We start from the raw sequence: 71,494 nt of genomic DNA, 5'->3' as shown, positions 1-71,494 counted from the left end.
GTGGGTAGTAGGTATTATTATTATCATCATTGTACAGGAAGGGAAACTGAGTCAGGTAAAGGTGAAGTGACTTGACACTTAAGTAACACAGTTTGTTTGAATTTGAACTCAGATCTTCCTGACTCTAAATCTAGCAATCTGTATACTGAGCAACCGAGCTGTCTGAGTATTAAACAGCAATAAGCCAAGAATGGAAGTCTAGGACCTGTGGAAGTAGAAAGAGAGGGAGAGAGCGAGCTGGAGAGACAGAGAAGAGGGAGAAAAGGAAGAGGAGGAAAAGGAAGAAAAGAGGGAAGAAAAAGAGAAAGAAGGTTAGGAGGAAGAGGAGAAGAAGGATAGGGAAGGAGAAAGGGAGAAGGGGAAGGGGAGGAGGAAAAGGAAAAGTGAAAAGTGTAAATGAAAGAGGAAGAAAAAGTAGAAAAGAGAAGAGAATGAGTTAGAGAAAGGAAAGTAAGAGAGGAGAGAGAATTGAAAGAGGGACAGGAGAGAGAGAAAGAGTAAGAAAAGAAAGAAAAAAGAGAAAGAGACAGGTGAGAGGGAGAAGAGAGAGAAGAGCAAGGAAAAAGGCAATGAGAAGAAAGAGGAAGAACAGAGAGAAGAGAAAGAGAGATGTGGTGACTTACATTGAATGCATTGGTTTTAGAGTTGGGAGCCAATACGTAGCATGGATTTCTTGAATTGATCCTTGTAAGTAAGCCCTCTTGCACTCTGAAGTGGAGATGGCATTCACATGTGCACAAGGGAGAACATCTGGATGTGGTGGGGATAGTTGGCAAGATCTTTAGTCAACAAGCATGAAGCCTCAAGGCAGGGGGTGAGGGTGGGGATTCATAACTGCTTCAATCCCATCAGTCTAGTGGGCAGGACTTGGGGACACCTAATACCTAGGACTCTAATACATATGGAAATGAGACGACACCATTCTAAGTGTTAGAGAATGGGGAACTGAAAAGTTTGGGTTTCCAGGAGATGTGTTTGGAGAATGAAGGTGCAGATTTTATCCCTAAGAGTCAGAGATAAATGGATATAAAGCTCAGATGCATGGTGATCCAAGAAATAGTCTCTGTGGGCCTTAAGTTCCTATCCCCTGCCAGTAGAATAGGTTTGAGGAACTAAAGGGGAAGAAATGGGCTGGAGTCAGGGAAGGGGCAGCAGATCCAAATTCTTCAAAAATTTGGTATCTCAGAAATGGATATCTGAACTCTCAGAACTTCTATGTGGGTTACTGGTGGCGTCCTAACCGGAGACAATGCAGGGAGTGCCAGGTGAAGCACACTTGGAGGGTAGCTTGATAAGTTTTGATGTTAGTCCCCAACATGGCAGGCTCCTGTAGCTTTATTACCAAGATGTCATTTGCTTTCTCATATTTTAAGTATTGAGGATGTGGATGCTACTTGTTGCCCTGGAGCACTTGGGACCCCTTCTCTTCTTCAGATTGTATTTACCCAGGAGCACATCGTATTCACTAGGGAGTCAAAGACACTGTTAGTAATGCACTGGGGAAAATTAAATTTAAATTTAAGAAGGAAATATGCTGAGTCTAAAAGAAATTGGCAGAGATTCACAGGGAAACAGAGAGAAGAGGGAGACCATCAGAGACTGACAGAAACAGCAACAGCAGACTTAGGCTTGATTTTCTAACCTCAGTTTCTAATTAGGTGGCCTTGGACTGAGGCCAGTCGGGGACTCCATACTGCATAGAGCACTGCACGCATTCAAAAAGACTCATCTTCATGAGTTCAAATCCAGCTCTAGATATTTACTAGCTATGTGAATCTGGAAAAGTTGCTTCAACCTGTTTATCCTAGTTTCCTCATTTGTGAAATGTGTTGGAGAAGGAAATGGCAGAACACTCCAGTATCTTTGCCATGAAAGAGATGGGAAAGAGTCAAGAAGTCAGACACAATTGAACAACAAAAGGCCTTAGACAATTCACCTCATTTCTCAAGTGGGGCCCTAATCACTCTACCTCTATTAAATGGAAATGGGGATTTGGGCCTGAAGCAAGAGTATCTAATTGTGTGTATGTGATGAATCGCTTTGGTGGTCATATGGACTATTTCCGAGAACATTTCTTGTCATGGAAGCAAATGTTAAGTTTCAGTTACAGATTTCTGAAAATACTTATTCCTCATTCACAGTCAGAAACACCTTGGACTCAAGGGAAGGAAAGAAAGAAAGAAAGAAAGAAAGAAAGAAAGAAAGAAAGAAAGAAAGAAAGAAAGAAAGAAAGAAAGAGGGAGGGAGGAAGGAAGGAAGGAAGGAAGGAAGGAAGGAAGGAAGGAAGGAAGGAAAGGAAGGAAGGAAGGAAGGAAGGAAAGAAGGAAGGAAAGAAAGAAAGAAAGAAAGAAAGAAAGAAAGAAAGAAAGAAAGAAAGAAAGAAAGAAAGAAAGAAAGAGGAAGGAAGGAGGGAGGGAGGGAGAGAGAAATATTGTCCATGGTTGAACATTCAGTCCAAGGAACAGTGAGTTAGATCTGAAAGGAACCTGACCCAAGCCCTCCCTTTTCAGATAAGACCAAGGGTAGCCAAGGAGGATGAGGGACTGGTATTAATACTGGTAGCAAACTTCAGAAGTGACATTCAAACCCAAGTTCTCTAGCTCCATCCCTAATTTATACATGATTGAGGTGAGCATGCATATCATTTCTTATGAAGGAGAATCACACAGAAGATGGGGTTTGTGGCAGCAGAAGGACATAGGGTGATGCTGTGTTGCTGTGAGGAGGATTTTTCTTGACGTCCAGAAGAAAGAAAGTGCAACTACATGGTGTTACAGTACCTAGAGCACCAAAAGACACAAGAAATCAGGAGTTCAAATTCATCCTCAAACACTTAAGAATTGTGTGACCCCAGACAAATTACTTAACCCTGTTTTCCTCAGTTTCCTCGTCTGTAAACTGAGCTGGAGGAGAAAACAGCAAAACATTCCAGTTTTTCTGCCAAGAAAATTCCAAATGAGATCACAGAGAATCAGACATGACTAATAAAAACAGCCAAAATATCTGAGCTCCTGTTTGGACCTTTGTGGTTGATCATTTCAGACGATTCTCTTGTTCTCTCTTTACTTCACTTTTCTGTCTAATTGAGTACATGTGGGTTTCTTAAACTTTATTGTGTCATGGATCCCTGGGACAATCAAGTGAAGTCTACAGACTCCCTTCTCAGAAAAACTTTTTTAGTGCATAAGAAATAGGATGAAATTATGAAATAAATAAAAACAATATAATTATATGACATATATGATAGGAAATATATACATATATAAATATGGTGTATGTGTGTGTATCTTATCCAAATTTGTAAACACCTTAAAATCTATCAAGGGGTCTGTGGAGTCCAGGTTAAGCAGTCCTAGAGTAGATTATCTCCAAAGTTCCTTTCAGTGCTATAATCTGGGAGCGTCTGTCTCCTCCCTCTTAAGAAGAGAAAATCAAGTTTGTGCTCCTAACCGCACAGGATTGTGAGACACCCTTAGCATCAGGAGAGGTACCTGGCCTTCACTTCACAAAGAAGTGAGGAATGGGAATACAACTTCTATCTCTTCCTATGTCAGCTCATTCCATATTCACAGTTTGTTCTTGTGTAAAACATAGAACTCAATATAGGGGCCATTTCTTTTTATTAGGGCATCAGCAGCACCTGGAACTCTGCCTGGCACTGAACTGGTGATAAAAAATCATGACTTTATTGATCTCTTTTAAACCATGAAGTTCTACAAAAATAGAAGTTGTAATAGAATGATTGCTTTGGCTGTCAGTCTTACCCCCAACCTGATCTATTTGAAATCGTTCAGCTCCTCTTAATGGAGTTTGGATTCAGAGCTCAAAAACTATGGAGTCACAGAGTGCCTCACTCATCATTTAGATAAAAAACAGACACAAGGGTAGAAGATCCTTGTGTAGAATCGCATAAGTTGTAAATTGTCAAGGGTAGGATTTGAACCCTAAAACTATGACTCTTCAATTCCCTTATGCAAGATTCAGATTCAGGTATTTCTTCCTGTGTCTTTTTCTGTGGCAACTTTTCTTACTACACAGATGTGTCCCACCCTCCATTCTGTCTCCATTGGAGGTAAACTAATGACCTCTTGTGCAATCTTGTCGTTTTTACTTTGAGAACATGTATGATATACGTCCCTTTCTCTTCAACCACAGCTTTGCACAGACCCTCCTCACCTTTCTCTTGGACTTTCATAATAATTGCACCACTTTGATGTTATCTTGGACTCCTCATTTTCCTTTCCCCCACATATCCAATCTTTTCCCAAGCTCGATCATGTCTAGCTTCATAACAGTTCTCTTATATGTCTCCTTCTTTCCTCTGACCCAGCCACCTTCCTTCTCTCACCCTCAGATTATTCCCTCTGAGCGGTCACCATGTGCCAATCTCTCCTCTGGCTACTCCATTCTTAGCTGCCAAAGTAATCTTGTAATGAATCATGTTACCCTCCTACTCAATTAACTCCAGTTAACCCTCTTACATCCAGGACAGAATAGCCAAACTTCCCTTCAAGAACTGGCCCCCTTCTACCTCCTCAGTCTTCCCATCCAAGTACTTCTCCCCAACCAAATACTCTTCTATCTAATGATTCTGGCCTCCTTGCTACCCTGAAACAAGATACTCCATCCCTCGGCTCTGTGCGTTTTCTCTCATTTGTCTCCTGTGCTTGGAAGACTCTTTCTCCTTACCTCTGGCTCTTGCTTCTATTAAGATTCACTCCAAAGGGCATCTAGGTGCTGCAAAGGAGAGAGCTTAGAAACTTACATAAACTAATGCAAAGTGAAATGATCCGAACATTGTACAGCAAAAGCAATGTTGTACAGTAAAGAATTTTGAATGACTTAACTATTCTCTTTTTTTTCTTTTTCTTTTTTTTTGACTTAACTATTCTCAGCAATGATCCAAGACAATCCCAAAGGATTCATGATGAAACACGATCTCTACCTCCAGAGAAAAAACTGATATTATCAGAATACAGACTGAAGTGTGCTATTGTTTACTTTCTTTCCTTTTCTTTTTGTTTGAATCTTCCTATGCAAAATGAATAAAATGGATATGTTTTACATGACTATATGTATATATATATATATATATATATATATTTTGTATCGCTGCCTTGAGGAGTGAGGAAGGAGGAACAGAATTTGGAACTCAAAACTTACATAAAAACCAAATGTTTAAAAATAATGTTCATGTGTAATTGGAGAAAAACACTAAAAAATAAAAATATATCACTCTCAGGGAGCTTATAATCTAATAAAATAGTCACAAAGGGGTATATTTGAGAGATACGGAAAAGGTGAGATTGATGGCCATGGGAGATGGATCAGATATCAGGGATGAGAGGCAGTGAGAAGTCAATAATGATACATCACAAGTCAAAAGGATTGAGGAGATGGTAGTAGAAATGTTTGGAAACAGACAGGGCTCAGGGAGAAACATAATGAGTGTGTGTATGTCTCATGCACATGTACATATACATACACACTTGGGTTATGGGCCAGAACTCTGAACTTGCAACAAGGATTCTTACAAGGTGTTAACTCAGCGGAATTGATGAAGACAATGGTTATCTAGTTTACCTTAATAGTGCTCTAGTTCAGCACATGTACTTAATACTTAATACTGATCCATTGTGCCACCTGGCCTGGGTGTGTGTGTGTGTGTGTGTATTCATGTTCATGTTTGGGTGTGTACACATACACTTATAATATTCACATATGTGTATGTAAAGAAACAGATAGACAAAAAGATGTCAATAAACACTCATTAAGTACCTATTCTGTTCAAGGCATTAGGGTAAGTGTTGGGAATTTTTTTAAAAAGGCAAAAAACAGGCCATGTCCCTGAGGGCCCCCCAATCTAATGGGTAAGACAACATTTAAACAACTTCTCTTCTCTCTTTCTCTTTTTTCTTTCCCCTTCCCCCTCCATCTCTTCTTCTATGTCTCCCTTCTCCTTTCCCACTCTTTCTTTCCCCTTCTCACTGTGTTTCTCTTTCTCCATCTTTCTGTTTCTCTGTGTCTCTGTCTCTGTCTCTCTCTCTCTCTCTCTTTTTCTCTCTCTCTCCTACCCCTTCTTTTCATATATTCTCTTCCTCTTATTACAATATAAGTATCTTTGAGGACAAGGGTTATTTTGATTACTTGCGGGTAACACATCACTACTTAGCACTTAATAAATCCACATTATAAAGTGTGTTGCCTCACTGTAGGCTCTTCCCCCATGCCTCCAAGGATCTTCCTTCTACTTTTGCCTTGTGAAACCCAGAGTTTTATTCAAGGCTTAGTTCAAGGACTGTCTTCTTCAAGAGGCTTTCACTGACTCCCCTAATATTTTTTTTCCCTGAGGCAATTGGGGTTAAGTGACTTGCTCAGAGTCACACAGCCAGGAAGTGTTAAATGCCTGAGACAAATTTGAACTCAGGTCCTCCTGACTTCAGGACTGGGTGTTCTATCCACTGCTCCAGTTTGCTATTTCTTTAGCCATCTCTTTACAGATAAGGAAACTAAGGTTAAACAGTATTAAGTGACTTGCTCAGTATCACACAGTTGGAAGTGTCTGAAGCCAGATTGGAACCCAGAAATATGAATATTCTAGACGTTAGACTCGGCACTCAATGCTCTGTGACTCCAAATATCTGCCCTTGAAAGTCCCGTAACATATAATATTTTCATGGCAGCATTTTTAGGGTAGGTAAAAAACAAAACTGGAAAGAAACTGTGTAGTCATCAGTGAAACTTGCCAAAGCTTACAGCTATAGTCTATAAACATTGGGGAATATTATTTTACTCATGAGGAGCAAATATGAAGAATTGAGTGAAACATGGAATGAATTATTTAAGAAGAAAGGAAACTGAAAATCAGTCAATTATAATCATTTATTAAGAGCTTACTCTGTGCCAGGAACTAGGCAAACAAGCCATGCTTTCAATGATACTACAATACAATATTACTTATTGAAGTGAATAGAAACGAATAAAGGGAAACACAAGACAGATGAACTCAAATTAAGTACCAGGACAGATCTTCATCCAGATTGTGAAATGATGAAATACACCTCCTTGTTCTTCTTGGCAGAAAGGCAAGGGATCATGGGTACAGAAAATGATGTCCATTCTCAGATGAGATCTCTTTATCGGTTGGTTTTGCTTAATTGTGGGGGGTTTTTTTGTTACACAATGGAGGAGCATCATCAAAGAAGGGAGGGATACAGAAGAAAATGATCCTGGTGTATTTTTGGAAAGTAGAACTTGTTTTTTACCTTTCTTCATAGTGCCAGCTTTTAGCATGGTGTCTAGAATATGGAAAAGGCATTTAAAAAGTACTTTCTTGGGGGAGAAGTCTAAGAAGATGACAGAGAAGTTTAATAATTTTCAAGGTCTCCAGACTTCTCCTATAAACCTCCGGGCACACTTACATTAGTAAAAAAATAAATTAATTAAATAAATACATAAATACATAGATAGATAGATAGATAAATGAATAAATAAATAAAAAACAACACTTGGAGCAGAACAGGGGTGTTTCAGGCACAACCTCAGAAAATCCAAAGAAAGCCCCCAGGCTGTGGATTAACTCACACAAAGTACAAACACCTCCAGGCTATCTCTGTAGAAATACCTAGAGTGGAGCCTTTGGGCTAGTTGGGTTTGGCTGGAGCCTCTGAGGGAACCACAGAAACTTTCACCTCCTGGAAGTGAGTCTGGGTTCTGAGTCCCAAAAGGCAGATGGAGCCTCTACTCATTAGGAATGCCAGGCCCAGCAGCACTCCAGAGATGGGTGAGAAGGAATCAGCACAGCGGGAGTTCAGAAGCAATGGAGCAAGGACTCTGCTGGCTTCAGGCACTTGGGGGAGGGGGAAGCTCTTGGTTGGAGGTTCCAGGGTTGGAAGGGAGAGCTGAAGTGAAACTAGGAGGACCATCACTCCACCCCACAATTAGAGAAACTTACACAAATACTTCTCATTTAAAAAAAAAATGAACAGACAAAGATGAAAGAACTCAACCATAAAAATTTACTATGGGAAGAGGGAAGGCTAGGGTTCATCTTTAACAATGAAGTTAAAAAAACAGCTTCTTCTGCCCCAAAGTGTAATGGTAAATGGCTTCCTGCTCAGAGAAAATGTATAGAAGAAATCAAAGAGACATCAAAAATCAAACGAGAAACATTAGAGGAAAAATAAAATAAATAAATAAAGATGAAAATTATCCAAGAAAAATAAAAGACTATCAAAAAAGGTAATGAATTAGAAAAGAAGATATAGATATGACTTCGGGGCTTCTCCTTGGACTTCGGCAAGTGTCTCAGGCATTGATTCAAGAGAATTAGAGATCAATAATGTTCTCTACATGGAGTCTTGGAAATATTTTCCAGAGACTGACACTCCTTTCCCTGCATCCTCCCTTTTCTCCTCTCTCCTAAATTCTTTTCCATCTGAAGTTGGGTAGGAGGGACAGAGGTTTCTAGTCCCCAACCTGATTATTCTATTTTACCTCTCTGTGTTTCTCCTTTCTCAAGGCAAAGGCATAAGGTGTAGATGTAAATACAGACAGGCGCGTGGAAATCACATTTATTTGGAGTTCAACCCCCAAGTACCCTTTCCTCCACCAAGTCACACACACTTTTTTTTAATTCTTCATGGTTTTTGTAATCCAGGGCAAAAAGTGGCAAAAATTAGTGTAGACACCAGGCTCGTTGGGCTGGCCACAAGTGGAGCCTCCCCAGGATACCAGGCCCTGCAAGGATTTATCACATATCAAGGGTCCCCCAGAGTCACCCTGAGAAGAGAGAAATAAGACATTTTCAAGTCAAGGGACATTTTAGTGGACACCACAATCCCAAATCCCACTTCCAAGAGTCCAATGCCTGAGCTGCTTAACAAAGTTCCTTTACTAAGAGAGGGCATTGTTCAAGGGAGCCAATTGCAAGACAGAGAATGGGGAATCAGCTATGAACAAGAACCTTCCCCAGATAATGGCTGACATTGTCCCTTGGGTCCCAATCCCTGGGTAGTGACAAGGGCTTCCCTTCTCACTGTGTCATCTGGTGAGCATGGTCACCTAAAAATACCACAGAAGAGGTACTGGCCTGAAAGAGGAAGAAGTCAATTGTTGGGAAGCTCAAACCACCAATTTAGAAGAGAACAAAGTGACTAAATGCAAAACCTCAAAGAGGGATATAAACTTAGCCCAAAGAACCTTTTGGAAAAGCTCATAAAGGAGTTTAAAAGTAAAATAAGAAAGGTAGAAGAAAACTTGGGAAAAGAAATAAGAAGTATGGAAGGGAGAGAGAACAACTTGGAAAAGGAAAATAATTCTTTAAAAAAATGCAAGTGCCCAAATGCAAAATAAAAAAAAAACATCTGCTGAAGAAATCAACACCTTTAAAAACAGAATCATTCAAATGGAAAAGGAGATACAAAAGCTAACTGAAGAAAATCATCCATTAAAAATGAGAACTAGGGAGCAGCTAGATGGCACAAAGGATAGAATACCAGCCCTGAAGTCAGGAAGACTTTAGTTCAAACCCGACCTCAGATACCTAATACTACTTAGCTGTGTGGCCCTGGGCAAGTTACTTAACCTCAATTGCCTCAGGAAAAAAAGGGACGTAGGCAAATTGATGAGACATCAAAAATAAATCAGTTGGGGTAGGAAGTGGAGTTAGATCGTGCAGAAGATTAAAACACTGACCCTGGAGTTAGGAGGACATGAGTTCTTGAGCAAATCACAACCCCAACTGCCTCAAAAAAAAAAAAAAAAAAGAAAAAGAAAAAGAAAAGAAAAGAAAAGAAAAGAAAAAAATCAAACTAAAAAGAATGAAAAAGAAAAAAGGAGAAAATATAAAATACCACATTGGATAAACAACTGACCTGGAAAATAGATCCAGGAGGGATCATAAGAATTACTCAATTACCTGAAAGCCATGACAAAAAAAGAGCATGGATAGCATTCTTCAAGAAATCATCTAAGAGGCAGAATTTTGAAAAGATGATGGAGAAGGTCAGTAAATTTCAAGCTCTCCAGATTTCCTACATAAACAACAAATTTCTACCTCAGGGAGAGCATAGATTGGTGAATAACCAAAAGTTGGGGCAGAACAAGGGTTCTCTTGGAGCAACTCAAGAAGATGTAAAGAAAAACCCTAGGCCAGGGATAAACAGTGTGAAGTGTGAACCCTTCTAGGATAGCTCCAGAGACATACCAAGTGAGGACCTCTGGGGCTAGTAAGAGTTTGGTTGGAGCCTCAGCAAGAGAAACTTTCACCTTCTGGATAGCCTGCAGAGTCAGGAATCTGAGGCTGAGAAGGCTGAGGGAACCTCTGATTAGGAGTCAAGGAGACTTGAAGGGAAGTTTGAGGCTCCACATTCCCCCTCCCACCACAATTAGAGGGTCTTACATTAATATTTCTCATTTTTAAAAAATGAACCAAAGAGGAAAGAACTGAACCATAAAAATTTACTATGGGAATAAGAAAGACCAAGGGTTCAGCTTCAGAGAACAATGAAGTTTGTTTTGTTTTGTTTTTTTTAATGATGATAAATAGCTCCCTGCCCAGAGAGAATTTATAGAAGAATTTTTTTAAAAAAACTTTAAAAATTAAATAATCTCTTATTGAGAGATTGAGATTGAGATTGTGAGACTAAAAAAAAAAATCTAAAGTAAACAAGATTATGAAAAAAAAAAAGTTAAGCAACTAGAAAAGGAGATACAGAATCTTACAGAAGAAAATGATTCTTTGAAAATTAGAATTGGGCAAGGGGAAGCCAGTGAAGCTACAAAAGACCAAGGAATAAAAAAGCAGAATATAAAGAATGAAAAAATAGAACAGAATGTGAAATATAAGAAAAACAATAGATCTAGAGAACAGATCCAAGAAGAGAAAGTATAAGAATAACTGGACTACTTGAAAGCTGTGACCAAAAGAATGAGAGGTGGGGAAAGGGGAAGCAAAGAGTGGGGGAAGAATAAAAGGGAGGAATTTATTAGAAAAAAATTGTGGCTAGTAATCATTGATCTTAGACAAAAATCAAACAATGATCCAATCAACAGAGAAATCTATATTACATGTAAGCAGTACTAATCGTGTTTAGATGCATATTTATATATGGGTAAATGTGTGTATATGTGTCTGAATATATGTAGGTATGTATGCATATAGCTCTATGTATGTATGTGTATAGATATTAAATATATATATATATATATATATATATAGATGTGGGTATATGAATGTGAATGTTTATGTGTGTGTATGTATATATATAAATATATGCATATGTATATAAATATATCTGTACTTAACTGTAATCTGCTTGGGGGAGATATGGGGAATGAAAAGGAGGGAAGTAAAAAAAAAAGTACACATCAGAAAATAAAAGACTAACTTATAAGAAAGCAAAGGAAAAATGAAGTGTCATGAATATAATTTCTTTTATCATTCTATAAGCTTTCTTGAAGTGAAAATGGATTGTTATATATTTTGAATCCTTCATGATGAGCACATAACAATATTGTTTTGTTTTTGTTTTCTTTCCTTTTTCTATTTTTCTTCTTTTGTATATAATTTATATTTATTTTGCAATAATTTTTTAAAATCATCAGACTGCCCCGAAGTAAAATCAGATGGCAAAATAATCATTGAAAGAATTCATTGATCATCTCCCAGTAGAGATCCCACAAAGAAAACTCCAAGAAATATTGTAGCAAAGCTCCAGAATTATAAACTCAAGGAGAAAATACTACAAGCTGCCAGAAACTTCAGTTCAAATATTGAGGCGTCACAGTTAGGATTCCCCAGGATTTGACAACGTCTATAATCATGAATCTGAGAGCCTGCAATACCATATTCCAGATGGCAAATGACCTTGATTATAATCAAAAATAAGCTACCCACCAAGACTGAACATCATCTTTCAGGGGAGGAGAATCTGGACCTTCAAAGAAGTAGGGGATTTTCAATCATTTCTAATGAAAAGACCAGAACTAAACAGAAAATTGGGTCTTCAAATACAAGATTCAAGAGAAGCATAAAAAAGTAAACAGGAAAGAAAAAAGAAACATTATTTCAAGGTTAAACTGTTTACATTTCTATATAGCAAGATGATCTTGAAAACTCTATCTTTTATTAGGGCTGTTAGAAGATACTCAGTTGGATATAAAAATTTATCTTGCCTTATAAAGAAGTAGGAGGAAAAATGGAAAAGAAAAGGGAGGGGATGGATATGACGGCAGAAACAGTAGGAGAAAATGGTAAGAGAGGAGAGAAGTGGTAATAAAAGGGAAGGCAGTTTGGGGAGAGGCTGGGCAGATAAAACATTGGTGAGAAGGGATAGGGGAGAAAGAGTAAAAAAAGTATAAATGGGAGAAATCAGGATGAAGGTAAACATGTAACTGATAATGACAACTGTGAATGTAAATGGGATTAACTCTCCTATAAAACAGAAGTGGATAGCAAATTGGATTAAAAGCCAGAATCCTTCAATATTTTGCCTACAAGAAACACATTTGAAACAGAGAGATCTACACAGAGGAAAGGTAAGAGGTTAAAGCAGAATATATTATGCTTCAGCTGAAATTTTTAAAAAGTACTGGTAGCAATTCTAATCTCAGACAAAACAAAAGTTAAAAAAAAAACTCACTAAAAAAGATAAGGAAAGAAACTATATCTTGTTAAAAGATACCATAGACAATAAAGTTATATCAATACTAAACATACATGCACCAAATAGCATTCAAATTCTTGGAGAAATAAATCAGTTATATGAAGAAATAGATAGCAAAACTATACCAGTGAAAGACTTCAACTTCTCTATCTCAAAATTAGATAAATCTAACCACAAAATAAACAAGAAAGAAGTTAAAGAGGTTACGGGAATCTTAGAAAATTTAGATATGATAGCTCTCTGGAGAAAACTGAATGGGAAATAAAAGGAATATGCCTTTTTCTCATTGATATATGACACCTACATAGAAATGTAAAAATCTCACAATCAACTGCAGAAAGGCAAAAATAGTAAATGCATCCTTTTCAGATCACAATGCAGTAAAAGGCCAGGGAAAAGACAGGAAAAAAAATTGGAAATTAAATAGTGTAATCCTAAAGAATGAGTGCTTAAATCACAAATTATAGGAACAATCAATAATTTCATCGAAGAGAATGATAATAGTAATAAAACATACCAAAACTTATTAGATGCAGATCAAGCAGTTCTTAGGGAAATTTTATAGATCTAATTGCTTATATGCATAAAATAGAGAATTAGAGCTAAGAAAGTTAGAAAAAGAACAAATTTTTAAAACCCAATTAATACTAAATTTGAAACTCTGAAAATCAACAGAGAGATTAACAAAATTGAAAGTAAGAAAACTATTGAACTAATAAAAACAAAGAACTGGCTTATGGGGGATGGGGAATCAATAAACTAGATAAATCTTTCATTAATTTGAGTAGTAAAAGAAAAGAAGAAAATCAAACGATCAAGATCAAAAATGATAAGAGTGAATTTGTCACTAATGAATAGGAAATTAAAGCAATAATCAGGAGCTATTTTGTCCAACTGTATGTCAGCAATCTGATAATCTAATTGAAAGGGATATTCACAAAAATATTGTTCAGATTAACGTAAGAGAAAATAAAAGCCTTAATCCCATTTGGGGGGGTAGGGGGTGGGGATTAAACAAGCCATCAGTGAACTCCCTAAGAAAAAAATCTCCAATACCAGATGAATTTACAAGCTAACCACATATTTAAAGAACAATCATTACAATATTATATGAACTATTTTGAAAAATGGGCAAAGAAGGAGTTCTGACAAATTCCTTTTAGGACACAAATATGGTGCTGATATCTAAACCAGATAGAGCCAAAACAGAGAAAGAAAATTATAGACGGATCTCTCTGATGAATATTAATGTGAAAATTTTATACAAAATATTAACAATGAAAAAAACCTTCAAAGACTAAATTTAATATAAAGTTGTGCTCATCAAACCCATTTGGTAATAGTTAAGAAACACAGAGTGGTGAATCAGTAGAATAGGTTAGATTCAAAGACACAATAATCAGTGATAAACCCAAGAAATCCAGCCTTTGGAATAAAATCTCAATATGTGACAAAAACTGTTGGGAACACCAGAAAATAGTATGGTAGAAACTAGGTACAGATCAACATCTCACACCTTATAAAGGGTACATGATTTAGATGTAAAGGGTGATACAATAAGCAAATTAGGAAAACAAAGACTAATTTATCTGTCAGATTTTTGGAGGAAGGAAGTAATTTGTGATCAAACAAGAAATAGAGAACATTATGAAACAATTACGAAATTGATTAGATTAAATTTAAAAGGTTTTGTCACAAATAAAATCTGTGCAGCCAAGATTATAAAGGAAGCAGAAAGGTGGGAAACAATTTTTACAGTTAGTGTTTCTGATAAAAGTCTCATTTCTAAAATGTGTAGAGAACTGAGTCAAATTTTTAAGAATGCAAATCATGCCCCAATTGATAGATATTCAGAGGATATGAACAGAGAATTCTCAAATGAGGAAATTAGAGTCATATTAAAAAAATGTTCTAAATCACTATTTATTGGTGAAATGAAAATTAGAACAACTCTGAGGTACTCCCTTATACCTATCAGATTTGCTAAGATGACAGGAAAAGATAATGACAAATGCTGAATGGGACATGGGAAAATTGGGACACTAATGCACTGTTAGTAGATTTATGAACTGATCCAATCATTCTGTAGAGCAATTTGGAATTATGTCCAAAGGGCTTTCAAACTGTGCATATCCTTGATCCAGCCATGGTGTTAATGAGTCTATAACCCCAAAAAGTCATAAAAGAGAGGAAAGGACCAAATGTGAAAAAATGTTTGTAGCAGCTCTTTGTGTGATGGCAAAGAATTTGAAAATGAGTAGATGCCCATCACTTGGGGAAGGGCTGAATAAATTCTGGTATATGAAAGTAATGGAATATAATTGTTCTGTAAGGAATGATGAAAAGGCTGATTTCAGAAAAGCCTGGAAAGACTTAACATGAACTGATGCTGGGGGAAGTGAGCAGAATCAGAAAACAAATTTTGATGATCAACTATGATAGACTTAGCTCTTCTTAAAAATTCAGTAATCCAAGGCAATTACAATGACAGATTGCCTAATTCTCTTACCAATCTCATTTCCCGCCTCACACTAGCACTTTGTCTTTGTCTTTATTAGAATATGATGTACAGAAGGCGACAGGTGTGATCTGACCAGAGAAAATGCAAGTTGAATGAACATCAACCTTGGTCTGAACATTATGCCTTTCTTCATATAGTCTAGGGAAGCTTAGCTTTCAGGAATGCCCTAAACACAATAAATATATGTTGAGTTGAGGGTCAACTTGGACCCCTAGATTAATTTTGCCAATGTATATTCTCACTCTGTATTTAAGGCTGACTTTTGTCATGATTTTTTTCTGCATTCATGGTATAAATTCATCTACATTAATTAAGGTTATTGTTCCAGCCTGTTAATTCAGTCTAAATCCTGATTCTCATTGGAGGCACCCCCTCCAATCTTCTTGTTATTTATCCATTTGACAAGCATGACTTTTTTCAAATCACTGATTTAAAAAGTGTTTAATAGCCCTGGACCTAGGAGAGATATTTGAGGAATTCCCATAAACACCTGTTTCCAAGCTGACCTCATTCCATTAAGATAAACATTTTGCATCCAGTCATTCAACTTGCACTAGATTTACCCAACTGTACTATCCAACAGCTTCTCCATCTCCAGCTTCTTACCATTCTTCTTCATATAATATTCCCAGAACTGAACACAATGATCCATATGGCATTTGCCCAGGGTAGATTATTAAGACACTAACTCATTCTTGACCTTTCCCTTTAATTCATAGAGTCTAAGTATTCTGACCTCACTGGATGGCTCAAATTGAGGTCTCAATCCCCTAAAACTCCAATTTGGTTCACAGGAATTGCTCTCTAATAATTCTTTCCCCATTTGATATTTGTGAAAAATGATTTTTGAACTCAAATTTGTAACTTTACATTTATCACTATCATATGCCATCTGAATAGATTTGGCCTTGGGGCCCTTATCAAGTTCTTTCCAGATTCTATTTTCATGATCTTCCTATTTTTTTTAATCACCTGAAAATCTAATGAGTCTACTCTCTATGATTTCATCTAAGTCACTGACAGTAAAAGCTAGTATTTATAAAGGGTTTTAAAATTTGCAAAACCCTTTATATATTATCTCTTTTAAATATCACAACATCTCAGAGTAGTGGATATTATTCTCATTTTATTTAGGAGGAAACTGAGGCAGATAAATGTGAAGCAACTCATTTCCAAAGTCGCACAGCTAGTGTGGATTTGAACTCAGGTCTTCCTGAGTGTAGCTCTAGCATTCTATTCTTCCTAGCTGCTATTATGTATTAAATCAGCAGAAAAAAAAAGAATGAATCTCGGGGGCCCTCTAGAGAGGCAGAGAGAAATAGAGAAAAAGAAGGAGGAGGAGAAGGAAAGAGAAAAAGAGATGAGAAAGAGTGAAAGAAAGAGAGGACGGAGAGAGAAAAGAGAAAAGAGGGAGGGAGAAGGGGAAAGGAAAAGACACAGAGAGATGTAGTGACTCACATTGCAAGCATTGATTGTAGAATTGGGAAGGGCAGCACACAACATGGAGTCCTGTATTTTATCCTGGTAAATCTTCTTGCAGTCTGAAGTGGAGAGGATATTCACATCTGTACACTGGATCCTATCTGGATATGTCGCTGTTGGGATGGGGAGGGGGATGAGCATGTAAGATTCTCAGTCAACCAAAAGGAATAAGATGGGAATCCATAGCTACTCCAATCCCATGAGTTGGGTGGTCAGAATCTGGGGATTCCCAATGCCTAGGTTTCTGACACAGATAGAACCAAGGTTAGACACTATTTAAGGCATAAAAACTGGGGATTCAAAAGTGTGGGTTCCCAGGAGATGGGAGTTTGGGGAGTGAAAGTTCTTATTTAATCCCTGAGAGTCAAAGGTAGGTAGATATAAAGCTCAGATACTTGAGTGTCCAGGAATATTTTCTGGTGGTCCTGAGAGTCTGTCCCCAACTAGGAGAACAGGGTTAAAGGGCTAACGGTTCAGGTATCAATGCAATGCAAGAGGTAGATAGGCAGGAATCTCACGTGTACAGTTCTCCAGGAGGAAAAATTAGGGTGGGGACAAGAAAGGGGCAGAAGACCTAAATTCCTGAAAAATGCCAGGGCTGGACATCTGAACTCCCAGGGCTTAAGTGGTTAAGGGGTTTGAATCCTTGGGTCCTGGCAAAGTCTTGTGGAAATGAGATGCTTGGGTTCTCCGAGTACAGCTACCAAGATGATTTTTTCCCCTAATTCTTGACAGAATATGATTATTGAGGGTTGAACAATAGACTTTAATGTATCTGTTGGGCTACGTGGCCACTGAGGTCCCTGTAAATTCTCCTGTCCTTGGATATTTTGATTCCCATGCTATACCTGAGGGAATATAACTTATTGGATGAGGTATCCTGGTCCTTGAGAATGAGAGACTAGAAATGTTACATACCTAGATTCCTGGGGAATAGGTGATTTCTTAGGTCTCTAAGGGGTAGCAAGGACATTGGGTCCTGTGGACCTGGAAAATTTTCAGATATCTGAGTTCCTGTGTCTCTAAGGGCGTGAAAGGTTGAATGACTGGGTCCCTAAGGGTTACGGTGAATGGATACGTGGGTCCACAGGGGCTGAGATAGGTGAATTTCTAGATCTTTGAGAGTATAAGATGCCCGAATCCCTGAGGGCTGGACAATAGGCCACCTAGTGGTGCAGACTTACCTTTTGGGCTGCTGGTGATGCCCCAGCCAGAGACTGTACAGGTGGTACCAGGTGAGATACACTTGGTGGGTATATTGGCAGGTTCAATATTATTCCCCAATGGGGATGGCTTCTTTAGCTTTATCAGCATAATGTCATTGATATGGGTGTCTGGAGAGTACTCAGGATGGGGATAAGACTTATGTGCCTTGACCTTGACGATCCACTTCTCATACTTCTTCAAATGCTGTTTGCCCAAGTAGACATTGTACTTTCTGGGGAGTCAAAGAGATTGTTAGAAATGCACTAAATAAAAGAAAAACAAAAGTAAAGGAAAATATGCCCCAAATCTGAAAACAACAGGTAGAGATTCACAGGGATAGAGAGAGAGGAGGAAGACCATTGGAGAGAGACAAACCACAAGAGATTTAGGCTTGATTTTATTACCCTCTCAGTTTCTAGTTCGTTGGTCTTAGACTGGGGTCTGTAGGGAGTGCCACAGTGCATAGACCCACTGAGTAGGGAATGTACAAGTCTCATCTTCATGAGTTCAAATTCAGCTTCAGATACTCACTAGCTATGTGACCCTGAGCAAGTCTCTTTACCCTGTGAACTTGGGTTTCTCATCTGTAAAATGAGCTGGAGAAGGAAATGGCAAACCACTCTAATATCTTGCCAAGAAAGCCTCACATGGGGTCACAAAGAATCATATCTGAATGAACAACAAAAGGCCCTGGAAAAATCTTTTTATTTCTCAGACAGAGCTCTAACTTCTTACCTCAAAAAAATAGGGAGGAGAAATGACCTGAAGAGTTCTTAATTTTTTGCAATCATTGACCCTTTGGTGGTCCAATGGACCACATGTCAGAATACTTCTTGTTGAAGGAAATGTTAATTTCAGGTAAAGGTAAATGAAAATGCTTTCCCCCATCCAAGATTACAATAACCCTGAATTCTGCCCACAGATCCTTTGGACTAAAAGGATCATTGGAATAGAGAGAATCTTTAAAGTCTCTTCTAGTTCTAAAGTTCTTATATTACAAGAAGAAGGAGGAAGAGGAAGAGGAGGAGGGGGGAGAAGAAGAAGAAAGGAGGAGGACAAGGACAAGAAGAAAGAAAGAAAGAAGGAAGGAAGAAAAGAGAGAGAGAGAAAGAAAAAGAGAGAAAAGAAGGAAGGAAGGAAGGAAGGAAGGAAGGAAGGAAGGAAGGAAGGAAGGAAGGAAGGAAGGAGAGGAAGAAAAGAAGGAAGGAAGGGAGAGAAGGAGGGAAAGAAGGGAGGAAGGAAGGAAAGAAGGGAGGGAGGAAGGAAGGAAGGAAGGAAGGAAGGAAGGAAGGAAGGAAAGAAGGGAGGAAGGAAGGAAGGAAAGAAGGAAAAAAAGGAGGAAGGAAGGAAAGAAGGGAGGAAGGAAGGAAGGAAGGAAGGAAGGAAGGAAGGGAGGAAGGGAGGGAGAGGAAGAAAAGAAGGAAGGAAGGGAGAGAAGGAGGGAAAGAAGGGAGGAAGGAAGGAAAGAAGGGAGGAAGGAAGGAAGGAAGGAAGGAAGGAAGGAAGGAAAGAAGGAAGGAAGGAAGGAAAGAAGGGAGGAAGGAAGGAAGGAAAGAAGGAAAAAAAGGAGGAAGGAAGGAAAGAAGGGAGGAAGGAAGGAAGGAAGGAAGGAAGGAAAGAAGGGAGGAAGGAAGGAAGGAAGGAGGGAAGGAGGGAGGGAGAGAGGAAGAGAGGGAGGGAGGAAGGAAAGACATAAAACAGATGGAGACATGCAGATAGAGATACAGAAAAAAGAGAGAGACTGAGCAGAGAAATAGTAGAAAAGAAAGACTCCCCTCCCCTCTTGTGGCTCTCACCTCCTTACCTTAACTGGCAGTGGGCAGCTGTGACCACCCACCTCCTATCCAAAAGCACTCCACTACAGTAGGGCTGAGATCCTTTTAAAAGGACCACATGCCATTGGTGGTCCAATCTTTCACAATTCTTCCCTGCAGTGACTATTTGCTCCTTAGCCTCTGTAAGGAAAAAAAAAAAAAACAACAATTTGTTGATGAAGGGAAGGAGAAAGAAAAGGGGGAAAAGGAGAAGGGAAAGGGGGAAGCCAGGGAAGAAGAGGAGAAGAGGAGACAGGGAAGCCTGGTTTGGAGAGGCTGAATCAGGAGAGGGATCCACACAGAGAAAGAAACAGAGAGACAGAGAGAGAAATGGAAAATGAGGGAAGCCTTAAGGATCAGGGGAAGACATCCTTCACTGAGCATTTAGGGAAAAAAAAGTCAGGATAATGAAAGCAAAGGAGAAAAAGAGAGGGGGGCACAAACACAAATATACAGAATGAAGGAGAGGAGCTTCTCAAGAATACAGAGTTGTGAAAGGGATAGTTGAGAGTCAGAAGTGAAAAATGGTCCACAGAGACACATAGAAAGGAGATACTGAATGAGGGTGGAGGGCTGGTGAAACTGAAGCTTGTTGGAGGTTGTTATATAGTGTCAAAGGGAAAACAGACAGAAACAGTCTTGGAAATGTAGAGAAAGAAAGCTTCAAGGGGTATAAAATGGGGAATAGCTAACCTGGGATATTGGGAACCAGTAAAGTGTTATATGGTAAGATGATAAAGAAACAAGAAGAGAGACATAAGGAGAAAAAAAGCAAAGAAGGAAGGGAACCTCAGAAACGCTGAAACAGAGGAGATAATCTCAAGCTTAGGGGAGACACCTAGAGAAATCTCTTAGAATAGGAAGATATATCAACGGAGCTAGAAACAGCTTAAGAGGGAGTTGTCTTCGAAGGTGGGATGGGGGGAAGTTTTTGACTTGGGTCAATGGAAATGGAAAGGGTAAGAGAGGCTTGAGAAGAGAAACTGAGGCTAGGAGACAGAAGCCCATGGAGATAAAAACAGAAAGAGAGGTGCGTAGAAAGTGGGGAGTCACTCAGGGAACCAATCTAGGTCAAGAAGGGAGTAGAGGAGAAGCTCACATGGGGTATTCTGGAAAAGGTCAAAAGAAATTATGGGGAAAGGATGCAGGGAGACTGTGGAGCCCGGCACCCCTTGCCTTACCTCCCTCTCTCCCTTGGGCCCAGGGGACAGCTGCCAGCAGCAGCAGCTGTAGTAGCCAAAGGTAGCATCCAGGGACCATGGCGACGTCTTCTTGGCGGCCTCTGTCTCCCGGGTGGTTCACCCCCTTGGAGGGACTTGTCTCCCGGAGGGCCTAGGAGCGATCTGACACAGGCTGGCATTAGCCTCTGACTTTCACCTCCTTGGAGACCTGGGAATCGGAGCCTCCTGATCCTTGCCCCCCAGAGCCCGGAGTGTCTGTCCTGCCCCCACTCCATCCTACTGAAGGATACAGATGTTCTCACCCCATGACTCGCCTAATGCACAGAAATGAATTCCAGGCCCTTGCTCCAAACACACTCTTCTTTCTCCCTGGAGCTGCCTGTGCCCTCAGCCCCCTCCCACCAGGAACGGAAGGTCAGGAGCCCCAGCTCAGCCTCCAGGGCTCCCTCTGCTCACCTGCCCCCACCACAACCTCTGAAGAAAAGAGGGAAGGCGGATTGGAGCTAAGGCTGAGAGACATTAGTGTGTGAGGAGGCCCGGGAGAGGCTTTTTCTCTAGGGACAGGGGGAAAACAAGTGGTCCGGGGTGGGATAAGTGAGGGAGCTGATGTCTTCAGCTTAGACCGGAGCCTGGCAGCTGGATAAGGGGAGAGTGGTGGGAGGGGGGGCGCAGTTGGAGGCAGAGCGGGTCCCAGGCCACAGCTGACGCTCCGGATTGCCTGAATTTGCAGCAGGATTGTGGGACTCCACGGCTGGAGTCCCGAGGCAAGCTTGGGCCGGGAGGGGGAATACAGAGGGGCAGGGGATACCTCGGGACACAGAGAAGGGAGAGTTCCCGGGCCTTTTAGGACTAATCGGGAGTGTGATACGTACTAATCGAGAGGGTGCTCAGGTACAAAGTTGGAACCACCAAATCCTGGGTCTTTGAGAGCAAAGGCTGCTGGGGCGGGGCCGCGGGGTCCCTATGGGGAAGGACGAGGGATTGAGGAAGAGCTTGGAAGCGGGTTGAACCCCCAAGCGGAGCCAGGCTCCTGAATCCCTAAGGGAAGGGAGGAAAGGAGGCGCCCACCTTTGCACGTCGGGAGCGCGGGGTCGGGGGTGTGCGGGGCTTTGGGGCGCTCTCGGACCTGACGGAGGACTGAGCCTGGGGAGGTGAGGGAAGGTGATGTGGGGAGGGGAGGGCAAGGGCGCAGTCTCACCTCAGTCTCGTCTCCGAACGGGGGACGCTCCGTTCCCGCAACCTTCGCTCCAACCTCCGGGCCCCGCTCCCAAGAAGCTCCCGGCTCTTATAGCGGCCCCTGCCTCGCCTTCCCCCGCGCTCTCTTCCGCCCTGGCCGGAGCTCGGCCCCCCGCGGACAGCGAGAAGGGCCAAGATAAACAACAGAGGTTCCCTGCGTGGGGTCCGGGGCGGACTGGGCCATCCCTGCCTCCTCCATCACCCTCTCCGGGCCTCCCTCCCGCCCGCAGCGCCCCGGCTCTCCGAGCTTTCCTACCACAGAGACCGTGAGAGGGACGGAGCCGGGGGTGCGGGGGGAGGAAGGCGCCCCGGAGCCCCCCGATCTCTCGGGCATCCGGCCCTCTCTGTGCCCCGCTCCGCGCCCCTCCCGCCCCGCCGCGCGCCGAGTAGCAACAAGCCCCGTCCCCCCGGAGACCAGCCGCGCTCGGGCCGCGCCTTTCTGCGGGTCCCGGGCCCCCAGGGAGACCAGCCCAGGGACTCCCCAGCGGGCTTTGAGAATCATGTTCTTTCTACTCATAAAAAAGCCACAGCGTTGCCGAGAACAGGGAAATGCAGCCGTCGGTCGTTTTCCAGCTCATGGATCTCAAGTTAAGCATCCCTGAGCTAGAGATGCGGTAGCTTGTGAAGGACTCCCCCAGAACTGGGGCTGCCTCCAGGCTCCAGACTCGGTCTCCCCACTGACTCTCTCCCAATCGCATTCAAGTGGTGCCAGGAAACGAAAACTGGATCCGTGTTCAAATCCCCTCTTTCACTGTCTGTGTGACCCAGAAAAATCACCTCTCCTCCCTGGATCTCACTTTCCTCATCTGTAAAATGGGAGGATCTCTGAAGTCTCCCCCTGCTCCAAATCCCCATGAACTCATGGTAGATGTCTACCATATTCCTCCTCTTCTTTCCCTGTTGAAATTCCCTTATGGTCAATAAAAATAACTCAGACCCATGACAAAGTGAAAAGAACATTGACTGAAGTCAAAGGAACTGTGTTCAAATCCTGTTTCTGACTCTCTCTGTGTATGACCTTGGCTACATGTCCAAACCACCCTAGACCTAAGTTTCTTCCTCTGGAAAACCAGGGAGGACTCAGACTTAGAGCCAGATTCATTGCATCTTCATCAGCACCATGGCTGGCCTGGCCTCCTGCACTTCCCCCACTGAGACCAAGGCCTATCAGAGCCAGAGACAGACTCAAAAGGGCCAGACACAGACTCCAAAGGGACTTCATTCACTCCATCTCACACCACTTGTTGGCAGGCTCTCCTCCTTAGCTTGAAACCAAGGCCTCTAAGAAAGCTAATCCAGGCCCAGGCAAGGAAACTAGATTGTGAAAGAGATATTAAAGGATTTGGACTTCAACATCTGGCCATTTTTGTGGTGATTACTCTAACCGAAAGGAAGGTTGCTCCAAGACCTCCAGAAAACCAAAGGAGAACATTACACTTGACCTAGACTTCCATCATTGCACACAATTCAAGACATGTTCATTAATGATTTACTATGTGCCAGGCACTGTGCTAAGTGCTGGAAATACCCCCAAAAAGGTGTGAAATACAAGCTCTCTCATCAAGGAGCTTACATTTGAATGAGGTAAACATGTTAAGCACTATGAACATATACAAGATGTAGGAAGAGAATAACTAGAGGGAAGGGGTGGAATCTCAGGGTCTGTGGCTGTCCAGGATGAATTTGGAATGGCTCTAACCACTGAGAAGGCATCTAGTCTGTTTACCTTGTTTCCGTCCTCCCAGCACCGCAGTAGGATCCAATCGGCACAATTAGTTCCTTTTTTTAATAACTCATTGTATCTTTATCATTCAGGATTATTAGAGTCCAGTTCCAATGAATATCTGAGACCAGGTGGAAGATATGCTTTTCAATCTTCATTTATTAATTTGAAATGTCAGGCTTAATATACTTTTTAGGTTAGTGTTACAACATTAATTACTTTCAGTTGACATATCCCTCCAGGTTTAATGCACTTTGACAAGTCAGTATCTACCTTAACTATCAATACCAAGGGACTTATCAATACAGAGTTGTAAGTAGCCTAGTTGTGATGCTCATCAACATCAACAAAATTGTTGTTTTAAAAAAATTGTTTTATCAGGACCAAAGTACTTGTCGAAATATAGTAGCAAATCGCATAAATTATCCTACTAATGTATTTTCCTCAAGTATGTCTTTAATTCATTGTTGAGGGGTAGATAGATAGTTAAAATGCCTCGTTTCTGTTTGCATGCATACTCCATCAAGAAAATATGTCTTTACAATTATTAGGGAGATGGTGAGTCAATAATTTGTTTGCTTTGCCCTAACAGAGAGCAGGTCCCAAGTAATGCTTGGACTTGACCCCAGCTGTTCATGTACCCATTCAATACTGGTCCTCTACATCACCCCCTTTTTTATTCAGAAGATGAAGTCTATGAATTTCAGTTCCCATAGTTGACAATGATTGCAAGGCATACCAGAAAACATAAGGAGCTAAGCCAATGAATATAAGAATAAGAATAACATATGTAAGAGAAACAATGCAAAACCATAAAAGTCAGATTATTTACAGGATTCATCTTTTTTTAACCACTCAAATATTTGATTTGCTATACTATCAGGATCAATTCAAGGGATACTACGTTTTGCCATGTTTTCTGCCAAGGCAGCTAATTCAGATATGCCCCAAGTAAGGTTAGAATCATATATAGCTCCATTTATTTTATTCCTTATTTGAAGCTGTCACAATGATGGTATCATTATTCCATCTATAGAGTTACATATACACGAGTGAATTTATAATCACAAGTTAGTTGTGATTGGGCTTCCAACCCTATTAATGATTATTCTATTAACTTTGGTCTTTGTTTTAACTCATTATCTATATTAATTTGTTCTTTAAGAACTTATGATACATTTTTTGCTAATTATTTGTGAATTTTGCGGTCTGAATATATTCTGTTAGGAGCTGAAGCTGAAATAGCAAGTAATATAACAATTGCTATAGTTTCTAGGACTCCAGCAATGAGTAATCCAACAATTTTCCTTATTCTACTTTATTTTCTAATTTTCCTTTGATGTTATCTCAAACCTGTTCACCTGCTGACCTATACCAAGGTAGACACATCAATAGAACGGGTATTCAATAATAAGAACCATGGGTAGCAAATTAGAAGACATTGGGTTAAAACACAATTGTAACATTTTTACAATATATCCTCCTAGTACATTCATGATTTGGATTCCAGTGCCATTCCTTAAAACAGTATCTGTAATTGGAACACAAAAATGACATGGAAGAAGACTGTTCTAACTTTGCTGAAAGCCATAAACTTGAAAAATAAAAACTACTCAGTTATTAACATTGTGCAAACATAAGCCATTTTTTAAACAATAGAAATAATTAATATTAAAGAAATCTCATTTAACCAGCAGGATGTCCAGGACTGGGGCTGTTTTGGGGTTATGTGTTAACCAATAAACATCATATTTGCTATCTGAAAAAATATTAAAGTTCTTGAGCAGTATACAATACAGTAATAATTGTATATAATTCATTCTGCTGTGTATATCTAAACAAGGTATTAAAAACATATTAAATAGGTGGAATATATAAAAAAGAAACTAATTATTTATTAACATCTGTAAATACTATCTATTGCTTTATTCAAAATTTTAATTTTATCAATTCATGTGTTTCCAATTTCAAATATAGTTTTATCCAATTAATTTTTGATAATCTTTTAGAGTAACTAAATTATCCCTTCTAATTTCTATTTTTAAATTGGCCTGCATTGCATCCAAAATGTCTCATTTGCTGTACTTCCAAAATCTTCACTGCCCCAGATTTTTTAAATTAAATTTATTTATTTATGTTTTTCCCATTTTTGTAAGGTATTAATAACTGTCCTCTCCACCACCCCCTTTGTTTTTTTTTTGTTTGTTTGTTTGTTTGTTTGTTTATTTTTTGTTTGTTTGTTTTTGCTGAGCCAATTGGGATTAAGAGACTTGCCTAAGGTCACATCTTTAGGAAGTGTTAAGTGTCTGAGACCAAATTTTAACTCAGGTCCTCCTGACTTCAGGGCTGGTCCTCTAACCACTACACAATCTAGCTGCCCCCTCTTTCCCTTTCTTAAAAAAAAAAATATGTCATAGTGAGGAGTGGCGCAGCAAAGAATACATATTTTCCCAAAAAATCAGAATCTACTATTTCAGAAATAACCTTAGTAATGCCTGTGAACTCCATCCTAAAATGAGATTTAGCTTACTAGAAGAAAGTGGACCCCAGTGGGTCTCCAGTGGGGAGAGAACGTATTCCCATACTGTCAGTAATTCAGTGTGACACCGAGGGGCATAAATCAAAGCTGGCACTTCCCAGGATGCATTAAATCTTGTACTGTCAAAAAAAAAGTAGGATTAAAATATCTTGTTTGCAGACACAGTTTGAGGGGGAAATAAGGGAAAATGCTCATTGTTTGACTGGATTGGAGCTGGTCCTGTGAATGGTTATCAAATTAGTTATCAAATATCAAATTACTTTCCCTCTTATTCTGAGAGTGATATTCCGAAGCCCAATTCCTGCATTTTTGAATTAAAGTCAAAGGTTTATCTGCTGAATTATGATGAAGTGCAACCTTTTGAGTAATACAGTTTTTTTTTTTACATGACCCAATTGTCCACATGATGTAATAGAACTCTTTGGTCCCCTGATCTTTGTGGGGGGCCTAGGTCAGAAAACTGAATCTTCTGGCTTTGGCCCATCCACTCCCACCCTTAATTCACCTGCGGCTCACTTTTTAGTTTCTAGCCTTGGGAAACTCCTAAAATAATCACCACCTTAATTCACCTAGAGATTACTCTTCAGTCCATCACCCTCCACTCTTAATTCATCTGGAAATTACACCCAAGACCACCACCCTTGGTTCATCTGGAGATGGCTCCCTGGCACGGGGCTACAGGAGACTAAATAAAAGTGAACCCTGTCTCTCAATGCTTTGCTATCTTCCTAATCAGGATCCTAGCTCACTGAGAACCTCTCAGTGTCAATAAACTTCTTTTGCCAACCTTAATTTGGAGACTGATGTTAAGGGGCAGGTCAATTCCCCAAGAGCCTCCACAGCTGTGGATCATAGCATCTGAAGGAATTGCAGGGCAGCCTTTGCTGACACAGGTGTCGCGAACTGGGAATGAGATAAATTGGAAGCAGAGAGAAGAGGAGGGAGGTCAGACAACGCCACTGCCTCTCAGTCAGAGAGGTCAGAGAATAGCAACTGTCTCAGTCTCCTTGTTTCATCCCCTCACAAGAGGAGATTCATTCTGGGTTGGATCTCCAGCAGCCACTGGCAGGTGGCTCCCATGTATTCCAACAGATTGGGACCACAAATTTTTTGCAAAACCCATGACACCGGCTTGACGACCCCCAAACACTGTAAGGATGTCTCATCCCTCAACACACAATTACATCATCTATGAGAATTTGAGAAATTCTGAGACTGATATTTGTCCTGATTTAGCACAGCAATAATTACTACAGCTTGAAAAGTAAAAGTCCCAACACGCTGACACCTTTGAATCATTTCTGCTACAGACATTTTGGGTTATTTTTCCCAGCTAATGCTTTCTTACAATCAGCATTAGCATTTTCAAAAGCAAGTTGTTTCAATAAAATTCAAGCAGCCTCCCCATGCTGATTGAAGAATGCCATCATTAATCGATTGACAAAGTCAGCAAAAAGTCTCATTAAGTCCTTCTCAAATTTTTGTGTAAGATGTTCCTCTATCGATTTTTCCTGGCACTATTACCCATGCTGCTCTAGGCTCTTCACAAAATGCTGTCTTCCATATCAAACAGCCTTTTCCTCCAAAGGTGGTTTTTGCCATTGAGCACTAATCTAAAAGGTATCAAAGCAGTTTGGGAGAATACTTTCAGATAATAGTCTCTGTCTCTGATTGATTTTGCCCTATTCTGATTCAATATGTGTACTAGATGATATCAGCTGGACAAGGACCAAGCTTGTAAATTTTACCTTATATTTTATATTTTTATCTTATATATTTTATTTTTTATTTCTTATCATTTATATGATATCTGGTATCTTGCGTCTGATATATTCCATACCTCATATTTTTATCCAATATCTAATATCTCATAACTTACATTTTATCTTATATTTTAAATGTAATATCTTATATCTTATTCCACTTGTCATCCTAGTGATAAATTACTTTTGGTGATCATCTTTTCCTTGCTTTATCTTACTTCTCTTGTAAATTACTTTCTCCTCTTACTTTAATTGTTGAGCTCACCAAGAGGGCACTCTCCTGCCAGGACAACCAAAAGTCCGTCTGTTTGGACGACATCTGTTGGAGTCCAGCTCCAATGACTACTGAGAGTGTGAGTGAACATCCAAGACCAGGAGGAAGATAAGCTTCACAATCTCCACTTATTAATCTGAAACACCAGGCTTGGTATATCCATTTAGGCTAGTTTTACGACATCAGTTACCTTCGGTGGACATCATATCCCTCCAGGGTTAATGCTCAATCTGTACTTTGCCATTTCAGAATCCACCTTAACTATCAATATCAAGAGACTTATCAACACAGAGTTGTAAATAGCCTCAACAAAATTGTAAATGTTGTAAATTGTGGTGTTTTATCAGCACCAAAGTTCTTATGAAAGCAGAGTAGTAAATAGCAGAAATTATGATACCAATTTATGTACCTCAAGTATGTCTTTAATTCATTGTCAAGGGGTAAATTGTATAGTTAAAATGCCTTGTTCCTGTGGCATGCGTTCTCCATCAAGATTAGCCTGAATTTACCAAATATGTCTTTACAATTATTAGAGAGAAGGTGAGCCAATAATTTGAATCACTTTGCTCTAACAGAGAGCAGGTCCCAAGTAACACTTGGATCAGACCCTAGCTGTTCATGAACCCATTCAATACTGGTCCTCTACCCAGGAATTCATATAGACCTTTATTAAACTCACTGATATTTGCAACTTACTTCAAGTTCAATCAATGGTGTGACATGACAGCCAAGAGAGAAAACAAAATCTGTGTCAAAAAGAGAAGAGAATGAAAAAGCAATTATTCTACTTTAATCAGCCCTGGTCACACAGAACATGGAGTCCCATTTTCAGATCTGGTTATCCCTGGGGAGGGAGGACATTGATAAATCAGGGAAGGTCTAAAGGAGGGCCACCAGGAGTTTATGATTATGAGCTGATGGAACTGGAAATGCTTGGCCTGGAGAAGGGAAGGTTCCTGTGCCTGTGATAGTTGTCTTTAAATATCAATAGGGAAGCCAGGTGCAAGTAAGAGCTTTCTTTTGGTCTGCTTAGCCCCACAGGGAAGTGCTAAGTCCAAGGAGACTTAGACAAGAAGATGTTAGAAGGCTGAAAGCTCCAGAAGGAATAGAAAAATTTCTAAAGCTATTCTCTAATATTCAGAGAGTATTGAACTCCCTATCACTGATGTTAGGGATCTTATAGAGGATACTCTTGTTTGCCAAATGACAGATGATTTGCCAAATGACAAGTAATTTCTTGGCACTTTGGTATGGCTCTGGATAAGTAAGTTAATTTAGTATAGTATAATTTAGTATGATAATATGTAATGATCTCTCTAAAATGTAATGTTCTCTGTTGAGGTTTTCTTGGGGTCTCTGGAGACAGCCTTCCTTTCAGTTCAGTAATCACCACAAGTACAGTCAGGTGTTAAAGTCCAAATCCTTTATTGTCTTTCAAAGTCTTCTCTCCTTTCCTGGGGCCCCGTTAGCTTTCTTAGAGGCCTCTCTCTCCTTGGTTCCAAGAGCTTGAGCTCCTGCCCGCTAGTCCTTTGCCTCTGCCAGCTTCTGCCTCTAGATCTCTCCAAATATCAATCCTGGCTAAGACTCCTATCTTATATGCTCCACAGTGAGTATACACCAATCATTATATCACTACTAAAACAATCTTTGTTGTAGGATTAAATCAATGCTAAATTAGATTTAACTATTGTCTCCTCAATTCCACTTAGTACCTTGTTTCAAGTTCTGGCTCATAACAATAATATCTTTAATTTGTATACTGCTTTGCAATTTTGTTTTTTTGTCTTTGATTTATTTATTTAATATTTTCCCCAATTACATTTAGAACATTTTATTTATATTTGTTTTTAAATTTTTTGAATCCTGGGTTCTTTCCCTTATCTCCACCCACGATTAAGAAACCGCATGTGAAGTTACACAAAACATTTCCATAGAAATCATATTATGAAAGAAAACATAAATTTCCCAGCCTAATAAAAATAAAACCCTTAAGAAAAATAAAGTTAGAGAGTGAGAATGAGAGAAAAAGAGAGAGAGAGAGAGAGAGAGAGAGAGAGAGAAAGAGAGAGAGACTTAGAAATGCTTCAATCTGTATTCAGACACAATCATTTCAGTTCCTTCTGTGGGTATAGTTAAGATTCAAGTTTTTTTCTGAGAGGATCCTTCTCATCATTTCCCATAGAACAATAATTTTCCATCACAATAATATGCCACAATTTATTCAGCCATTCCCCAATTGATGGTATCCTCTCAATTTCTATTTTTTTATCCAGAAAACAAACTTTCTATAAATATTCTTATGCCACAGTTCTCTTTTATTGTCCTGACTCAGTTTCCCTAATTGTCCTGCCTCAGTTTCCCTAATTGCTCTACCTCAATTTATAATTGTTCTGCTCAATCCTGTAAAACTACCCCTCCCTCTTAATCAGAATATTTGATAAGGATAAAAGATCTTATATTTTAGAGTATTAGATGTTATGGGCCAGAATTTGAAACAAGGTACTAAGTGGAATTGATAAAAAAAATGGTTAAATCTAGTTTAGCATTGATTTAATCCTACAACAAAGAATGGTTTCCTAGTGATAGAATGATTGGTTTATACTCAGGGTAGAGCATATAAGCTGGGACTCAGAAAGCCCTCAGAGGCAGAGGCAGAGGCAGAGGCAGAGAAGACAAGAGAACTAGAGGCAGGAGCTTAAGCTCTCAGACCCAAGGGGAGAAATTCAATTTGATCTTGGATCTTCCTGATGGCTGCCCTGGCCTCCTGAACTCCCCCCACTAAGACCACGGCCAGACTGGAAGGCTCTCCAGAAAGCTGCCCAGCATCAAGCAAAGAGATAATAAAGGATTTGGACTTTAACCCCTATCTACTTTTCTGGTGATTACTGAACTGAAATGAAGGCTGCCTCAAAGACCCCCAAGAAACTGAACCAGAAAGCATTACATCAGAATGCCTCTCCCCATCCCAAGCTATTAGAATATCAGATACTGTCTTATCAAGATGCCTCTCCCCAAGTCCAGGGTGCCTCCCCCCATCTCCAGTGGCTCACCCCACCCTGTCAGTCCTCTTCCCACTCTCAGCACCCTGACTCCATCCCTGCCTTGGTCTACCTCCTGTGTCTGAGCCATATGTATATATGTCATTGAGACTCAGATTATTTGCTGGATTCTTGGAGATGATAATCTCATTCAGCCCTGGGACCAAACCATGGCTCCATTTGGTCCCAGTAAATCTCTCCCTTTCAAATAAAATGTTAAATACTCTCTAATCTCTATCTTGCCTCAGTTTCTCTGGCATTACAATATTTTTGATATATATAGGTCCCTTTCCTTTTTAAAAAATATCTTTTGATATCCATGCCTTGTAGTGGTACTTAGGTCAAATGATATATATATAAATGTAAGCCTTTTGGGTATAGATCATATATTTTGATCATTTATTAATTAAGGCATGGCTCTTAATGTTTTTATAAATTTGACTCCGTTCCCTCTATGTTTGAGAAATGAAGTCTTGTCAAAGAAACTTGCTCCAAAAGTCTTTTTATAATTATTGTGGCTAACTGCATTTCTCCACATTTAATCTATTCTTTTTCTTTTCTCACCTCTTCCCATGTCCCATTCCTCTCTTATTTTCCTGCAGAGTAGGAGAGATTTCTATGCCCATATTGACTATATATGGTATTTTCCCTTTGAGCCAATTGTGATGAAAGTAATTTTTACTTACTCTTCCTCCCCTCCTCTTTTTCTCTTCCAGTGTAAAGGCTTTTTCTTGCCTCTTTTTATGGCAGGTAATTTTCACCATTCTACTCTATCATCCCTTAATTTCTTTTTTTATATATTATCCTTTCATATTCAACTCACACTTGTGCTCTCTGTCTACATACATTCCTTCTAACTGCCATAATAATGAGAAAGTTCTACTGAGTTACAAGTATCATCCCCCAAGTAGAGGGAATTTGTTTTGTTTTGGCAAGGCAATTGAGGTTAAATAATTTGCCCAGGGTCTAACACAGCTAGAAAGTGTTAAGTCTTTATTCTTGTTTATTTTATAATTGGGTTTATCTAATTCTCATAGAGGGAGATTGAAATCTCACTTTACTTCTCCTCCAGGAATTTGGATGTTATACCACTTTATGCATATATATTTAGTGTTGATATTGCTTCATTATCTATGGTACCTTTTAGAAAGATGTAGTTTCCTTCCTTATCTCTTTTAATTAGATAAATTTTTGCTTTTGCATCACTACTCCTGATTTTTTTCATTTAAGCTGAAGCATAATATATTCTACTGCAGCCTTTTATCTCTACTCTGTATGCATCTTTCTACTTCAAATGTGTTTTTTGCAAACAATGGTATTATAAGACTTTTGCTTTTAATTCACTTTACTCTTTGCTTATGTTTTATGGTAGAATTCATCCCATTTATATCACAATTAAGATCATTAACTCTGTATTTCACACCATTCTATTTTTCCCAAGTTATACTTTTCTCTTTAATTTTACCCTTTTCCTCCTCACCAGTGTTTTGTTTATGACCATCATCTCCATCAAACTGCCCCCCCCCTTTTCATCCAGTCCCCCTTTCTTATCCCTTGCCCCTTTAATTTCTTCCCTCCTTTCTATTAGCCTCCCCTTTCCTTTCTCCTTTTTCTTCCTATTTCTCTATAGAGTGAGACAAGTTTCTGGACCAAACTATGATATTTGCTCAAAGAGGCTCTTTTTTTTTTAATCATAGCTTTCAGGTTCAATAATTCTTAGATTGTCACTCCTGGATCTATTTTTCATATCAGTTGTTTTTCCGACGAGGTATTTTACATTTTTTTCTATTTTTTTTGGTTTTTTAAAATTTTTGTTTGACTGATTCTTGATGTCTCATTGAGCCACTCACTTCAAATTTGTCCAGTTCTCATTTTTAGTAAAATTTATTCAGTTAGATTTTTTTAAACCTCCTTTTGCTTTTGGCCAATTGTACTTTTAAAGGAGTTCTTTTGTTCAGTGGATTTTTTTTTCTATGTCATCAAATTTATTTTTTAAAGAGTTGTCTTTTTCAGTATATTTTTTCCATTTTTGCTGAATTTACCTTTAAGAAGTAATTTCCTTCCGTCAATTTCTGTGTCTTTTTTCCCAAGTTATTGGTTCCCCCCAAAAAACTTCCACAATTTTTCTCATATCTCATTTCTTCTCCTCATTTTTTTTCTATATCTCTTGTAAGGTCCTTTTTTGAACCTTTACAAGAGAATCTTTTGAGCTGGAGACCAGTACCTATTTTCCTTTTCTGTCATGTTCTGATCTTCATGTCTCCGTAGTAGCTCTCTATGGTCAGAACTCATTTTTCTTTTTTTCTCATTTTTAAAGGTTAAGGTCTTTTAGGGCACAGGGAAGATTGTTCCAAGTTTTTCCTATAGCAATTGGACTTCTCACTGCACTAGGCTGGTGGTGCTGCAGGCATTCCTACTGTGCTGGGTGGACCTAACTAAGTCCCACCTGTTATTCTGGGGTTTGGGAGCTCAAAATTTGCTTTCTGTAGTTGCATTGGAGGTCTCACAGTTGGTCTGCTAAACCAGAACAAGATGGCTAACCTTTCTCTATTTTTGCTTAGAGCCTCCTCTTAAATTTCCAGGTGTTTTCTCATGCTGCTTGTGCTGGGCCACATTCCCCCCTCTCCAACTGAGAAAATTGAAGTCCTTCCAAGATATTGTAAACTGAAAATTTATTACACTCGGAATGTTTGTATGTTCTGTAACTCCAAAATCCATTCAGAGGATTGATATAATGTTGGTTCTGATGAATGTATTGAAGCACCTTGTCTGGGTTCTCACATGCTGTTAGAGGCATTTTTACCATTTTTTAATTGATGTGCACCAGTCCTTGGTGGGGGAGAGGGAGACCTCAGAGCAATCAGGAAGAGGTTAATTTTTTATTTGTAGCTTTTTATTTCTATTTTCTATTTCTAATTTCATTCATGTTGCTCCCAAGAGTGACCTGATCCCATAGATGTGGTCCCATAGTGGGAAATTAGTCTCTCTTTATAAAGTCTCAGGCCTTTTACAAAATTAAAAAATAATATATACTTCTGGTTCCCAAAGGTTTCATATTTTTTATTAGTATAATATGATATGGGCATAAATAAATAGAATATAAGGGAAAGTGCTTCAAGAATAGTGGGAACATCTAAGTTAGGTATCTATCATTTGATAGAGCACGGTGGAAATCCCAGAGAGATTCATGAAGGAGGCAACTGAACTGAGCCTTGAAGGAAAAGAAGACCCTTTTTTGTATCTATGTATCATCTCTTTATTAAATTGTAATGGGTGGAGAATGACACTGAAAAACTGAGTATCCTAACTAAAGAATAGGGCTAGGATTAATTTCTGTTTTTAGTTAACTTGTTTTTAGTTGTTATTAATTGTTTCTCTTATAAATATAAATTTTAATAAAAACCACACCCCCAAAAAACAGGATGTATCTGGGAATAGTAGGTAACCCCTATATAAAAAGGAAGTGGAGTAGAAAAGCATCCATTAGCCCAAAATCAAATCCTGCAACTTTATTTGCTATTCTTATGACCAGAGTAAATCCTTTCCCCATCTAGGTATTAGTTATGTAGTCTGTAAAGTATCATCCAGGTCTGAAAACTTTGGTATGGAAATATGAGAATAGGGAGGTCAACAAAGGAGTAAGTTTTGGATGGTCTTTTTTGGTGGGTTGGGGGCACTTTTGGAGAAGAAGATAGGGACAGAGCTACCTAAACATGTGATTACACCATCATCATCTTCATCAAAATCATTATCAACAACTCCTGAGATGAAAATCCCTTTGATCAACATCAACTGGACTAGAACAGGCTTTTAACCTGTGGATGACTAGAAGTAAACAGAGCATCTAGAGACAGGATAGTAAGTGATCAAACTTATTTGAAAATTTTTATTAATTTAAAAATGAGGAAAACACTTGCAAGTGAAAGCCCTGCCCCCCTCCTGAAAAGGAGGGCTTCACCTGCTGGGACAAAGACAAGTCTTTTAGCCATGAAAAACTACAATCAGCCTGGACCATGACACAGTCATTCTTAGAGTTGGTGACTAGTTTTCTGGGAAGGTTCTCATGTGAATAATGCAGGTGTTCCTGGGTCCTGGGAGAACAGCCTACAACTTGATCATCTCACAGCAGCCACAGGATCACAATACACATGGTGACCAGTGTCTCCTTTGGTTAACTTAAGCATTATGAAAAACAGATTGTTAGCAAGTCAAGAAGCATGAAGGGCAATCCAAGCTCAGAAAACAGCCAGTGAAAGCACTCAGGCCCAAAAGATGAACGTCTGGCCAGCCAGTGTTATCAGGTCAAAGAATATGTGTGTATGGGTGGTGGGTGGGGGGCTTATATAACGTTAAAAGACTACAAACGTGATTGGGGGTGGGATTTGTCTATGAAGAGCTTTGAAGTCCACGCTGAGAATTTTGTATTTGATCCTGAATTTATTGAGCACGAGGGTGACTATTGTAGCTGAATTTTTGTTGTTGGGTTATTTCAGTCGTTTCTTTGGGATCCCCTTGGAGGTTTTCTTAGGAAAGGTACTGGAATAGTTTGCCATTTCCTTCTCCAGCTCATTTTACAGATGAGGAAAGTGAAGCAAACAGTTAAATATCTTGTCCAGGATCCCAGAACCATTAAGCATCGAAGGCCAGATTTGAGCTTATGAGCATGAGTCTAATTCCAAGCCCAGTCTCTATCCATTGCAACCCCCGACTGCTTTGAGGCTGAATAGAAGAAGGACTGGAGTGGGGAAAGGCTGGATTATGCCGATCCATCAGCAGACTATTTCAATAATCCTGGCACGAGGGGATGAAATGCAGACATCCAAGTGAGCACCAGTGGTGACCAGTGTCAGAGGAAAGAAAGAGGCGGATTGGGAGAGAAAGTGGGAGATGGAAAGGGATGGGCTTTGACAACAGACCAGAAAGGAGAGGGAGTGATAATGGGAGCCCAGAGCATCGTTGGGTTTGGGAGCCTTGTTAGACTGGAAGGAAAATGGTACCCTGGTAGTGCTGAGTAAATCTGGAAGAGGAAAAGGTCTGGAGGGAAAGATAACGTGGGTGATGGTGTGTCTGTGTGTGTGTGCATTTGAGCCCGTGTGCATATGTGTGTGTATGTGGATGCATAGTGGATACATACATACATGACTTGATACACAAGTCAATATTAAGAGAGATTTAGGCATGTGTCCCATATATGTACCTGTGGACACAGATACATCCACATGTCCAACTCCGTACCTAGGTAATGGCACTATCTCCAGCCACACAGGGAATCCAAAGAGCGCTCATAAGAGGAGTCTGCCATCTTGCCCCATCCCATTCTAAAGGATACTATACTTCTTACCCTGAAAAAAAAGAAGGGCCATGAGGCTGGGCACCATCTCCAGTCTTTGAGACTTGAACAAGACTATAATCACACTCTCTCCTCTCCTCCCCAACATTGTCAACATAATACCCCTTCCATGGTCAATCTTTTGTTTTTATTTTATTTTATTTTTTGCTGAGGCCATTGGGGTTAAGTGACTTGCTGTGTGACTCTGGGCAAGTCACTTAACCCCAATTGCCTCAGCAAAAAAAAAAAAAAAAAAATTGACCACAGAAGGGATATTATATTGACAATGTTGGGGAGGAGAGAAGAGAGAAATGTTAAGTGTCTGAGATCACAGTTGAACTTGGGCCCTCCTGACTTCAGGGCTGGTGCTCTATCCACTGCACCACCGAACTGCCCCTCCATGGTCAATCTTAAGTGGTAGAGCTGCCTCCAATCTCACAACTTGTTTTGCCCCCTTCTCACAAACAAAACAGCTCTACAAAAAATCATTACATCTAAGAAATAAAAACAACAATAATAGCAAGCATATGTGTACTGCTTTAAAGTTTGCAAGGGGATTTAAATGCACTATCTCATTTGATCATCATCATCATCATGCTTGGAAGTAAATGCTATGGTTGTCCCCATTTTACAGAGAAGGAAACTGAGGAACCAAGAGCAAATGTGATATGCCTAGCCAGTGTCTAAGGGTAGATCTTACAACATCTTACTGACTCCAAGTCTCAACATTCTGGGCACTGTGCCTCTTAAGCTAACTGATTAGGGAGTAAGTATACATGAGACTGAATCACTGTTCTGGTGGGAGTGATCCCAACTCAAAGAGAGAAAGAGAGCGAGACAGACAGAGACAGAGACAGAGGAAGGAGGGGAGAAGAGAGGAGAGGAAAAAAAAATCAGAGACAGAATGAAGAGCTGCTTCTTCCTTCTTGTCTGAAACCAAAATTCTAAGTCATCCATCCCCTAAGTCAATAATGATCTCTACCTGGAGTCTCAGGAACATCTCCAAGGGACAAACGCTTCTTTCCCTGCATCCTCCTCCTCTCTCTCCTCTCCCCTATATCCTTTCCCATCTGAGACTGGGTGGAGGAGACAGGTTTCTAGACCCAAATCCGCCTATTTTTTGCTTTTATTTCAGCCCCAAACCTCAGCGTGATTTTCTTTTCTCAAGACAAAGGAATAAGATATAAATATAAATATAAATACAGACAAGGTTGTGAATATCACATTTATTGAGTGTTTGGCCCTCAGATATTCTTCCCTCCATCAACACACATACACACACACACGCACACACACAAACACACTCTTAACTCCTCCTCATGGTTTTCCTGATCCAGGGCATAAACTTGCAAACTTCAGTGTAGACTCCAGGGTCGTTAGGCTGGCCACAAGGGAAGGTTCCCCACGAGACGAGGCCCTGCAAGACTCCATCACACACCAAGGGTCCCCCGGAGTCACCCTGGGAAGAAAAAGAGAAAGATGGTCAAGAATTCATAGGAAATGAATCCCATATATTATATATAATACCCTCTGGTACCAAATCCCAGTTCTAAGAGCCTGTATCTAGTCCTGCTTAATAAAGTTCCTCTGTCCTCACCAGAAAGAGAGAGAGCATTGTTCCAAGGGACAGAGGAAGAGACAGATGACACAGCTTCATAGCCCAGAAGCCATTTGGTCTCTCAGTGCCTCTCCCAAACCATCTTGTGCTGATGACCTCTTTCATTCAGGCCTTCTCTCCATCCTCACTATAATTACCCCAGTCAAGTTTCAATTCCGTCCCACCTGGACTATTATAATAATAATATGGTCACTGGTTTCCATCTGAATTGCAGTAATGGCCCCTCCACAGTAACATCCTATTCAAAGAGAAATGGGAATGCTAAACCGTACTCTAGGACCCCTGTGGAGTCACATATTCACTGAGAGAACCAAATATAACCATTATCCATGTTCTGTTGTATTTTCATTTATCTTGTTAAATATTCCCCAATCACATTTTCACATTCTGACACCTCTGTTCTCAATCATTGCCTGAAATTCTTCCAATTGTATCATTCTGACCAGGACACTCCCCTCCTCAATAATCTTTAATAGCTCCCCACTCACTAGTGAATGGAAGTTTTAATCTCTTAATTGGGGTACGCAAAGTCTTCTCTCACACAAGCTCTTTTCCATAGGCTAGCCAGAAGCATCTAGATGGCAAAGGGGATAGTGTGCAACACCTGGAGTCAAGAAGATCTGAATTCAAATCTAGCCTCAGATACCTACTAGTTATGTGACTTTGAGTAAGTCAATTAATAATAATAGCCCTCCGTCTTAGGGTTGTCGTGAGGAGCAAATGAAATGATATTTGTAAAGTGGTTTGACAACCTTAAAGTACCTTGTCAATGCTACCATTTATTATTGTTACCTCCTAGTCACAAACTTCCTCTGCCTTCCTCACTTAACCTCCCAAGATTCTCTATGTCCTCCTGGCTTCCTGCTTTTGACCATTACTGTTCCACGTTAAGATGTGTTCTCCCCCAGGACAGGTGCTTGTTATCTAGTCCCCAGTACATGGTAAGTCTCAGGAGAATAGGATCTCATTTCTGATGATGTCCCCAATGCATTCCTGTGTGCATAACACATGAAGGTAAAGGAACTCTCGGGTAATTGGCCCAACCTTTACCCTGGCATATGATCACCTCTAATATAGCCCTCTGTTATATTATATCCAAGGTATTATATTACATTATATATTATACATTGCTTTTTTGAAATTTCCTGGGATGGAAAATTCACTTTTTTCTAAGGCAATCTATTCCATTTTTTATAGCTCAAGTTGTTAGTTTCTTTCCCAGAGATACAGTAAAAAAAAAATAGTTTTTTTTTAATCAATATTTAGCACAAAGGGTGAGAACATATATTTGGGCAAAACACTCCAGGAATCTAAGTGGACCACAAGTTCCAGATGGGCCAATTGGGCAACAGGGAAGACTCTAAAATCTTCCTCTCTCTAACACCCTCTAGCTTTACTCTCCTTGCTTTTAGTTTTACTCACAGAGCCAAGTAAAGCAAATCTAATCCTGTTCCATTCTCATCTTTTCATCAGTTAACATTCCCCTTCTTTCAACTGAGCTTCAATAATGGATGATCTAATTCTCTTGCCAGTCTCATTGCTTCCCTCTATCCTGTACTTTAGTCTATATCTTTACTGGAATGAGATATGAAGAGAGTTCCAGATGGGATCTGACCAGAGAAAATAAGAACTGGATGATTACCAACCTTGATCAGAACACTGTGCCTTTCTTCACATAGCCTAGGGAAGCTTAGCTTTTAGGAATGTCCTGGGCACAGTCTGTACATGTTGACTTGGTAGTCAACTCAGACCCCTGAATTGTTTTCTCCAGATATACATTCTAATTCTTTGTATTTAAGGCTGATTAAAAAAAACGAACAACAATCATGTTTTTTTTTTCTGTATCTCTGGTATAAATTTGCCTAAATTAATTAAGGTTATTGTTCTAGCCCATTGAAGCAGCCTAAACCCTGACTCTCATCCAATAAATATCTTAGGCATCCCCTCCAATCTTCCAGTTATCCATCTGTTTGACAAGCATGCTTTTTTTCCAAATCACTGATTTTTTAAAAAGTATTTAAAGGCAATGGGCCCAGGGCATATGCTTGAGATGCTCCCCTAAGTATCTCTTTCCAAACTGACCTCATTCCATTAAGATAAAAACTTTATCATTCACCTGGTACTAGGTAAACCTAACTATCCTATCAATCCCACATCTCCAGCTTCTGACCATCCTTCTTCATATGGTATTTTCAAAATTGAACACAATGATCCATATGCCATTTGAGAAGAGTAGATTACAAAACACTAACTAGTGCCTCATTCTTGTTGTTTCCCCTTAATTTGTGCAGTTTAAGGATTTCAGCCACATTTTTGGCTCCCACTAAAGTCTCTGTCTCCTAACATTTCAGTTTGGTTCAGATGAATAATTCTCTACTAATGCTTTCTGTGATGACCGAGTTAGCACCCTGGATACCTTAGAATCAGCTGGAGTAAGGATAAGCAAAAGTCCTTGGTCTTTATTCTAAGTCTTTAGAGGTAGGATTGAATTGGATGGAAGCAACCTTCCTTCTTTGTCTCCCTCCCAAAGTGACCCTGGCTAGTCTTACTCTACCCCCTAGTGCCTCCTACAATTCTCTGTATACACCAATTATCGAGCCAGCACAGAATAATGAGACGGGCCATTTTCCAAGCATATGCTAATAGAGTATTGTCCAATCAGTAATTATCCTTAAGTGCTCGGCTGTCCAAGTGCATCTGCTCAGTTTCAGCCCATTACAGCTTTCCCCCTCTAATATTTGGGATATTGACATTTTGAAACCAAATTTGTAACTTTACATTCATGTCATGGAGATATATTTGGCTCTATGTTCTAGACTATCTGGTTCTTTCCAAACTGATATCCATCATAACAGATACTTCTCCCATGCCCTTATCAGAAAATACAATGAGCCTGCTATCTGTGACTTCATCCAAGTTATTGACCATAAAAGAAAGTATTTATAATGGGTTTTAAAGTTTGCAAAACACTTTCTATATGTTATCTCCTTTATATTATCCTCCTATATATTATCTCCTTTAACTCTCACAACAGCTCCGAGTAGAAGGTTTTATTATTATTCTCCTCATTTTACAAAAGAGAGAACAGAGGCAGGTAAATGTGATCATCCTCATGGCTACATAGATAGTGTGGATTTGAACTCAGATCTTAGCAATCTATATATATTGTGCTACCTAAATGCCTCTTAGTATTAAACAGAAGAAAATAAAGAATAGTCTCTGGGGGACCCTAGGAAGGCTGAGAAGGAAAGAACAGGAGGAAAGAGAAAAGAGGTGGAGTAAGAGAGGAGAGAAAAGAGATAGAAGAAAGAGAGTGAGTGTAGAGAGAGAAAGAATGAGAATAAAGAGAGGAAGAATAAGAGAGGAGAGAAAAGAGAGCTAAAAGAAGAAAGAGAGTGAGTGTAGAGAGAGAGAGAGAAGAAAGGGAAAAGAAGAGAAAGGAGGAAAAAAGGAGGAAGAGAAACAGAGAGGAGAGAGCAATGTGGAGACTTACATTGCATGCATTGGTTTTAGAGCCTGCTTTGCCAGCACACAGCATGGATTCCTTCAATAGATCCTTGTAAACCTTCTTGCACTCTGAAGTGGAGATGATATTCACATCTGTACACTGGAGCTTTTCTGGATATGTCACTGTTTGTGGCAGAGGGAAGGAAGAACTCTTGTTAAGGGATAGAGAAGGGGAAATTAGAAAGTGTAGGTTCCCAGGAGATGTGGGTTTGGGAATGTTGCTTTGATCCCAGAGAGTCAAAGGTACATAGATAAAAAGCTCGGGTGTCTGACTATCCAGGAAATAAGTCTCTGCTGGCCCTTAGTAATTGTCCCATGGCAGGAGAGTAGCCTTGAAGAGTTAATGGCTCAGATGTCCAAGGGCAGAGAACAGATAGGCCGGGATCTCCCATGTATGGTTCTCCAGGGAGAAGAATTGGGATGGGCACAGGGAAGGGACAGGAGACCTAAATTCCTGGAAAATGGGTTTCCCAGGGCTGGATGTCTGAATTTCCAGGACTTAAGCAGAGAAGGGACTTGAATTCTTGGGTCCTTGCAAAGTGTGATAAGAGAGACATGCTTGGGTTCCCAGGATACAGGTACCAAGATCATTTTTCCCTATCTCTGAGAAGGATATGATAATTGAGGGTTGAACAGTAGGAAGGGCTGGACAACTCAGTCCCCAAATGAGATAGAAAACTAGGTACCTAGGCAATGGGCTTACAGATGCCATAGGAAGAAGGTGAGAATGGATAACTAAATGAGAGTGAATCTTGAGACTGGAGTTAAGATTAAAAAGTTCTAGGTGACTTGTGGCCTTCCTTGCAGCTCTAAATCTTCAATCTTGAGACTATAAGTAGGATCGTGTTCACATATCTGTTGGGTTATGTGGCCACTGAAGTCCCTGTAAATTCTCACATCCTTGGATATTTTGATTCCCGTGATGTCTAAGGGTGTCTGATGACTTGTTGAATTAGGTGTCTTTGTCCTTGAGAACTAGAGACCAGGAGCATTCGATCCCGGGTCCCTCGGAATTGGTGGAGGTGAATTCTCAGGTCCCTAAGGGCTGGTGATGCCATTGGCTCCTGGGGATTGGGGGAAAATGGCGGATATCTTGGTCCCTGGAGGCTGAAGGATGCCCATGTCTTTAAGGGCCAGACAGGGTGGATGCTTGGGTACCAGGTTATGGTGGTTGGATGACTGGGTCCCTGGGGGCTGGCTTAGGTTGGTTCCTCCACGTCTTAGAGTTGGGAAGACCAGATCTGGCTCCCTGATGATTGGACAGTGGGGCAGCCAGTTAGGCAAGACTTACCAGTTGGGCTGGTGGTAGTGCCCCAGCCAGACACAGTGCAGGTGGCGCCAGGTGAAGTACACTTGGAGGGGAGGGTGGCGGCTTTGATGTTGGATCTCATCCTGACCGGCCTCGATAGCTTTATCAGCATGATGTCATTGACATGGGTCACTGTGGAGTACTGAGGATGCCGGTAGGACTTGCTGGCCTGGATCACTTGGGAGCCCCTTTCTCTCCCCCTCAGGTTGTGCTTGCCCAGGTGCACGTTGTAGTAACTGGGGAGTCAAGGAGATTGTTCGAAAGGCATTGGAAAAACCCCAGAGGAAATAAAAACACGAATAAAAGAAACTCACTGAGCCTGAAAGCAATAGGCAGAGATTCACAGGACTAGAGAGAGAGAAGATGATCCCTGAGAGACACACAGAAACAGCCACAAGAGACTTAGGCTTGATTTTCTAACCGTTTCTAGTAGGGTAGCCTTTGACTGGGGCCAGGAGAGGGCACTATAGTGCATAGAGCACTGAGGCTTGGACTCGAGGAGACTCATCTTCATGAATTCAAATCCAGCTTCAGACACAGCTGTGACTCTGGGTAAATAACTTCACCCTGTCTGCCTCTGCTTCCTCATCTGTAAAATGAGCTAGAAAAGGAAATGGCAAAACATTCTAATATTTTTGTCACGAAAACCTCCAAAAGGGCTCGAGAAATGTCAAGACATGACGGAACAACCAAAGGTCAAGGGCAAATCACATCATTTTTCAGGTGGGCTCTAATCTCTCTACCTCTATTAAATGGGGGAGGGGAGGAGATTGTCCTGAAGCAGGTTTTTTCAATTTTTGGTGTCATGGACCACTGGTCAGAATTCTTGTTGCCTACATTCATCAGGCAAGAAAGTGTTAAATTTCACTTCCAGATGACTGGGAATAGTTTTCCCCCATTCAAAATCACAGCTCCCCCCCTCCCCTAAATCTATCCTGAGACACCTTGAACTCAAGGCTAAGAATCCCTGGACTAGAGAGAAACTCTAAGGTCATTTCCAATTCTGTATTTTTATGTTCTTATCCTCCTAAAAAGAGAGAGGGAGAAGAACACACAGAGAGAGATTATGAGAGAGATAAAGACAGAGAGACAGAAGGACAGGTAGACAAAGACAGAAAGATAAAGAGAGAGACACAGACACAGAGTGAGATAGAGAGGGACTGAGACACAAAGAGACAGAGACAGTTGAAAGGGAGGGAGGAAGGAGAGAGAGGCAAAGGAAGGAGGAGTACAGATAGATTGGAAGACCCAAAGAGAGACAGAGACACAAAGAAACAGACAAAGAGAGACAGAGAATGAGAATGAGACAGCGACACAAAAACGACGACAGAGAGGAAAATAAGAATGGACATAGAGGAGAGGGAGAGATGCAGACAAGGAGGCACTATGGGAGGACTTGAAGAGAGACAAAAACCAGAAAAATTATTTAGTCTTGACTCACTCTGTACCATTGGGCTGAGCCTCATTTGCTTCACTGATAATAATAGTGATAAAAAACAATAACAATAACAAAGATAATGATCCCTCCCATTTTCTTTGTACATCTTTGATCTTATTATCTTATTTGATCCACCCAATCCTGTCTGGTAGGAAGGAGAAGGATTATTATGCCCAATGTGGGAAACTGAGGAAAGGAGAGTGAAATCCAACCCAGGTCTGCAGTATTTAAGCTCATTATTCCTTTCACTGTCCTATTAATTCTACAACCTAGACAGAGAAAGAAACAGATGAGACAGGCACAGAAAGATAGACAGACCGAAGCAGAGGAACTGCAAGACAAAAATGGAGAAAGACAGGGACAATCACATATCTAAAGAGAAGAGATGTCAGGATGCAGAGATACAGATATAGTCAGAGACACAAAAGCAGAGTTGAAAAGACAGAAAAATGAAGGACAGATACAGGCAAAAGAAAAACCAAGGACAGAGACATAGAGAAATTGAGCAGAGAAAAGACAGAAAAGAGACTTTCCTTCCCTGTTACAACCCTCACTCCTTACGGCATCATGCAGTGGGCAGCTGTAAGCACCCAGAACGGAGACACGAGCACTCCACCACAGTGCAGCTGATTTCCATTGAACAGGGCCACCTGCCACGCATGGGAATTCCGGTTACACTCCACCCCTTCAATGATCTTCTCTCCTTCCCTCTCAGATTCTGCAAGAATAAACACCAAGGGGATAAGGACGGGTAGTAAGGAAGAGGGGAAAGTGGGAAAGAAAGGGGGGAAAAGAGAAGACAAGAAGAAAAGGAAGAGGGGAAAGTGGGAAAGAAAGGGGGAAAAAGAGAAGACAAGAAGAAAAGGAAGAGGGGAAAGAGGGAAGGAAGAGGGGAAAGAGGGAAGGAAGAGGGGAAAGAGGGAAGGAAGAGGGGAAAGAGGGAAGGAAGAGGGGAAAGAGGGAAGGAAGGGAAAGAGGGAAGGAAGAGGGGAAAGAGGGAAGGAAGAGGGGAAAGAGGGAAGGAAGAGGGGAAAGAGGGAAGGAAGAGGGGAAAGAGGGAAGGAAGAGGGGAAAGAGGGAAGGAAAGGGGGAAAAGAGAAGACAAGAATAAAAGGGAGAATTTCTCTGAACCATTTAGATATGGAAGTCTCTGCCTTGGAGAGGCTGGAAAGGATCAGGAGAGAACCATACACAGAGAGAAACTAATACAGAGACAGAGAAAGAAATGAGGGATGGGGAAGCCTGAAAGATATTGGGGATGGAGGAACGTCCCCTATCCTTTCCTTACCTGGGCAGGTGGAAAATCAAGTGGGAGAATGAAAGCTAAGGAGAAAAAGGGAGATGATGGGGCACATGCAGAGTCAAGGAAGGAAGCTTCTCAAGAACAGAGTTGGGAGGAAGATGATTGAGAGTTAAAAGTGAAAGATGGTCCACAGAGACACAAAGGAATAGAAAAGGACAAAGGAGGTCTTGGGCATCGAGTGGAGGGGTCAAATGGAGGCTTGTTTGGATGTGTTATAGAGTGTCAGAGGGAAAAACAGACTTGGAACTGTAGAGGAAGAAAACTTTGGGGGGATGAGATGGGCAATGGCGAACCAGGGATCCTAGGAGCCAGCGAAGGGTTGGATGGTCGGGAGATGATACAGAGAAACAAGTGAGACATCACCAGGGAAAAGAAGAGAAGGAAGGGGAACTTCAGAGATGCTGAAATAGAGGGAGATGAGCTCCACCTTAGGAGGGACACCTGTAGAGATCTGCTAGAATAGAAAGGTGTAACAGGTGAGATAGAAACAGTCTCACTGTGACTTGTCTGGGCAATGGGATGGGGGGAAAGACCTTGATTTAGAGCAACACATGGAAAGGGTTAGAGAGGCTTGAGAGGAGAAATAGAGGCTAGAATACTGAGGACCCATGAAGATAAAACAGAAAGAGACAAGTACAGAGAAATAATCAAGGTCAACAAGACAGGGAGAGGCTCATGTGGAGGGAGAATAATTAGTGAGAGAGGGCCTGGGCTAGTGTCCTCGTGGGAGGGTACATTCTAGAAGAGGTCAAAAGAAACTATGAGAGGAGGCAGGGAGCCTGTGGAATCCACCCAAGGCCTTACCTCCCTCTCTCCCCTGGGCCCAGGGGACAGCTGCCAGCAGCAGCAGCTGTAGTAGCCAAAGGTAGCATCCAGGGGCCATGGCGACGTCTTCTTGGCAGCCTCTGTCTCCCGGATGGCTCACCCCCTTGGAGGGACTTGTCTCCCGGAGGGCCTAGGAGCGATCAGACACAGGCTGGCATTAGCCTCTGACTTTCACTTCCTTGGAGACCTGGGAATCTGAGCCTCCTGATCCTTGCCCCCCAGAGTCCCGAGTGTCAGTCCTGCCCCCACTCCATCCTACTGGAGGGATACAGATGTTCTCACCCCATGACCTGCCTCCTTGGGTTCTTGGGGATCCCCTTTTATAGCTTCCTAGATTCCGAGTGAGAACAACCGTCTGGTGCAAGCTCACTTTGCTTAACACGCAGAAATACGATTTGAATCCCAGTCCCTTGCTCCAAACTCAGTCTTCTTTCTCCCTGGAGCTGCCTGTGCCCTCAGCCCCCTCCCACCAGGAACCGAAGGTCAGGAGCCCCAGCTCTTGCTCAGGCTCCAGGGCCCCCACCACAACCTTCTGGAGAAAAGAGGGAAGGCGGATTGGAGCTAAAGCTGAAACATTAGTGTGTGACAGGGCCGGGAGAGGCATTTTCTCTAGGGAAAGGGGGGAACAGGTGGTCCGGGGTGGGATAAGTGAGGGAGCTGCTGCCTTCAGCTTAGACGCTGCGCCCGGCAGGTGGAGAAGGGGAGAGTGGCAGGGGGGGGGGGCAGAGGCTCTTTCAGCTCCCGGTCCCAGATGTAGAAGCCTGGCGTCCCCCTCCTCTCCCCCTCCTCTCCCCCGCCCCCAGCTGCGGCTGTGGCAGAACTGGGAAGGCAGCAGGCCTCGATGGCTGGAGCGGCTGAGCAAGACTAGGGGTGGGGGGGGGGGGGGGGGGGGGGGGGGGGGGGGGGGGGGGGGGGGGGGGGGGGGGGGGGGGGGGGTAGGGGTTCCGAGACTCCGGAATCACACAAAGTCGGGGACGGCTTCAGAACTCCTAGTTACTGTTCTGTGCCGCGGGCTCGGGAGCAGAGGCGGACCCTGGAGCCCCTGGGGCTTTGAGGGGGCAGAGGCCGGTCCCTGTAAGGTGCTGGGGAGGCTGAGCGACAGCCGGGAGGGGGGACGGCGGGCGCCCCGGCAGAGCCAGGCTCCCGAGTCCCCGGGGAACAGGGCGCAGGGAGCCGCTAAAGGATGCGTGGCGGGAGATCCGGGACAGGTGAGACTAGTGAGAGCTACGCTCCGAGGGCCCGGGGACCAGGAGCTTGGAGGAGGTGGGGAAAGGTGATGGGGGAGGGGAGAGGGCGCGGGTCTCACCTCCGGCGGGATCTCAGAGCACTGTGAGCGATGAGGGCGGGCTCCCCTCCAGCCGCGACCGTGCGTCCAACCCACATGCCCGGCTCCCAAGGAGCGCCCGGCTCTTATAGCCGCCCTGCTCCGCTCGGCTCCCCGCCTTCTCTCCCGTCCTGGCGCTCCGCGCCCAGAGGCGTGGGCGGCGCCCGGATCTCTAACACCCCCTCCGTTTGTTCCTCTCCAGTCCCCAGCCGACCCCGGGACTGGCCAAGATAAACAGAGGTTCCCTGCGGGGGGTCCGGGGCGGACTGGCCCATCCCCGCCGCCCCCATCACCTTCTCCGGGCCTCCCGCCCGCCCGCAGCGCCCCGGCTCTCCGAGCTTTCCTGCCCAAAGACCATGAGAGGGACGGAGCCGGGGGTGCAGGGGGAGGAAGGTGCCCCGGAGCCCCCCGATGTCCCGGGCATCCGGCCCTCTCTGCGCCCAGCTCCGCGCCCCCCACTTCCCCCGCCGAGCAGCAGCGAGCCCTGTCCCCCCCGGAGGCCAGCAGGGCTCGGGCCGCGCCTTTCTGCGGGTCCCGGGCCCCCAGGGAGACCAACCCAGGGACTCCAAGCGGGCTTTGAGAACCATGTTCTTTCTACTCATAAAAAAGCCACAGCGTTGCCGAGAACAGGGAAATGCAGCCGTCGGTCGTTTTCCAGCTCATGGATCTCAAGTTAAGCATCCCTGAGCTAGAGATGCGGTAGCTTGTGAAGGACTCCCCCAGAACTGGGGCTGCCTCCAGGCTCCAGACTCGGTCTCCCCACTGACTCTCTCCCAATCGCATTCAAGTGGTGCCAGGAAACGAAAACTGGATCCGTGTTCAAATCCCCTCTTTCACTGTCTGTGTGACCCAGCAAAATCACCTCTCCTCCCCGGTCTCACTTTCCTCATCTGTAAAATGGAAGAGTCTCTGTGGTCTCTCCCAGCTCCAAATCCCATGAACCCATGGTTGATGTCTCCCTTCATGCTCCCCCTTTACTTTTCCCTATCCAAGTTCCCCTATGGTGAATAGAAAAATAAAGTGAAAAGAGCATGGACTCTGCAGTCAAAGGAACCGAATTCAAATCCTGCTCCTGACTCTATATGTGTGACCTTGGCTACATGTCCTAAGCACATTAGACTTTAGTTTCTTCCTCTGGAAAACCAGGGGGTTACAGTATCTCAAGATGCTTTCAGTTCTTTGAAGGATCAGGCCTTCCAAACTGAGATTCTAAGCCCTCAGCCCCACTGGTGGCCCTGATCAAAAGCTTGACTAGACGAGGACAGGGACCATCTAATTGCTTATCTTGGTATCCCCAACATTTAGCACAGTACCTGGCACACAGCAAGTGCTCAATAAAGGCTTGGATACTCTCATCCCAAGCCTACCTCCAACTTTGGGTTCAGCTTCAACCTTAAACCTATGAGACTGAATTGCACACTCTTCCTCCCATTCCCACCACCTTGTCAATCCAGAGTATTCAAACCCAAACCCCCATCTCAGATCCCACTCCCGACCTCCACTTCCATCATTCAACTCCATTCAGGAAATAGTCAGTAATCAGCTACTAGGGCCCAGACATTACGCTGTGTGCTGGGGGCACTAAGAAAGGGCCAAAACTGGGCCCTCTCCTTGAGGAGCTTATGTTCTTTTCTATTGGGGCAGACTACATGCAAATCACAATCGACATAGAGGATGTAGGGAGAATATAACCATGAGGGAAAGGGGTAATCTGTGGCTCTGGGGCTGCCCAGATGAACTTGAAATGGATGGTTCTGACCACTGAGGAGGCCACTAGACTGCCTACATGGTTTCTGTCCTCCCAGGACAGCAGCGGGCTCCCATCAGCACAATTCATTTTTCTGTGGCCCGTTGTAGCTCTCTCAAGCAGGAGTTTATTCAGACTTTTATTGAACTCATTGATTTTTTTTTCAATTGACACTTTACAACTTACAACAGCAACTCAACAACAATGGTGCCATGTGACAGTCAAGAGGGAAAACAATCTGTGGCAAAATAAGAAGAGAATGAAGAAAGCAATCTGATCTTTATTCAGCCCCGGTCAGAGCGAACATGGAGTCCCATTTTCAGGTCTGGTTCTCACTGAGGAGGGACGATATTGATAAACCAGAGGAGGGGAGGGCTATGAGAAGCACCTGATGAAATGTTTGGTCTGGAGAAGAGAAGGCTTCTGTGGCCATGATAGCTGTCTTCAAATATCACCAGGGCAGCCAAGTGCAAGTAGCGGTTCCTTTTGGTCTGCTTAACCCCACAGGGCAGAACTAAGTCCAATTAGCTGGAAGGAGACAAAAAGATGTGACAAGCCTGAAGCCCCCAGGATGAAGAGAAAAACTTGTAAGTCTGTTCTCTGGTATTGGAGGACTGCTTCAGAGAGGAGTGAGCTCCCTGTCACTGGTGTTAGGGATATGGTAGAAAAGACTCTTTCTCGTTTGCCAAATGCCAGATCGGTAGCCTTCTGGCTCTCGAGTATCCTTTTGGCTCTCGAATATCCTTCTGGTTCTCAGGCTGTGGGATTCTAGGATAATGGAAGGGCATTTCGTTCATGCTTCCTACTTCTCAAACCTCTCTCTGCACAATGAAAAATTGTCCTTGGACAAAACTTGGGTCTAAGGAGCAGAGAGCTGGAGCTGGAAGGAAGCTCGAGGGTAACTGACCCAAACCCGTCTTGTACACATGAGAGCACTGATAAGTGAGGAAATGAGTGACTGGTATTCATCCTGGGAGCAAACTTCAGAAGGGACATTCAAACCCAAGCCTTCTGGCTCTAGAACCTGAGTTTTGTCAACATCCCTAAACTCAGTCCCTAATTTATGCTAGATTGAGATGGACATACTCATCATTCATTATGGAGTCAGGGTTTGTTGTGGCAGAAAGGCACAGGGGGATGGTGTGATGCAAGGAGAAAAGGCTTTTTCTTAAAGTTCAGAAGATCTAAAAGGCAGTTTAATAGTGCCACGGTGTACAGGGCACTAGGAGTCATAAGATGTCAAGAAAACTTAACTTCTTGTATCCAGATTCTGTCTCCGGCACTTACTAGTTGTGTGACCCCTGGTAAAGCACTTAACCTTATTTGCCTCAGTTTCCTCATCTGTAAAATGATTAGAGAAGAAACCCCCAAATAGTGTTGCAGAGAGTTGGGACATGATTAAACAACAACAATAACCAAAAGATCTGAGCTTGGCCTTTCTTTGCTTGGTGACACCAGGCAATTCTCCTGTTCTCTTTATTCCACTTTCTCATATGTCCAATATGAGTAGATCTAAGATTCTTAACCTTTCTTGTATTATGGACCCCTTTGACAATTGAGCAAATTTTATAGAATTTCTTCTCAGAATAATTTTTCTAAATGCATAAAAATATTGTATATAAAGGAAATAAAGAGATATATTATATATTTATATATTATATAGCATTATAATATATATAAAGATATATATAATATATATGAAATACACACACATGTTTTGATCCTATCCAAATTGTGGACTTCTGAAATCCATCCAGGGATCTGTGAAGTCCACATTAAAGCACTTTTAGTGTAGATTATCTCTAAAGTCTCTTTCAGAGCTGTGATCTCTAAACCTCTGTCTCCTCCCTCTTAAGAAAGGAATAATCATGTTTGTGCTACTAACCCCTCAGGATTGTGGGACACCCTTGAGGCAGGGAGAGGCACCCTAGCCTTTTCTTCATAAAGAAGTATGAAATGGAAATCTCTCCTCTTACTCTTCCTGTGTCAGCTCATTCCACACTCACAGACTGTGCTTGTGCAAAACATGGAACTCACTGACAAGAACCATTACCTTTTGTCAGGTCATCACCAGCACCCGTAACCCTGTCTGATACAGAGCAGGTGCTTGAAGGACCATTTCTTGATTGGTCTCTTTTAAATCATGAAATGCTAGAAAACCAGAAGCCACACTACCATGACTGCTTTGGCTCTCAGTGTTACCTCCACTTGGACCCATTTGGGATTATTCAGCTCCTCTTAATGGAGTTTAGATGCAGAGCTGAAAATCAAATCAACTCTGGAATGATGGATTGCCTCCTTTTATCATTTAGATGAGAAAACAGACCCAGGGAATAGAAATAGCATTTCCAGATTAACACAAGTCATAAATTGTCATAGGTGGGATTTGAATCCCAGAACTCTTGACTTTTCAATCCCCCAATTTAGGATTCTGGCTTAGGTACTTGGCTATTTTTTTTTTTTTTTTGTCTTCTTGGCTCTGGCATCTTATCTTAATCCCTAGACATGCTCTACCTTCCATCCTATCTCCCAGAAACTTGGCCAAATGCCAAGTGTCGCCTACACTATCATTGAAGGTAAACTAATGACCTCTTCTGAAACCTTGTCATTTTTACCTTCACAACATGTCCCTTTCTCTTCAATCACAGTTTCACACAGGCCCTCAACCCCTTTCTCTTGGACTATTACAATAATTGCAACATTCAGGTGTTATCTTGGATTCCTTACTCTCATTTATCCCATCCATTCAATCTGTGGCCAAGTCCTATCATTTCTAGCTTCATAACCACCTCTCCTAATTGTCTCCTTCTCTCCTTTGACCCAACCACCTTCCTCCCCTCACCCAGGAACCATTCCTTCTGATGTGCCAATCTCTCCTCTTGCCATTTCCGCCCTCAGCTACTAAATCAAATTTATTAACTATCATGTCACCGGCCAACTCGATAATCTCCCGTGGTTCCCTCTTACCTCCAAGACAAACTGGCCAAAACTCCACTTGGTTGCTGAAGCCCTTCAAGAACTGGTCCTCTTCTACCTCCCCAGTCTTCCCATCCAAATACTCTTGACTAGTGATTCTGGCCTTCTTGTTCCCTCTGCTCTAGACATTTCCTCTGGCTTGTTTCCTGTGCCTGGAAGACTCTTTCTCCTTACCTCTGCCTCTTGGCTTCTCTGACTTCCTTCAAGATTCACTCCAAGAGACATCTGGGTGGTTCGATAAATGGAACTCCTTTATTCAGGAGTTCCTGAGTTAAAATCTTACTTCAGACACTTAATACCTATGAGTTACTGAGCAAATCCCTTCACCCCATTACATCCAAAAAAAAAATACATAAACAAGCACACAACCCAAACAAGATTCAATCCAAAAATCACCTTCTGCAGGAGGTCTTTCCCCCTTTGCTACCCCTCTCCCTCGGTCCCTTCCCACTAAGTTTATACTCCATATATTGTGTGTGTGTCTGTGTATCAGATGATAGATAGATAGATTATTGCATGTATACAATTATTTGAAAATTGTCTCCTCAGTTAGAGCAGGGCTAGTAGTTTTCCTTTTTCTTTGAATCCCCAACTCTTAGTCCAGTGGCTCAAAAGTATTAAGGTAAATAAAATTTACTAAGGTAAATGCTTCTTGCCAATGCCTGGCCATCTCATTCCTGGAACACATTCCCACCTCACCTCCACTTCCTTAAAAATGATGAAATGAGATAACACATGTAAAGGGCATTGCAAAGACATTATAAACGCCAGCTATTGTTCTTATTATCCACCCATCTCTGATTGTTGAAATCCTTCTCTTCCTTCTTAGATTAGCTCAAGAACTACCTCCTCCCGGAAGACTCCCCTTACCTACCTTCCCAGATGGATTGAAACGCATTGTCTGGGTTGGTAGTCTATTGGAGGCATTTTACCATCATTCATTCCTGTATACCAGTCCCAGAGGGATAAGGGTGGGGAAGAGGAGGGAGGAACTAGAAGAGTCAGGAAGAGAATGAGCTTCTCATTTGAGGCAGGCTGCCCCCAAGATTGAATTTGATTCCACCTGATTCCAAAGGTGTGGCTCTATAATAGGAAAGCAGTCTCTCTTCAGCTTCCTAGGGTCTCAGGTATTTATGCAAAATTAAAAAGCAATATTCTCCTGGATCCCAAGGACTTTACAATAATAGCAAAGGATGATGTGGGCATAAGTAATTAGAATAGAAGGGAAAGTGTTTCAAGAGTAGTGGGAAACTTTTTTTTTTCTCAAGGTTTTTTCCTTTTGTTCTATCTTTTCTCTTCCAATATGACTTGTAATATTCTCTTCTCTAAAGTGTAATCTTCTCTGGGAGCAGGTTTCTTGGGGGGGGGGGCTTCTGGAGGCAGCCTTAGTTTCAGTTCAGTAATCACCCCAAATGCAGTTAGGAGTTAAAGTCCAAATCCTTTACTGTCTCCTTCACTTGGAGCTCGCCTAGTTTTCTGGAGTCCTCTCTCTCTCTCTTTGGTTCCGGGAGCTCCTGTAGCTAGTCCTTTGCCTCTGCCAGCTTCAGCCTCCAGCCAGCACAAAGGTGGAAGATAGAATGAATCTGTCTCCTCCTCCAAGAGTGGGCTTGTGGGTTTCTGTGTCTGGCCCTGAGAGCTTCTTGCTTATATGCTGCACACTGAGTACACTCCAATCATTCTATCACTAGGAAACCATTATTTGTTGTAGGATTAAATCAATGCTAAACTAGGTTTAACCATTGTCTCCTCAATTCCACTCAGTACCTTGTTTCAAGTTCTGGCCTATAACATCTCCCTGTAGGATCAGATCAATGATACTGAACCGTGCTAAATTAGATAATTATTGTCTCTATCAATTCCAGTGACTTAATACCTTGTAAGAATCCTAACAATGACTCATATGGAAATATGCACAAAAAATGAATGTACGTGCACAACCTAAAACAAATTTAAAATATTAAAAAAAAAAGAATAGTGGGAAGATATGGTAGATAGTCTGTCTTTGGAAAGAACAAGAAGGAATCCCAGAAGAGCTTCATGAAGGAGGCATCTGAGCTGAGCCTTGATGGAAGAGAAGACCCTTTGGTGAATCTATGTATCATCGCCTTATGAAACTTTCATGGGTGGAGAATGACATGGAAAAACTACATATTTTAATTGAAGAATAGGGTTAGGATTAATTCCTGTTTTCTGTTTAAATTGTTTTTAATTATTATTATTATTACTTCTCTTGTAAAGCTAAATTCTTGTAAAACCACACCCCTGAGAATCAGGAAGTGTCTGGGAACAGCAGGTGAGACAGATCTAACAAGATGGTGTAGTGAGAAAGGAATCCAAGCAAGGAAATCCTAGCTCTGTTATGTTCTATCACCATGATCTGAGTAAATGTCTTCCCCTTCTAGATCTTAGATGATCTCTAAGGTATCATCCAGGTCTGTGGTACAAGACGAGAACAGGGAGGTTAATGAAGGACCAAGTTTGGGGAGTGGTGGAGTGGGAGCAGTTATGGAGAAAAAGGGAACAAAAGTTTGGTAACCTGTGACTTCACTCTCATCATCTTGAGCATCATTATCAGATCCTGTGATGAAAATTCCTTTGACTATTTTCAAGTGAATTGAAACAGACTTTGATGGACCTCATGCTTCTGGCTTTCAGATCCCTGGAAAATAGAGGGAAGTCCCTCAGTAAACTCCAGGGCTGGTCAAAGCAATTCATTTTGCCAGAGGGTGAGATTATCCAGAACACAAAGAACTGTTGATACACCAACTTTCAGGGCACAGCTAGCTTGCCCGGTCTTAGCTCTGGGAGACATGGTGTCTCCAAATCATTCTGGCACCAATCCAACTCCACTCTCACCACAAAGGAGAAGCAGAATTGCCGGGTCTTGGGTTCTTAACCTGAAGTCTGGGAATTAGTTATTGCTGATTTTTCCTTCCAACACTTTGTACAGTGCAATAGTATAGTTAACAATTTTTTTTTGAGTTGATGTTTAATAGTTTTATACTCACGTTTTAATATATCTGGTTTCCTTTATTTTGTGTACTTTAAAACATAATATTTTTATTTTATTTTTTATAATTTTTTATAAATATTTATAATATTTTATGCTTCATCAGATTGTCCAAAGGATGCATGACACCAAAACGATTCAGAGCCCTTGGCCCAGACCTGGACAGTCGACTTGACTCACAGTACCAGCTAAGAGCAAGGTCTCACTTTGTCGCTCCCTTTTTTTGTTTCTAACTTCTACCACATCCTTGGCTTGGTCCACAGACTTTGATATTCTCTTAATTCCTCCATCTTATGAACTTCTTAGGCTTACATGATTCCCTGGGTTGAACAGGCTTCTTTCTAGGTACCTAAACCAAAGTCTGTGGGATGTTTGGCTGTTTTCTCTATCCAATCTCTGTTCTCTGGACTCCTTAAAGCTAGGGACAGTGTCTTTTAAAAGTCAACTCCAAATGTGTGTGAAATACCCGGTAACTACAGTCAGGGCTCAAAGTCAGTGCCAAAAACCTCATCAGAGGGTAATGAGAACTTTCCTGGGGCCTTCGCGTTGTTTCACGGAAAGATAAGAAGAAGAGGAAACCTTCTTGAGGAAATGAATTTGGAGTTGAAAAACTTGAGGTTGACTCCCAATCATTCTATTAGCTATGTAAAATTAGCTGTTCCATTTTACTTCTTGGGCCATAGTTACATCATCTCTAAAGTAAGAGAGCTTCTGGTCCCTTGATCCAATGGATCAGAGATTGATCCTCTTTAAATTCCATGATCCTCTCCTTGCAAGCTTTATGAGCTTGGGCAAGCCTTATTGTGTTTCCAAGCTTCATTTTCATTTCTGTAAAGCAGAGACTGAAATTTCCTCAACTTCCTCACTCCAGGGACTATTCTGTGCACACTGGTTGGGAAACATTAAAGCAATAGGGGCAATAAGTGGCTATACTTAGTGGTTCAAGAAGTGACACATTAATTCTGTGACTGCACAAATCAATTAATCTCTGGGATTCTCTCCAATCTATCCTGTTTTACATAGTTCTTAGCTTGTTGTCTTCCCCTAATAATCTGTGAGTTCCTCAAGGGCTTTCTTAGTATCCCTAGCTTTTTGCCCAGTTCCTGTCACATAACACTGTGTTATCTATATCATTAGCAGTTGTGTTCCTATCCATATGCAGAGACACAAATTTTACACAATATACATGTCAATCAATAAGGACTTATTAAACATGTTATATACCAAGCACTGTGAAGAGTTAGGATACAAATAAAGACAAAAGATACCGCTTTCCAAACAAAATAATATAGCCAAAATTAGAGGGAAAGGAGAGAGAGAATTTTTGCAATATGTCTGATACAAACCTCATTTTTCAAATATATATATATATATATATATACATATATGGAAATGAGTCAATTTATAAGAAGACAAGTCATTCCCCAAATGATGAATGGTCAAAGGATATAAACAGGAAATTTTCTGACCAAGAAATCAAGGTTATCCCTAGTCATTGGAAAAAATACACTAAATCACTCCTGATTCAGAGAAATTCAAATCAAAATAATTCTGAGATACTGTCCCACAACTGTCAGACTGGCTAATGTGACAAAAAAAGGAAAAGAATAAATTTTGGAAGTTATGTGGGAAAGTTGGGACACTAATATCTTATTGGTAGAGTTATGAATTGAACCAACCAATGAAACAATGCCCAAAATGAAACTGTGTATACCTTTGGTCCAGAAATACTACCACTAGGTCTGTGTCTCAAAGAGACTTTTTTTTTTTCCAAAAGGAGTGGAAAAGATCTATTTGAAGAAAAAGATTTTTAACAGCTCTTTGTCGTGGCTAAGAATTGGGAAATTGAGAAAATACCATTGATTGGGAATGGCTGAACACAGTGATCATTATTGTGCTATGAGAAATGACAAGCAGGCTGATTTCAGAAAATCCTGGAGAAACTTAAATGGACAAATGCATAGTAAAGTGATCAGAACCAGGAGAAACAAGAGATATCAACCCTTGCCATAGTCCAAAGGATATGACGTCTCTTACCCTGAAAGAAACAGGGGAAGGGCCTTGAGACTGGGACAAGACTACCATCATACTCTCTTCCTGCCTCCCCGATATCGCCATTCTAGGGGTAGCAAAATTATACCCTTTTCCACGATCACTCTCAAGGTGATAGGGCTGCCTCCAAACTGACATCTGTGGTTTTGGCCGCTTTCCCACAAACATAACAGTCCTACAAAGGCTCATTACATATAAGAAATAATAACAATTATAATAGCTAGCATTTGTTTACTGTTTTAAAGCTTGCCAAAGGATTTAAAGGTGCCCTCTTATTTGATCAATGTCAATATGTCGGGATTTAAGTGCCACTATTATCCCCATTTTACAGAAGAGGAAACTAAGGAACCAAGAACAAACGGGATGTGCCCAGCCAATAAGTGTCTGAGGATGGATCTTGAGTCATCTTCCTGACTTCAAGTGTAACACTCTAGGCCCTTTGCCTCCTAAGCTAGCTGAATAGGGAGAAAAGCCATTTTTTTTTTCCTAAGCCAAAGAGAAAAACAAGACTGAATCAGCTGTTCTGATGGAAGCGAATTAATATCCCAATTCAAACTCACATAGACAGGCAGACACACACACATACACAGACAAACAGAGACAGACATAAAGAAAAGGACATAAAAAAGAGACAGAAATAGAGACAGAAACAAACAGACAAAGCAAAGATAGAGAAGCAGAGAGAAAGAGAGAGATTCAGATCTCCTCCAAGGGTGAGAGCTGCATACTGGCCTTTCTCATCAGAAGCTTCATGTCTTTCTTTCTCCTTACTGGAAATGTCCCAAAGAAAGTCTTCAAGATCTCTTTTTCTCTTAGAGAACATATTGAACCTGCTCCACTCCATATACAGACATATATCATTCTAGTGAGAATAAGGTTCTTTTTTTTTTTTTAACATTACTTACTCCATTTTAATACTAAAAAATTGCTGTGTCTGTGACTTTTTTTTCCTCCAGTAACAAGATGAGAATTGAAATGACATAATCTGGCAATAATTTATATGTTCCAAAATTGGTAAACAATTACAAATGATGTCTATGTCCTCCATTTTTGGTAAACAGCTACTAATGACATGCCCTCTAAATCTGATAAATAACTAATAAATACTTGTTCATCACATGAGCTTTGATTCTTTCTTCTCATAGGGAAACAATCACCCATAAAAACTTGGGTATAACCAGATCCCCAGTCACCAGCCTGCTCTTGGGTTGCATATTCCAAATCTGAATTCTAATTGACCTCAAGTTGTACCCGAGACTGACTCCCATCCTGAGTTCTTCACACTTAAGGTGCAACTGTCCTTCATGTTCACTTGAGGGCAGTAAGTGAAACACTTCCATCTGGTCAAAAAGGGCAATGCTTACTGACGGATGGCTTTGCCAACTTGCCCAGTGCCTCCACTTTGGAGGAAGACACAAGGCTTCCAACTGGACAGAGAGGGAAACTTGTCATCTCGCTGATACTCCTCTGGCACGTGTTTGCTGGGAAACTCCAGGAAATCAAGCTAGTGGTTTGTTCCTCACGGGATTAATGTGTTTATTGTCAAATGAATAATATTAATTTATGTTTTCATGCATTTGGTTGATAAAATTTGATAGCTGGAATTGGGAAGTGTAAATTTTGACTGTAATTAGCATAAATAAAACAGTTATCTCTTTTTCGCCTGTGCTCCATGCGTTATAGATACCATTTCAGAAATCTTTCTGCTAATTAACCATCACTTCAAGCACATAAAAATAGGACTTCTATTTTTGAGGAAAACTGCATTATATACAGGAGATTAAAAAAGTAAAAGTCCCAAAAGTCATCTACCCTGCTTCCCCAACAATATAATTCGTTATGCACACTCTTTTGATTTTAGAGACAGAAAGGGGATGGAAATAATACACTCAAAACACAAAGGAAGAGGTGATTTTATTTGACCCATTGCCTAAAATGGAAGAGTGGGTAGAGTGGATCTGAAAACAAAGGATTTGAGTTCTAATCCTGACCTGCTACTTACTCGCTATGGAAAAGCCACTTCATTTCTCTGTCTCAATGACTTTGACTATAAAATGAAGAAACATGAAGGCCTTACAAAGTATTGGGGGGAAAGTCCTTTTTTCCACAACGGAACAAAATATAACTGTTTTTCAGAATACAGATGGAGAAACTAAGTGGTTCACTAACAGATTGTCCGTTATCTAACGTCACAAATTTGGGTAAAGAACCGAGTTGGGATTTAACCCCGGTCTTCTGCCTTCAGAACTAATGCGTCCCTAAAAGTCTCATCCAGCTCTAAATTCTATGATTCTTTTTGAATGGTTTCAGACATGGCTCCAAATCTGGCTTGATCCCCAGATGGTCTGTCTCTCTCTACTTCCACTTTCTGGCCAGAATTACCTCAGAGAGAAGAAGCCATCTTTGTTTCATCAGTTAGGTCTATAATGAAAAGGTAGGTTCCAAGTAGGCCTTTCGGTTTAGGATGATTCATAGACATGGGGGTGGGGTAGGCAGAGGGGTTCTGAAGCAGTTGGAAAATCCGTTTGAAGCAGCTACAGGGGGTCTTTGCCTTCATGTCTCATTCCTCTTTCATTCATCATTTGTCTTTTAACCACCCACCACACCACAATTCCCTTGGAGGAGATTTTGGAAGGTGAGAGATGAGAGAGAGAGGTTCGAGGAGTCCCCAGAAGGTCCCTTCTTATAAAGTGGAGGCCTTCGGCTTCATCTAAGATCAGGTGAGGGTCATGTGGCCCAGAGGAGAGGATGTCCATTTGGGGATTTGCTTTTTAAAAAAATTAAATCTCCTCAGACATTGATTAACTGTGTGACTCTAGGCTAGTCACTTAACCCTATTTAACTCTGTTCCATCATTTATAAAATGAGCTGGAAAAGGAAATAGCAAAACCATTCCCGCATCTTTGCCCAAAACAAATCCAAACGGAGTCAATTATGTAAAGTTGGACACTATTGAAATGACTCCATAACGATAGCAATAACAAAATAAACATATGAAGGACCCTGGATGTCATGATCTGAGTTAGCATCTGGGAAAGCAATAGAGATGCCTGAAATTGAAAGTCAGAGTTGAGAATTCAGGTTCAGTAAGAAGTATATCGGGGTCAGGGGTCATTGAAGTGATAGAGCAAAAGGCCCAAATCAAGTTGGTTTTAATACAAAGTCAGGCTTATGACATCGTAGCAGAAACCATGTGTTGTGTTGGTTTGGAGTTATACTACAAGGTGACTAGAAATCAAGCCAGATAAATAGATGTCAGGACATCAGAACCCGTTTCTGGTCTCGATTAGACTAGGGGGCTGCTGAGCACCCTTTCGGGTTTGACATTTGGGGGAATCTCACTCATGGTCATCTCGACAGATGGAAGGAGATCCCAAAGCGCCAGACCTCCACGTTACCCCTCAGTCAGCGGCTGTTGAACAAAGCTCGCTCCCTGAGCCGGCAGCTTTGCCTGCTGCTGAGCCTAAGTGGATTGGCCATCGTGGCTCTGCTTTCCCTGAATAAGTCGTGGATCTGCTTTCACGTGCCGGTGGGTAACCCCGGCAATTTCACGTACATCGACATCTACGCTTCTCTCTTTGTTCCCTGCCCAGAGACTGAGTGCACATTGGAGCCTGATCAACCACCCTGTGAGTTTGCCTGTCCCCCTCATCCAGGACCTCACCAGTGGCCAGAGAGCCCCCTTCCACTGGGAGACCTAGCACAGAAAATAGCTCCAAACGCCATGGACTCCCAACTCGTCCCATTCCGAGCAAAATCTTCCCCTTTACCCAGCTTGCTTCCCCGCCAAATTAGATATCCCCCCTTTGACTGGAAACTTCCTCCTAACTCTGGGATGGTTTTCCTCCTCCCAGTTTTCCCCACACCCCAAATCCCTATTCCCTGGAAATCCTAGCCCATTATTCATTCTCTCCTTTATCCCTTTTTTCTCTCCTCAGATTACCTGAATTATTCCGTGGTCTTCATCCTCATTGCTTGTTTCACCAGTTTCCTTCTCTGCCTGGCTCTGGCCTACTCCATTATCTTCGCAGGCTCGGTGCCCATCTTTGACCTCTCCACCTCCATCGCCAGCTTCTGTACAGGTCCCTAATTCCTGTCCATTTTCTTAGCCCGGTTCCCAATATAACCTCATCCTTAACTCCCCCAACTCTTCTCCAGTGTCCAGCCCCACACCCATCCTTTCTGACCTCATTTCTATCACCAAGCTCAGTCCCAACCCTCACCCAAGCTCTATCCATCTTCTCTCCGTCCCCCTTATCTCTACCCTCAAAAATCTTGAACCTCTGATTTTTTTTCTGCAAAGAAGAAATTATCCAAGGTCCCCATTACCATTGAAGGGCCAGAGGCTCTTGGAACGATAGGAGGTACTGCCCCTATCCTCACTGGGCAGGAATAGACAGTGGAGAACCCATGAGGGAGGTCAGTCAATCAACAAACGTTTATTAAGCACTTATTAAGTACCGAGGAAGGAAGCAAGAAATTTATTAATCACTTACTAGTAAACTCCTATGCTAAGTGTTTTATAAATATGATCACATTTTCATCCTCACAGCAACCCTGGGAGGTAGGTGCTAGCACTACTGCCATTTTACAGTTGAGGAAACTTAGACAAGATGGAGATTAAGTGACTAGAGTCATATGGGTAATGTCCCAAAAAGGATTAAAATTCACATCACTATCTCTAAGCTCAATGCTTTCTTTACTGTACCACCCATCTGGGAACACACGAAAAGAAGAAATTATTGTTGCCTTGGAGCTCACTTTCTAAAAAGTGAGATATGTGCAAATGACTAAATAAGGGAAGATACATCTAGAGGATATAGAGGGTGGTGGGAGAGGGAGAGGCATTAGCTTGTGAGGGAATGGGATGAGAAGGCTGTCCCAAATTCTGCAGTCCCACTGCAGAGCACCATTATTATATTTCTTCACATTTGCTAGGCAGACACCTCAGAGGAAGCCCAAATTTTTGCCATTTCACCGGGACATCTGGGTCTATCAGATGCTTCCTTTAAGACTCAGCTGGGAAGTAACTAGTACAAGATCCTCATTTGAAGGAAGAGGGAGGGGTAGCTAGGTGATGCAGTAGATAGAGCACCAGGCTGGAGTCAGAAGGACCCAAGTTCAAATCTGGTCTTAGACACTTATCACTTCCTAGCTGTGTGACCTGGGGAAGTCACTTGACCCCAATTGCCTCGGCAAAAGAAAGAGGAGGAAATTGAGACACAGAAAGGAAAAATAATTTATGCAAGATCTAAACTGAGATAGGAATAACTGGGTGCTCTTCTGGTTTGCCAGGATTCCTTCGCCCAATACTTTCATCTCATTCTGAGTCCCATTGGAGAAGTACAGGCTCTATACTATAATGTCCATCTATAGACCTGAGCGGGTACCTTATCCTGCCCCCCTCATTTTGTAGATGGGAAAACTAAGATCCAAAAAGATAGAGTGACAGCCCCCCAAGCACAGTGTCCAAGCCTAGGGACTGCCTTGGGTCCAGCCCAGCCTGCAGAACTGGGCCAGTTGAGAAGTTCAGTCTCTGATCAAGTGACTTTTTTTCCCCCTGGTCACTTCTAATTGTCTTTAATTTTAGGTGTATTTTTTTTCTAACTTTGCTGCTGGAATGCTTTCTGTTTTGAATACTTCATTGTTGTGGTTGCCATACCCCAAATGGACATTGCAGACCCTCCACACCTCTGTGGCTGAGCCCAAAAGCCCACTCACAGAAGGTGTGACTCTGGGCTTCAGCAGACATGGTCACACTGATACTCCGGTGAGACATACCCACTCACAGGGGCTGAGCCCACATTTAAATCCTGCCCACTTCAGCAGGACACCAGAGCTCATCTGTTGGCTCAGGTACTGGGTCAGCTCCATGCCATGTTGGGCAATGGGTGATGTTAGAATAGGGTTCCTGGTCAACAAACCCAAGAGAACTCATGCTTACGGCCTGGCATCTGTGGCTAAAAGGGAAATATGGGCAATTCCCAAAGCAGGAGGGGACCTTAGTCCAGGATCATTCAGTCCAGGAAAGAGCAAGTGGCTAATTGGGTCCAATATCCTGTTATGGTGGCCATGGCAGGTGAAGGAAGAAGATGATTAGGGATGTAGTATGGTAGATCTGTCAACCCTGGGCACCAAGAAGGCTCTGATTGGATCTGGGAGCTCAGAAATTAAAGAAGCCTTAGAAAGTCTGGGAAATGGGAAAATTGGCAACCAGAGAAAGATTCCCTGCTTGGTTCTAAGAGATCTCACATTTCTGAGTGTGGCGGTATGTATCCGTGGTATCTGCTTCTTGGGGGGCGGGGTTGAGATCAGGGGTTCTGAGCTGCAGTGAGCTAAGCCTTTGGGGTGCCTAAGGAAGGACTGCATTGAGGCAATGAGCCCTGAAGTTACCCAAAGAAGGCCGAACTGGTCCAGGTGGGAAACAGAGCAGTTTAGGAAACAGACCTGCAAATCTCCCCTAAGTATCAAACCTTGACAAGATGGGGAGACTCCATTTTTTTACAAGCCCAAAAATCTCTGGGAAATCTTAAGAGTTAAGACTTTCCTCTTGATAGGGTTGAATTAAGTACAGAGCCAGGAATCCTACTCAACCCTTTATCCTCAGAATGATTGGGGAAGTTATAAAGCCTTCCTGAGCCTCAGTTTCTCCCTCTGTAAGATGAGAGTACCCAGGACTTGATATCCTCCTAATAATAATTATAACAACTGGCAGTTACAGATCATACCAAGGTTTGTTGAGTGTTTCATGTATTAGTTCATTTGGTACTAAAGATGGCTTTGTGAAGTAAAAGCTATAATTGAGGGAAGAGAGGCTAAGAGACATTAAAAACTAGCCCAGGATCCCACAAGCTATTAATGTGTGAAGTCCTCACTCCAGCTGTGCCCACTGAGCCATTTCTCCCTGCTTGGGGAGATGCCAGCCTGGCCATTCAAATCTATTCTCATTCTCAGATCTGGTCACAAAACATCCATTTAATGGACAGTCCAGCTGAGGAGCCAAAAACTTGGCCCCAATTGGGGCCATACTTCAGGCACATAATCCCCTGTTCTTTCTAGCTCAATCCCAGCTCTCCACCTTCTTCCATCTTAACTATAGTTGCCCAGTACCAGCCATGTCTGCCAAACTTCCGGAGAAGTTCCATTGGTCATTGATTTTATGAGAACATGAATCTGGGCTAGGCCAGACCTAAGAAGGCCCAGAGAGGTTGTGGGAATCATGGAAAATTACATAATTGTAAGTGGCCAAGATGGAATTCAGAGCAGCAGGAGACCTTAGAGATCACTAAAGACACCTGCCTCATTTTACACATGAGCATAATAAGTCCGTCTCAGAGAGACGAGGGCTTGCCCAGAGTCACAGAGCATCTAGTGAAGATCTGAGGCAGGATTTGAATCGTGATCCTTCCAACCTCAAGGACAGTCCTGTATCCACTGTGAGCTCTGTGCTCTCTATTTCCTCCAGCTCTCCATCCAGGGTTCCTCCATTGCGTTGATAGAAGCCCTCAAGGGATCATAGCATCCACCTCTCAATGTTTTATTTGTGAGGACACATTGTGCCTTGACCCCAACATAGTGAGATCATTCTGTTCCTCTTTAAACAACCCATCTAAGAGGAAGCTGAGAGCTGGAAAGTGGGGAGATCTTATAAAATGCCAGCCAGCTAGAGTCATATGGGTGATGTCATGTCATCTTCACCAAAAGAGAGGAGGATCATGTTTTCACATTGACCTCTGGAGTCAAGGATGATGGTGTATGTCCCTGTAGTGTGGGTATCCTAAGTCCTGTGGTTTGTAGTTCCAGCTGACATAAGATTTCCAAAGTGATAGGTAAGGGAGAGACAGAGAGACAGAGAAGATGGACAGATAGGATATATAGAAGATTGATAGATATATAAAGGATAAATGATGGATGTACAAACAGACAGGATATATAGAAGACTGATGGATAGAATTAGATATATAAAGAATGGCTGGATATACAAATAGAAATATATAGAAAATTGTATAGAATTAGAGAGATAGCTAAAGGATAGATGGGTGGATGGACATATAAACAGACAAATAAGATATATAGAAGACTGATATATAAGATGGATGGATGGATGTACAGACAAAGGATATATAGAAGACTGATGTATAGAATTAGATATACAATGGATGGATGAATGATATGCAAATAGGAATATATAGAAAACTGATAGAATTAGATAAAGATAGATAAAGGATCGATGGATGGATGGACATATAGACAGACAAATAAGATATATAGAAGACTGATAGATATAAAAGATAGATGGATGAATGTATAAACATACAGATAAGATATATAGAAGACTGATGGATAGAATTAAATAGACAAAGGCTGGATGGATGATATACAAATAGGAATATACAGAAAATTAATAGAATTAGAGAGATAAAGAACAGATGGATGCATGGACATGTAGACAGACAAATAGGATATATAGAAGATTGATGGATAGAATTAGATATCTAAAGGATAGATGAATGGATGGACATATAGTAATACATACATATATAGTGCTTTATGTATGTATACAGAGTTTATGTATTGTATATTTATAAATATACATACATATATATGCATACACATTCATATATAATACATCTTTCTGTCTGCTTAAATCTCGCTATTGACTATTCCTATTTCACAGATGAGGAACAATGAGGCTCAGCAAGGTTGACTGGCCTTAGACTACACAGGGTATAAGTGTATTAGGTGGGACTTGAACTCAGGACTTTCTGCCTCCCAGGCCACCCTCTCTCTCCACTTTTCCCACCCCTGCCTCTTGTGACCCGTGTTTCCTGTCCTGTGCCAAGGCCTGTTTGTGTTCCTGTGTGCCCTGTTCTACCTGCTTCAGGCCCGGAATTTCCTGCAAGAGGGGATGAGCTACACCCTGGAAACTGACTACTATATGGCATGGGCAAGCATTTTCCTCTTCATGATGACAGGTGGGGACAAGCGCCAAGGCTCCCTTGGGGTGAAGCCAGGACAGGGACAGAGCCGGGCTGGGGGGTGGGGATAGGCAGAGGTGGGAACTCCGAGTGAGGAGATTTTGTCCGATTAAGGAAGGGGGACAAGAGACTAAGAATAATGGTCTAGGATGGCATAGAGGTGGGAGCGGAAAGAAGGCAGGGAGCAGAGGATAAGGAGAGTCCGGGGACAAATCCCCCATCTGCAGTTTATTTCCTATTTGACCTTGGACAAATCACAATCTTTCCGAGTCTCAGTTTTCCCAAGCGTAATCATGGTTGGACCAGTTGGATTCTCTAGATCTATGGCCTGGAAAAATAGTAATGTCTAGGATGGAAAAGGATCTGGGCTGAGGATGGTACATGGAAGGAAGAGCAGATTGTGGTAGGAATGGGCATGGGGGAGCACGGAGAAGGGATATGGTGTCTCATACCCATTCTCCCCTTCTCATAGGCTTCTTTTGCTTCCTCAACTATATGAATTTCTGGTCTATAATTACACCAGGGGGGTCCTGGCTTTAAGCCTTTGAGATTGATTCTTACTCTGGACTCTGCCCTCCTGACTTCTTATGCCTATGTGTCTATACCTCCCCTACCATCTATACAATCTATACCATCACCATCCCTAGTCCATCCCTGCCTTCCTTGACTCCTATATTTAATAAACTCATGTACCCAACCTGCAGTCCGTCCACTCAGCTTGACTTTACTGAGCCCCCCAAGGCCCCTGTCCCATGTGCTGCGTGTCTCTTCCCATGACTTGTTCCAGAGGGTAAGAAACCATGACCCATGTCAAATCTGGTTGTAGAGATGGGGACCCACACAACTGTGACCCTCAGGAGAACCTTAGAAAGAACTGCTGCCTTTGTAGCAGGGTCCAGCATTTGCAGAACTTTCCGTGTTCTCTCCCTGAACACTCACAACATCCCTATGAGGGAGTTACCATTGAGGTCTCCATGTTACAGAGGAGGAAGTTAAGGCTAAGTAAGGGTCACACTGAGGCAAGATTGGAACTCATCTCTATGGCCAATACACTACATTGCTGTCCCACTAGTAGAGAAATCTCACCTCGAGCTACAGAAGGAGCCTGAATTTGGAGGGCTCAAGTTTGTCTGAAGTCTGATGCTTTCTGGAAACTTGGATTTCCAGTCAACCATTCTTAGTTTCTTCCTCTGTAAATTGAAGGGTGAAGATTGGATGATCTCCAACGTCCCTTTACACTCCAAATATGAGATTCCTGGCTTCTCTAGGAAATTAATAAAGGGGATGATAGGCAGGGGGATGGAGCTCAGTGATGTGAGTCATGGTGTGGACAAAGGCCGGGGAAAGGGGGAAGGCAATGATACTCTGAGCAGTGGAAGCTATGGCCAGCATGAGTTCGTCAGTGTTTTCTCCAATTAACTTTTTGGACCTCACATTTTGGAGAAGAGCCAGGAGGGTCCAGAGATGCATCCCTTTTCTGCCTGTCAGTGAATCTCCTTGGATCACTTTTTCTCCAGGGGGTCTGCCCCAAGGGCTTCTTCACTGGGACTGACAAAACAAAATGTCCCATGGGACTTTTCTCCTCCCATGTCCACTGGGGAATAGGCCCCAGTGTCTCAGATCTTTTTATTCCACTTATAAGTTAAAAATGTCAGTTCCTCAAAGGCTTTCTTGGGATCCACAAGAAAATACACATCAGAGAGGTATATCCAAGGTGTTGCAAAACTCTAGATATACTTTTAAGCTTATACTTATGCCTATTATACTTAGGTATAATACTTTGGGGTATCATTTATATATATGTGTGTGTGTGTGTGTGTGTGTGTGTGTGCATGTACAAATATGTATAGATGTGTGTACATGTACATGTATGTGCATGTGTGTGTTGACTTTCACATTTGGTATATGTACGACTGGGTGTGTGTGGATCTGTGTGTTCAACTATACTGAATGTATATATGTGTATATATTTACACACACATAAATTCTAAACTTAAGCGTCCCCAAATAAGCATTTCCATATACACAGAACACAAGAAGACTGTGTATGAATCTCCATTTCATGTTACTTAAGTGTTTTTCAAAAGGTATATAATAAACGGCATGTTTTGTTCCTCTCAAAATTGCTCGTTTCCTTCTGTGCATCTGTCTTATGTGTATATATATATATATATATATATATATGCACTCATTTTGTGTATATATATTTCAACATCCTCCTTTTGGTGCATCATTATTGCTCCCATTTCCCTCAATTCTTGATTTAAAAACCAAGAGAAAAAAATGGAAGAAAGGGGGAGAGGGGTTGAGAAATAGCTATCAATAAACAGTCAAGTGAAATAAAGTTCATGTCTTTTCCTGCACCTTAAGTCTATCCCAACTCTATTGGGCCACTGGATCACTTGGGCGGTCATTGCTTTGATGATAGTGTTTAAGGCCTTCAAAACTGTTCTACTTTACAATGTTGCTGCTGTATAAATTGTTCTAATTCTACTCACTTCCTGGCTTCAGTTTATATTACTGAGGAATATCAGATTTTTTTTTTTTGGTTTATAATATTTCATTAATGTAACTACAAATGTTCAGCCCTTCTCCAATTGATGGCTATCCCTTTACATTTCCATTCTAATTCCTTCCTTCCTTTCCTCCCACAGTGACTTAAAATTATAAAAGGGCTGATGAGCAGAAAACATGGCAACAATTCCCATGTTTTTTCTCCTTCTTCAGACCCTAATCTATCTCACCATTTTCCCTCTTTTACTAACCTTGCTTCCTCCACACTAGCCCTAGTGTCATGTCCTTTCCTGATAATTCTGCCAAGAACTGATTCTGCCACTTCTTCAGGGCTCAGAGAAATGGTCCTTAAGTCCTACACTGGTGTCAAGCTGAAAAAGAAGTGGGGATCACTAGATCATAAGGGGGCCGCATGTAGAATTGGAAAGCCACACGTTTATATTCTTTGTTCACTTGCTCAATATTTCCCAATTATTTTTAAATTTGATTCCTACATCGGAGAGAGGAACATATTTGTCACCTCTAGTGTCAAGGACTCACCGAACTTGGAGTCAGAAATCCCATTTCACATACTGTGCAAACCTGGACAAATCATCTGACATCTCTGAGCCTTAGTTTCCTTCTCTATAAACTGGGGAGAGGGGTAGACTCAGTGGCTTTTAAGATACATACCATGCTAATATTATCATCCAGTGACCCTCCCCTGATCCCACTGGTCTGATCCCATCATGTGATCTCTTTTCTCAATCCCATGTCACATTTGTACCTTTTTATATACTCTGATGAATCTGGTGTGCCATGAAATGGAAAGGCCATTGGATCAGAAGTTACAGGATTGATCTTATGCAACATATTAATAACTAGATCGCCCTGTGGGGAAGATTCTTCCCTCCTCCCCACCTGCCAGCACCTTTCCCTCTGAGGTTGCCTTGTTTTGATTTTTTGGTCTGTATCTTGTACATTCCTATACTAATATTGTCTCCCCGACCAGAACAGGATCTCCTTGAAAGAAAGATCACTTTCACTTGGGTCCTTGTGTCTCAGTGTCTTGAACAAAAGCACAAAAACATTTTTCTTTGACTTATCTTTGTATTCTTACAAGCAAAGTTCCAGGCACTTATGTACTAGGAATTTATCAATAGTAATATTATTGAATTGATTTGGACCCAAGGAGAGAGAATGAGACATGTGTAGGGGATTTACAATGATAGGATTTAGAATAGGAAGGGGGGCTTTTATATATCATCTGTTAGAGATGTTGAAACTGAGGTACAAAAAGTCTATGCAGCATGCTTCCCAGCATTAAGGTTGGGAAACAAATCATGGATCATGAGAGCCAATTTTCTAACCAAATCTATAGATGTCCAAAGTTGTTACCATCTTTTCACAAAGCATAAAGTGGGTCAAGGGAGGACACCCAAGAGAAGACTGAACTACCATTTACCTTCTCCTTGACTCTGCCCTGATCCAGCTTCTCCAAGCTCTCCTCCCTGCACTCCCCAGACCACAGGGTCTGAGTAATAGTCTATTCCTCCCAGCAACGGCAACTCCAATCCCCAGCTTTCTTCAGCCAGCCCCATATTCCCAATGGAAGAGGTGAATGAGAGAGGGTCTCCAGCCCATAAAAGGCAGGAGACGCAGTGTAAAAGAAGTAGAGGTGGGAAGGAATATGTTGCATAAAAGAAGAAGGTTCAGTATTGAATAAAAGAGAAGTGTGGGACATTATTTGGGAAGAATTCAGGAAGGGTTAATGGGGGAAAAAAGAACACTGGAGTCCCAGTGCTATCGCTCCCCTTCTCCTGCCCCCTTTTGGGGTCTTAAACATTTGACTCATCGATATCAAGTTCTCCAAGGACCCAACCCTGTGACTAATACTACATACCACCCAGGTAAGTCATACATCTGCCCCCATACATATATCCTATTTATGATATAATGGATAGAACAGTGTATTTAAAGTCACAAGACCTGGGTTTCAGTTCCAACTCTTTTAATTACTACCTGGGTGGCCTTGAATGATTCATTTTCCCTTCTCATTGCTTCAATTTCCTTATCTATAAAACTAAAAAGTCTGGACTGGATTATCTCAATTGCAATTCCCCATCCTATTGCGTTGGCA

At 41.6% G+C, this 71,494-nt stretch overlaps 3 protein-coding genes across 4 annotated transcripts; 1 reads left to right on the top strand and 2 right to left on the bottom strand.

Annotated features, from left to right (window-relative positions):
- Positions 1-2,661: 2,661 nt before the first annotated feature.
- On the bottom strand, positions 2,662-20,075 carry LOC100933649 (kallikrein-7-like). Its single transcript, XM_031961691.1, has 5 exons — positions 20,069-20,075; positions 19,682-19,832; positions 17,856-18,109; positions 16,644-16,784; positions 2,662-2,780 (listed from the first exon to the last, which is right to left on the bottom strand). The coding sequence occupies exons 1-5, from the start codon at positions 20,073-20,075 to the stop codon at positions 2,662-2,664; spliced, it is 672 nt and encodes a 223-aa protein (XP_031817551.1).
- Positions 20,076-37,985: 17,910 nt separating this feature from the next.
- On the bottom strand, positions 37,986-48,171 carry LOC100933396 (kallikrein-7). The gene is made up of 6 exons (XM_031963310.1): positions 48,081-48,171; positions 46,754-46,904; positions 45,208-45,364; positions 43,191-43,444; positions 41,886-42,022; positions 37,986-38,233 (listed from the first exon to the last, which is right to left on the bottom strand). Exons 2-6 carry the CDS (start codon positions 46,830-46,832, stop codon positions 38,081-38,083), a joined length of 780 nt encoding a protein of 259 aa, XP_031819170.1. The 5' UTR covers positions 46,833-46,904; positions 48,081-48,171; the 3' UTR covers positions 37,986-38,080.
- An 11,990-nt stretch (positions 48,172-60,161) lies between these two features.
- LOC105750209 (transmembrane protein 202-like) lies at positions 60,162-68,975 on the top strand. Of its 2 annotated transcripts, XM_031963308.1 has the most exons (5): positions 60,162-60,317; positions 61,244-61,512; positions 61,822-61,965; positions 66,727-66,858; positions 67,334-68,975. In XM_031963308.1, the coding sequence occupies exons 1-5, from the start codon at positions 60,310-60,312 to the stop codon at positions 67,399-67,401; spliced, it is 621 nt and encodes a 206-aa protein (XP_031819168.1). In that variant the 5' UTR covers positions 60,162-60,309; the 3' UTR covers positions 67,402-68,975. The 2 variants fall into 2 exon arrangements, with proteins under 2 accessions (XP_031819168.1, XP_031819167.1); XM_031963307.1 differs by having other exon boundaries at positions 66,727-68,975.
- Positions 68,976-71,494: the final 2,519 nt, after the last annotated feature.

The sequence above is a fragment of the Sarcophilus harrisii genome, chromosome 3 (genome assembly GCF_902635505.1).
Source record: "Sarcophilus harrisii chromosome 3, mSarHar1.11, whole genome shotgun sequence".
In the NCBI taxonomy this organism is placed as follows: domain Eukaryota; kingdom Metazoa; phylum Chordata; class Mammalia; order Dasyuromorphia; family Dasyuridae; genus Sarcophilus; species Sarcophilus harrisii.
Note: the sequence above shows the minus strand (reverse complement) of the source record. Positions and strands in the feature narration are given on the sequence as shown.

Excerpts from the sequence above, each read along its gene's own strand:
- LOC100933649 (XM_031961691.1), bottom strand. Across the intron at positions 16,785-17,855 it reads CATCACCAGCAGCCCAAAAG|CGACATATCCAGATAGGATC; the intron begins GTAAGTCTGCAC and ends CCATCCCAACAG. Across the intron at positions 2,781-16,643 it reads AATCAATGCTTGCAATGTGA|GTACTGTAACACCATGTAGT; the intron begins GTCACTACATCT and ends TTGGTGCTCTAG.
- LOC100933396 (XM_031963310.1), bottom strand. The coding sequence starts at position 46,832 with ATGGCCCCTGGATGCTACCTTTGGCTACTACAGCTGCTGCTGCTGGCA. Across the intron at positions 43,445-45,207 it reads GCTGCCCACTGCATGATGCC|TTACTACAACGTGCACCTGG; the intron begins GTAAGGAGTGAG and ends TTGACTCCCCAG. Across the intron at positions 38,234-41,885 it reads CTAAAACCAATGCATGCAAT|GGTGACTCCGGGGGACCCTT; the intron begins GTAAGTCTCCAC and ends TTTTCTTCCCAG.
- LOC105750209 (XM_031963307.1), top strand. Across the intron at positions 61,513-61,821 it reads GGAGCCTGATCAACCACCCT|ATTACCTGAATTATTCCGTG; the intron begins GTGAGTTTGCCT and ends TTCTCTCCTCAG. Across the intron at positions 61,966-66,726 it reads CATCGCCAGCTTCTGTACAG|GCCTGTTTGTGTTCCTGTGT; the intron begins GTCCCTAATTCC and ends TCCTGTGCCAAG.